Consider the following 71613-nt stretch of genomic DNA (forward strand, 5'->3'; position numbering starts at 1 on the left):
ACTCAACTCACCCCTGAGCACCTACATCAACTCCACTGCTGCTGTCCCAGCTGCGTACCCAGTTGCTGGCAGTGCTCCATTCCCCAAAGCTTCCTGTGCTGAGGATGGACAATGAGCGAGGTGGGCAGGAATCCCTCAATCTCCTGCAATGGCTGTCTATTTTTTCTTCTGTGCACAGCCCCCAAATGGTTCCTTTTTTGGACACAAACTGCCCAGGAATGTTTCTTGCCTATCGGGGAGATTGAAAACTCATCTGCTGATCTGAAGAGCTGTCGCATCCCTTTCGCTGCTCCCTAGCCTGTCCTGTTCCTTCTCACCCTCTTCTCTACCAACCCACGGTGCCTAGTTCATGTTTTTCCATTTTTTTCCTCCTCCTCAACACTCCTCCTTTTCCCTTCCAGCGTTGGCTCTGGAACAGTCCCCAGACACAGTGATACAACAAGGCCAGGCCGTGAATCTGAGCTGTTCCGAGAAGAAATCCTCCAGCACAGCTATGTACTGGTACAAGCTGCCTTTGGGGAAGGACTCCGGGCTGATCCTAGTGGTTTCTGCATTAGCTGGTGGTGCAGCAAATGTTGAGAAGGATCTCCAAAGCCATTTCAAAAGCAGTAAGATAGAAGGAGACAGGATGACCCTCTTGATAGAGCATGCCTTTCTCAATGACTCTGGCACGTATTACTGTGCTGAGAGTGAAACACAGTGGCTAGGCTGCTGAGGGAGCTGAGCGCAAACCTCCCCCTGCACAAAAGGGACCTGCTTTCCTCCTCGTTGGTGGTGCATAAGGCAGGATGATCCCTTTCCACTCATAACCTCCTCTGCTTCCTAGCCTTCCCTTCCTCCTTTTCTCAGACTCTGTGAGTTTATTTGTCCTGCTTTGTCTCCTTGCCACCCCACTCCTCCTTGCCTCCCTCTTCATTTAACTCTCATTTACATTATATTCACTTCCGTCAACCTTCTTCCCCTCTCTGCCTCCCTTTCTCTCCCCACCTTCTTCTTTCTGTCTCTCTTCAAGCTGCACTCCACAGACTTCCTCTCATTTAACTCCAGCCAACCCTGCTCATCATTCTCACTGTCAAGCAGAACGAATGTTCACGTGAGAAGTTCTTGCTGCACCTTTAGATAAAGGCAAGGCCAGGCAGGTGGCGCAATAGCCAGTACCACGTGGGAGGTGCCCACATGCTCCTCTGTTACAACGACCCTTCTGAGGTTATCCTGTGGCCAAGGGATATGTGCTGCACAGCGCAGGCCTGAAGGCCTCACTGCACATGCAGCACAGCACAGGCCTGCGCCTACTCAGGGCAACTGTTATGTGCATCACTAACTCCTCCATGTACAGTGGTCTCCGGGTCAGGATCACTACCTTCCAACCCTTGATCCACATACAGTTTACTTTTCCCAAAGATATTATATAAATTACAGATTATGTTAGCAAGCTGTGCAGCTAACAGAAAGTTTCCTGACAGGTTAGAGTGTTATCTCTGTCATAACATACACCAGTGCGCGGCACAGGCTGGCATGGGGCACTCCAGCAGGTTCGCACACTACAGCTTCTCATGCTAACGTACGGGCTTCTCAAGCCCTAAGCACAAGGCCTAACAGAGCAGGCATAGCCTGTTCAAGACCACTAACTCCTTGAATACCATGTGCTCTGCAAGGCTCCCAATGCACTGCCCTGCCATCTGCACACCCCAGGGAACCCCATGGGAAATGGAGACCCTTCCCATGGACACGTCAAGCACAGCCTCCTCTCAGCCGGAGTGCTGGGGGTGTTGTGGGGGTGTGGGGTTTATTCCTGTTGCCTGCACAATTTAGCCCACCCTCTTTGTTCTTTTCTCCCTTTTCTTTTGAGGAATCCGGGGTCATTGCTGAATCTCCTGTAGGCAGTTTGTGGAAATGAATGCAATGGGACACACTTGGGCCTGCAACAGAGGGTCTGGGAGCTGGAGGCATTGCTGTGTCCTTCTGCTAAAAGAAGACGGGAACATCTTCACTGCAAAGCCCATGTCAGCCTTGAGCAGCCAGATCACTTGCTCCCTTGTATGGGCCAGCCTTCCACTGCTGTGCATTGCTGGGCCCGCAGCATGGCACAGACGTGCAGAGGCTCTGTCAGGCCTCTGACACGCAAAGAGTGTGTCGGTGTACACAAACTGCGAGCCTCACTTCCCGCCTGCAGTGATTTCCCATAGCCTTGGCTTGCTGAACCAGGCTGTGCCCCATGTAGAGAAGACGACAGGATTTTCTCCTGCTCTGTCCATCCTTGTCCTGTTGCCCCTTTGCAGAATGCTACAAAAAGGAGAGTATCAGCTCTTCTCTGGCGTGGAGAAGGTAAGTCTGTAGCAGCATACCCTACGGTGAATACCCTTCTCCTCAGAAATCGCTCCATGTTGCAGTCTCCCACGAGGCAGTCCCAGTGCAGAGCCAAAGGCAGCCTTTTCCCCCCTTGAGATCTCCCTTTGGAGGAAGTGAAGAACAGTTACAGAATTCCTCTCTGTCATGCTACAACAGACACCAGGATGACAGGTCAGAAGTCTTTCCCATACCTGAGCAACATGACAAGCAGCACTGGGATAAGCAGAGAAGATTCCACATTGCAGCTTGCAGGATTGGGAGTCTGTGAGTGTGAGGATGTCTAGAGAGGAGACTCAGCTGAGGGGCACAGACAAACATGCATTCCTGAGCTCTCTTTCTCTTCCCTTCATTTGGTGCCTCTTTGTGCATCCCTGTGCCATGCACACACTCAGGCTGCCACACAGCGCCATCATGCTCCTGTGAAAATGCTTATCGCCCACCTACGCATACACACACACACACAGAGCAGGAAGTCAGTGGAGCAGGGTACATGCACCTTATGCCTGCATGCAGGTGTCATTCCCCACTGTTCCCAGCCAGCCAACTGCCTTCTCACATTTCAGGCTCTCTCTCACTGCCCTGCCCACCCGCAAAGAGACGTGTCTCTTCCTCTCTCAACCTTTCCTCTTCACACATCTCTGTGCCTGTGCTGCCACCACGGGAAGGTTGCTGGAAGGAGGTGGCCTTTCTCCATGGTTCACCACTGGTTCCTTGTGGCCATCCTGGCCCCTGTGGGTAAGTGAGTTTCCCTTCTGCTTGAACAGCTGCACTGGAGCCACTGCTGCTGCCACAGCTGTGTGCCTGGTTGCTGGCAGTGCCCCATTCCCCAAGGCTTCCAGGGGGAGGATGGGCAATGAACGAGGTGAGCTTTTCCTCAACATCTTAACTCAGAAAACTCTACAGATCTACAAACTTGTTTTTTCTGTCCCACTTCAACTGAGAGTACTGAAGTCATTATTTTTCAAAACAAATTTACTATTGTATTTGAAGATGGTTTGTGTTTTTTTTTCTCCTATGTCTCTCTCAGAGAAACGGGACACTGTCCCATAGCTTGCTGACATCCTTATGCCACCCCATCCCATGTCATACTTCAAGGATGTGTTTTTGTGTCCCCTTCAATGTGTTTCACTCCTCACATCTCTTCCCTTCTCTTTCCAGGCCAGGCCCTTCAGCAATCACCAGACACAGTTGTCCGAGTGGGAGACTCTGTGACTCTGAACTGTTCCCAAAAGGGGAGTGCAGTCTCAACCATGTACTGGTACAAGTTGCCCACGGGGAAGGATGCCACTCTGCAGTTGGTTGTATACTCAGTGGAAGGTGGTGTGGCAGAGATTGAGAAGGAATTCAGAAACCACTTCCAGAGTAATGGGACTAAGGACAAACGCTTATCTGTGGAGATAGATCATGCCCTACTCAATGACTCAGGCACATATTTCTGTGCTAAGCAAGACCCACAGTGACTCAAAAGCTGGAGCAGCATAGCAGAAACCTTTCCATGCAAACAGTGATCTGCCCCCAGCACACACACAGCCCCGTATTTGACAGTATCCCATTTTCTCCTCTTGCCCTCCAGCTCTGTCTACTTAAGGGAAGTGGTAGTATCATCTGTCTTCTGCCTGGTCTCTAATTTCTTTCCTATTCTTTCCCATCTCTGAATCACCTTTTGACCCTCCTTTCTTCTTGTACTCACTGCCTTGCCTCGTTTCTCTGCTATCCATAGACTGCCTCTCACTTTCCTCCTCTACTCTCTTTCCCCTTTCTTCTCTGTACTCTCTCACACCTGTTCCCTTCCTATTTCCTACATTGTCTTCCATTTCTTCTCCCTTTCAGCCTGTTATTCTAACTCATGGGTAAGCAGGATGTGGAATAGTTCACACAGCCCTTTCCTTCTCGACCAGCTGGAAGGCCAAGGCCAACCTGGAGTTGAATCTGGCAAGGGATCCTGGAACTGAGCACTCCTGTGTGTGCTCATGTGTCTATGAGATTCAAGGGTCTCCTGGGATTGCTCACACTGCGGTTTCCAAGACTACAGGTGCCTCACCAGTCACCCGGAGCTCAGCACGCTGCCGTGCACGAGGGTTCTGAGTTCTGGAGTGCTGGCAGCACCATGCCACTGAGCACTTCTATGTGTGCGCTTGTGCCTTGGTCCCACTGGTTTGCAGGGAATGGGCACGCTGCTGTGCACCAGGGTCCCCGAGTCATGCCGCTACCCTGTGACCTGAACACTCTGATGTATGCGATGTAGCCCAAGTCCCGATGGTATCCAGGGATGGAGCACAGTCCTGTAGGCGAGGAGCCCCAAGCCACAGCAGATACTCACAGCTACATCACTCCCTGAGCTTTTCTTCCTGCCCCCCTGCCAACCTTCCTTTCCTGTCTTCCTTTTTGCTTTCATTCTTTCCTAGCTTCCTGCCGCCCTTCCTTCCTTTTGTCCTGCCTTCTTGCCTTCCTTCTGTCCTGCCTTCTTCCTTGCCTTCCTCCCTTTCTGGCATGCCTTCCTGCTTCCCTCCTGTCCTTCCTTCCTGCAGCTTTCCTGTCTTTCCTCCTCACTTCCCACCTTCCTCTCTCCCGACCTTCTTTCCTTCCCTGTCTTCATCCCTTTCTTCAATCCCTTTCCTTCCCTTCATCCCTCCTTCCATCCTTCTCTCCTTTTTTTGCTGCTGCTGCCTGCCCGCCTGCCTGCTCTTCTCTCCTGCCCTCCTTCCTTCCTGTGTTTACAGCCTTCCTTTCTGCCTTCCTGACCTCCTTTCATCCACGCACTTTGGGATGCGTGTGAGGGTCCCAGCCTTCACAGGATCCCTGGATGTGATGGGGATTCAGTGGACGATGTTTCCCAAGCCCGGACAGTAGAAGAAGTGAGCACTCTGCTATTGCCTGTTCTCCAAGGCCCAAGCCAAGGTTGTAGCTCCAGAGAGAGCATGCTGCTGTGTGCGAGAGTCACCAAGTCCCAATGGTACACTGGTGCTTCCGTGGTGCTGCAGGTGATGGTCCTGGAGTGCCGCTGGTACCAGGAGAATGAACACTTTGCAGCATGCCCTGGTCCTAGAGCCTCACCAGTACCCCAAGACTGAGCCTTCTTTGCTTCAGTGTCTACCAGTAAAACCTGCCTTCAGGAATCCCAGGCCCTGAGACTAGACAAAAAGTCTAGAACCAGGAAGACATCCTCAGTGGAGGAGAACCAGGTTAGAGAGCACTTAAGCAAATTGGATGTACAGAAGTCCATGGAACCTGATGGGTTGCATCCACAACTGCTGAGGGAGCTTGCTGGTGTGATTGTGAGGCCACTCTTGATTATCATTGAGCGGTCATGGGCAGGGGGAGAGGTTTCTGAGGACTGGAAGAGAGTAAGTATCACTCCTATCTTTAAGAAGGACAAGAAGGAAGACCTGGACAACTATGGGCCAGTCAGCCTTACCTCAGTCCCTGGGAAGGTTATGGAATATACCCTCCTGGAAAGCACTTCCAAATACACGAGAGACAAGAAGGTGACTGGGAGTAGTCAGCAAGAATTTATGAAGGAGGAATCATGCTTGACCAACCTCATTGCCTCCTACAATGACACGATCAGCTTGGGGGACAATGGGAGAGGAGAGGGTCTTGTTTACCTCAACTTTGGTAAAGCCGTTGACGCTGTCTCCCGTAACACCCTCACAGAGAAGCAGGCAAATTATTGGTTATGTAAGTGGACAGTGCAGTGGATTAAAAACTGGCTGAACATGCAGTCCCAGAGGGTTGTGATCGGTGGCAGACGGTCCAGTTGGAAAACAGTCTGTAGTGGTGTACGCCAGGGGTTGATACTAGGATCAATACTGTTCAACATCTTCATTAATGACCTGTATGATGGGATGAAATACACCCTCAGCAAGTTTGTAGATGATACAGAACTGGGGGGGGGGGGGGGGGGGGTGGCAAGAGTGGCTGATACACCAAACAGTTGTGCCAGCATTCAGAGGGACATCAACAGGCTGGGGAACTGGTCAGAGAGGGATCTCTTGATGTTGAACAAGGGGAAGTGCAGGGTCCTGCATCTGGGGAGGAATAACCCAGGCACCAGTACACACTGCGGGCTGACTGGCTGGAAAACAGCTTTGCCAGGAAGGATCTGGGGGTCCTGGTGGACAACAAGCTGACCATGAGCCAGCAATGCACCCTCACAGCAAAAAAAAAAAAGGCCAACAATGTCCTGGGCTGCATTAGCAAGGGTGTTGCCACCAGGTCAAGAGAGGTAATCCATCCTCTCTGCTCAGCACTGGTGAGGCTCCATCTGGAGTGCTGGGTCCAAGGTCTGGGATCCCCAGTACAAGAAAGATATGGACTTACTGGAGTGGGTCTAACACAGGGACACAAAGCTGATTAAGGGACTGGATCATCTTTCATATGACAACAGGCAAAGAGAGACGGGACCCCTTAGCCTGGAGAAGACAAGGCTCAGGTGGGATCTTATCAATGTGTATAAATACCCGAAGGGAGATGTGAATGAAGATGAGGGAACCAGACTCTTCTCAATGGTGCCTAGTGACAGGACAAGAGGCAATTGGCACAAATTAAAACACATGAAACTCCATCCGACCATAAGAAAACACGTTTACCATTTTTTTACTGGGAACAGGCTGCCCAGAGAGGTTGTGCCATCTCCACCCTTGGAGATATTCCAAACCCGACTGGATACGGTCCTGGATAACCTACTTTGCCTAACCCTGGTTGAGCAGGGAGGGTTAGACTGTAGGATCTTGAAAGGTCTCTTCTGGATGGACCTACCCCATTCACTGGACAAGCTTAGGACCAGTGAATCAGGGAGCAGCTCAGGAGAGAAGGATCCAGGCCTGTGCAGGGCAACAGACTACGCCCAGTCAGCAAGGTGCTCTCTGCCAATAACCCACCATACCTTTGGCTCTGCTAGCCAGAATGGAGCTGTCAGGGCCAGGAGGGGCATCATTCCCCCACCCTGCTCCACACTGGGGAGGCCACAGCTGTGGACTGGAACCTTGTGTCCCCAGGACAAGGAAGATGTCTATCAGAGGTCTTAGAGACGGTGAGCACTGGAACACAGGGCAGGTGGGGAGAGGTTGAGGGTTCTGGGTTTGTCCGGCCAGAAGACGAGAAGGCAGGGGAGCATTAGTTGCAGCCTCTCATTTCCCAGAGGGAGCTGAGGACAGGTTAGAGACAGACTCTTCTTGGAGGTGCCCAGGAAAGGACTGACAGGTGATGATAAGCTGGGATGGGGAAATTCTGCTGAGGCAGAAGGACAAATCCTTTGCCAGAGGAGTGAGGCAGCCCTGGGACAGGGCCTGGTGCTCGAAGGAATGGTTTGCATCTGGGGAAGCTTTCCAAACTGCCCTGGTCCAGGCCCTGAGAGCCCTGCTCCAATTTTAAAGCCAACCCTTACCTGAGCGGAGGGCAGACTGGAAATCCTTGGATACCACCCCCCCAAGTACTTCTGTACGCCTTTGGTGTATTCCTCAGTGCAGTACAGCTTTCAAGAATGGGGGAATGTTTGGATGAGAGGGTCTTTGTGGTACTCACATAGATTGCTGATTCTCCATTAAAGTCCTGCCAAGAAAGACAGATTTGTGTTAATCCTGTCTGGTGATGGGAAGAACAGGATAGAAAGTTACTGTCTGGGGAAGGAAGGTGCCCATTGTCCCTTTTCCCTACGCAGACCATTTCATGGTTCAGGTGTTACAGGTGAACACCTTTGCTGAAACCAGGTCTGGGGTTCTTAAAAAACCTCTGTGACTTCAAAGAGATTCTAGTGGGGTCCCATCACACAGGATTCCAGTCTTAGATGAGGGCCCCAGGATTTGTCCAATATGTGTCCTCAAGCCTTGACTTACGCCCAGTGCTCCTTACTCCATCACACAGAAGAGCTCAGCTCCCTTTCAGCCTTTGGGACTGCACTCCACTCTACCTGGACCTCTCTGGACCAGACCAACCCAGCCTGGCTGCCCCTGGCCCCCACTTCCCTTTGTCCCTTGGTCAGGATGGGGTGGCTGTCCTCTCTGTGTCCCTTCAGGCAGGAGGTGGAAGCAAGGCCTGGGGTCTCTCCCACATGCCACATACGTCCTAGCCATTCAAAGCATTGTTGACCACGATCCTGCCATTGAACCTGCCTTTGCCCTGGGAAGACAAATGGATGTCACCCTTTGCCCAGTGTGAAGCAGGGGCCACTCTATACCCCTGCCCAGGGCCAATGTTCAGCTACCAGCCCAAACCTCTGCCCACACAGGTCCAGCTTGGGAGATGACTGCTCTGCACTCATGTCACCAGGTTATAGGGCGCAGATAGCTTCCCCAGAGAAGGAGAGGTCATAATCCACTTGGGGATTAATCCCATAATCCCCCTGGGAAGTAATCCCATAATTCTTTTGGGATTAATCCTATTATCCCAATGAAAATAATTCTGTAATGCAGGATTGGTGAATGGAGTGCAGCTGTGTTCGATATTAGCAATGGACAAGCAATGGCAGCTTGCATCTCTAGAAATACATGTGCCAGCGAGAAAGCTTCCCAGGAGCATGAAGCGGAGGCATTTCTGAGGATAGTCCTTGTACATCTCACAGAGCTTGGTGGTGGAGGGCACCACTGATTCTCTCTTTCCAAGTGTCTCCTGCCTGGGAGCAGCTGGTGGAAAGACACCCCATCTGACCTAGAAACAGTGATCAGAGACTACAGGCACAGAGCAACCAGGCCATGGGGGCAACAGCTGTGACCAATGATCATCAGCTTTCCCCTTCACTTCCTCAGGGACACCTGAGGCAGGTGCCCAGAAAGAGCTAAAGGGCCCTTACACAGCCCTACAAATTGCTGGCTCTGACAGCCATTGTCTTTTCTCTGGTGGTTTTGTCAGAATCCACTGACTTAAGGACATGCCATAGACCAAACTGCCAAGCTGGAAAGTATGAAACACAAGCTTACCCAAAAAGCTTTTGAAGCAGAGCCAAAAGCAGCTGGCCTGCTGAGATGTTCATGCTTCCCGGTGTGATACAGGGGATGCCTGCACCATGACGGAGGAGGATGGCTGAGCATTCTCACTGTTGGCTAGATAACAGATTCCTTTTTCTTTTTTTCCTTTTTTAGCTCATAGGTGCATGACTCAAGAGTTACAGGTTATAAGTGGTGAAACCTTATGACTTGACTGCTGAGTAAGTGACTTCACATGATAGGACAGTCTCAGAAAAAAGGGGCTTGAACCTGGTTTGCTGTGTTTCTTTCTTGTATTTCTTAATGTGCACATGAAATAAAGCTTAAATCACAGAGTAGGTTGTCCTATAAAGTTGAGCGATCCAAAGGGACCATGACATTTTACTAGCATCAGAAGGGGGAATCTCGCTTGGACACGTTCTGTTGGCAAGTACAAGCTGCTTTGCGGTGCCTGTTCAGGCAATCTGTTTGGTGAGAGTGTAAAGATTTCTGGTGGTGTGTCTATGTTTGTCTGTGCCACGGTGAAGTCATGTATCACAGACGTGTCTCAGGAGCTGAGAGCTGGCAAGAGTGAGAGAGAGTGAGGGGATCGTTAGGCGGCTAGGAAAGAGCAGAAGTGCAGTGTTGTTGAGCGTGTGGAAGGGCTGCCAAGGGCAGGTGAGGGCCAGCACTCACTTTCCGTCCTGGCCCCTTTTGTGTGGGAGCAGTCACTGGACGTTTTCAATTTTGGAGCTGGACTTTGGTGACGCTAGAGCGAGAGTGCGAGAATGTCAGCCCAGTGAAGTGGGTAGGCAATGTCAGAGGACCAGCGTTGTTGGGGCTGTGGAAGGGCTGCCAAGGGCAGGTGAGGGCCAGCAACAGCTTTCACTCCTGGACCCTTTTGTGTGGGAGCAGTCGCTGGACATTTTCCGTTTCGCAGCCAGCTCTGGCAATGCTGAGAGAGAGAGAGAACGAGAATGTCGCACAGATATGTGGGTAGGCAATGTCAGAGGCTCAGTGTTGGTGGGGCTGTTGAAGGGCTGCCATGGGCAGGTGAGGGCCAGCAACAGCTTTCAGTCCTGGCCCCTTTTGTGTGGGAGCAGTCACTGTAGAGCCCAGCTCAGAAACTGAAAACATCCAGCGACTCCTCCAAAAAGAAAGGGGCCAGGACTGGGCGCTGGTGACACTGAGAGCGAGAGACAGTGAGAAAGCCGGCACAGTTATGTAAGTATGCAAGCTCAGAGGCCCAGTTGGTGGGGTTGTGGAAGGGCTGCGAAGGGCAGGTGAGGGCCAGCAACAGCTTTCATTCCTGGATCCTTTTGTGTGGGAGCAGTCGCTGGATGTTTTCCATTTCGCAGCCAGCTCTGCCAGTGCTGAGAGAGAGATTGAGCGAGGACATTGGTACCCATATGTGCGTAGCCACGGTCAGAGGCCCAGTGTTGGTGGGGCTGAGATAGAGCTGCCAGTGGCAGGTGAGGGCCAGCAACAGCTTTCAGTCCTGGCCCCTTTCATGTGGGAGCAGTCACTTGACATTCTCAATTCTGGAGCTGGGCTCTGGTGACGCTGAAAAAGAGAACGAGAGCAAGAATGTCAGAACAGTTATGTCGATAGGCAAGCTCAGTGGCCCATGTTTCTGGGGCTGTGGAAGGGCTGCTAATGGCAGGTGAGGGCCTGCAAGCGCTTTCAGTCCTGGCCCCTTTCGTGTGGGAGCAGTCACTGGACATTTTCCATTTTGGAGCTGGGCTCTTGCAATGCTGAGAGAGAGAGACAGTGAGAACATCAGCACAGATATGTGGGTAGGTAAGGTCAGAGGCCCAGTGTTGTTGGAGCTGAGGAAGGGCTGCCAAGGGCAGGTGAGGGCCGGCAACAGCTTGCAATCCTGGACCCTTTTGTGTGGGAGCAGTCGCTGGATGTTTTCAATTTCGGAGCCAGATCTGGCAATGCTGAGAGAGAGAGAGAGAGAGAGAACGTTGGCACAGTGCGGTGGCTAGGCTAGGTCAGAGCCCCATGTTCGTCTGGCTGTTGAAGGGCTGCCAAGGGCAGGTGAGGGCCAGCAAGAGCTTTCAGTCCTGGCCCCTTTTGTGTGGGAGCAGTTGCTGGACTTTCAATTTCGCAGCTGGGTTCTGGTGACGCTGAGAGACAGAGGGAGTGAGAACGACGGCACAGTGAGGTGGCTAGGCTAGGTCAGAGGCCCAGTGTTGTTGGGGCTGTGGAAGGGCTGCCAAGGGCAGGTGAGGGCCAGCAACAGCTTTCAGTCCTGGCCCTTTTTGTGTGGGAGCACGTGTGGGATTTCTGGAGTCTGGATACACCAGTTAGGTGTGGGAGCACATGTGTCCTTCTATGTCTATGGTCTGTACCCCCCCCACAGGTTCATTACTCTTTGCACATTCCCCCGAGACAGACACTCACCCCAGCCCACTCCACCACTGCCCTGGGCTGTGTGTGTTTTCACCTGGGCTTGGTGGAGAGGCCCTAGCCCCACTTCATGACCCTATCCCGAGCTCTCAGCCTGGTGGGAGGAAGGGGCAAGTTTGTTTGCTCCTCAGCACAAAGAGAATGTGAAATCTGGGTTCACAGCACACAAAACCGCTGAAGAGGAGCGAAGGGAACAAAGCAGGTCTCCCACCACCACCTCCCACCCAAAACCCAAGGAGAGGAGAGGCTCCACAGCTGCAAGCTGGCTGCCCACGGTCACCTTTCTGGTTCTGCCATTGTTCCGAAAGCTTTTGGACTCCCCCCCCCATGGAAGGTCTTGCCATGCAACAGAAAGGGTGATTGGTGGGGGTGGAGGGGTATGGGGGGGGGGGGGGGGTGCTCCATGCTACCCCAGGGTATGGAGGACCTTGCCCTTTCCCCAGACCCACCCTCTGAATGATATGAACCAGATTACACAGAGCCAGTCCCCAGGGATACATGGAGCTAGGCCTTAACTGTCCCTAGGACTTGGTGTCCCTGTATTGAGCGTGATGGCTCCTTGGATCCCCTCTTCAGGGACTCCAGGGGTAAGCAGTAATGCCAGACACCCTCTGTGGTGCAATTCTCAGACACTCAGTGGGTAAACCCCTGGCTAGCACAGAAGCTCCTGTTACGGGGGAGGCCGTTGGCTTTGCTCTGCCAAGTGACTTCCTGGGAGCACAAGATGTTTGACTTGAGCCTTAGGCTCCTAAGCCACTGAGGAGGCTCCTAAATCACTTTGGGCTCAGTGACATACCCTGAAGAGGAGTGCAGGGGCTGCCAGCTCTCCCTGTGACCAAGAATAGGCGCATCAGCAAAAGAAACAGACCAGGCAGGTTCTCCACGCCCAGGGAAGTGGGCTTTGGGACGGCGAGGCCTCCTTCCGCGGTTCTGCAAGCACAGCACAGGACATCCCACTTAGTCTCCAGGCAAGGACCGACTCTTCCACGTGGCAGATCCCAAGTCTCTGCTTCAACGCCCTGCCTCCTTCTGACCTCCTCGCAAAACACTACCCTCTCCCCTCTTCCATTCCTCCCTGCTCCCCCCTTCCCTCATTTGTACAATGCCATGGATCGTCTGTCCTCCCAGCAGTGACAAAATGGTGAGCAGTGACACAAGTTCTTTCCTCCAGCTCACATATTTGCTTTCAGCCATCCAGGGCGTTACAGGCAAGTATGAGCATCAAAACCCACAGTAACAGATCCTATGCACTGGCCCAGATGGCGCTTTGCACGCAGGAGACATTTCCGTGCAAGCTGGGAAGTCTGGCAGCGCACATATCTCTCTCCGGCATATCTTTCACCTATGAGAACTCAGAAGCGACAGAGCCTTTGAACAGCTGCTTTCAAGTTCCTCCTCATCCTTTCACCCACGAACGGATGGAGCACTATGCTCGTAAAGCTGCATACCACAGTGCATCCAGAGCCCTGAGCCAGACTGTTAAATGTGAGTCTGACGAAGAATGAGAAAGCTTCTAGGGAGAAGGGAAACATCAGCCCAAGGACAGACTCGTCTGGGAAGGATGCAGGTGCACGGATGTAGCTGTGTCTCGATGAAACAAGGCTTCATGGACACGTTGACCATGTCAAGCTATGCAGGTCTTTCCAACAGCACCCTGCTTTTAACGTTACGCACCATCAAGAGCACTGGACGTTTTGACGTGGATGTGATCCATGTGAGGGAAAGAAAGTCTCCTGTTCTACCACAAATAACCCACAAGGAGGAGGCAGGCATTAGATGTAATCTTGTTCTGTGTCCTTGAGGGGGAATTCCCGCCCAGCTTCTTCCCACTACCCTCACCCCCAAATAATCGTTCTCACAGGGAATTTCTCTTGGCACGGTCACGGGATCTCCACTCCCAGTCTAAGGCCAAGGGCAGTTTTTTCTCCCTTCAGATCTGTCTTTGGAGGAGAAAGGCGCATTTGTGCAACTCTTCTCTGTCATGCTACAACGCACTCCAGGTTTATTATGTCAGCAGCCTGCTCTGTGCCTGGGGCAATGGCATGAACAGCATTGGGCTGAGCAGAAATGATCCCACACTGCAGCTTGTGGGGGTCAGGGCCTGTGAAGTTTCAGGGAGTCTGGAATGCAGAGTCAAATATGGGAAAGAGAAGCAAAAACCATGCCCCGTATCTCCTGTCTCCTCTGCATAATACCTCTTTTCTGGAGATCTCAGCTGATGTGGAAGGAAGAAAGAAAAATCCCACAGCATCCCCCCCTGCCCTGCCTCAGTCTCAGGCTCCCATCCAACCCCATCATGTTCCTGTGATTGCACGCACACGCATACGAACATATAAAGACAGCTGTGCAGGGTTCATCCCACCCACTGCTGTGTGTGAGTGTTATTTCCCACTGATCCCAGCCATCCAACTACTTTCTCACATTTCAGGCGCTCTCACACTGCCATGCCCACCCCCAATGTCATGCATCTCTTCCTTCCTCAGCGTTTCCTCCTCACACGTCTCTGTGCCTGTGCTGCCACCACGGGCACATTTCCATCGCTGACTCATATTTCTTTCTGATTTCCTCCCCATCTGAAACATTTCTAATACATTCACATTTTCTGTCAGCTATTTGTACTGGTCATTCATAGACAGATGAGAAACTTGCCCATAGCTTTTAAACCCATCCCATCTTATTCCTTATCCCTTCTAGATTTTGTGGGGTTTTTTCATCCCTTTCCTCCTCAAATCATTTCGCCGTCTGCCTGGCCTCCTGCTTCTTTTTTTTTTTCTTTTTTTTTTTTCCTCCTGACAGGGTAGGCCCTTCAACAGTCTCCAGATGCAGTCGTCAGCGAGGGAGGAGCTCTGACTCTCAGCTGTTTCCAGGTGGGAACCACATGCCCCTACATGCCGCGGTATAAGCAGGCTCAAAGAAAGGATACCATGCTGCAGCTGGTAGTGTTTTCAGTGGAATGGGAAAAGGCAGAGTTTGCGGACGAATTTCAGAATCGCTCCAAGGGCTGCGGGAGCATGGGCTATCGCTTGTCCTTTTCAATAGATTTTGCCTCAGTGAATGACTGGCATGTATTACTGTGCTAAGATACACGTTGATTGAGGTGCTGAGGAAGCTGAGCGCAAACCTCTCTGTACAGAAAGTGATCTGATGGCTGGGGAGATTCTGCCTCTGCTCTCTCTTGGTGTGGTCAGCTGGCCTTTGCCCACAGAGTTGAGGCCAGGGGTCCCTGGAGAATCACTTTGGAAGAGTATGGGTTCGACTGTAATTTTCCTCACACCATCACAAGATGCAGTCTTCTCTCTTTTTCTGTTGAGAGCACAGTGGGGAGTGATGAGACAGGGTTATTTCCAAAGGCGAATGAGAGCCTGATTGTCAGGGATCTGCACCAGGTATTGTCTCTGTGAAGAAGTGTGACGGATGCACTCGAACCCTTAACCAAACTAGTGGTAGTTTGGTACAGGCTCCAAAAGCGCTAAATGCCTAAGCCGTGACTGGGCCAAGAGCTCCTCTGGTTCCAATCCGTTCTCTGAAAACCCACAAAGGAGCAGAGCGACACAGTGAGCATCGATGCATATGAGCTTGGAACACCGATCATGCGATTAACACATGAATAGCGGGTGGCTTTTCCAAGACTCATTGGAACAAAGGAACAAAGGAACAAAGGAACAAAGTTGTGGGTACAAGGAGTCTCGTGCATACGTTTTCCATCGCATGGAATTTGACTACGAGCCAACCACTTTATTCCATAAACATGACAGCCTAAGTAAGCCTTCTCTGAGCTCTCCGTGCGAAGCAGTTGGCTGCATGGCGGTGATCTCCCCTTGAGATGGGGCACATCTCAAGGTTGCTCCTCGAGGCAGAGAGACTTTTTACCAATGGCAGATCTTTGGTAAGTGACTGATATCGCACATAACCTTGTAGTATGGTAACTTTGATTTTGCCTTGGTAACTTTGATTTGTGCCTTGGTAGTTTTGAATCATTGTTCAAATGATTGTGCCATACAGTAGTAGAGTGAACCTTACCATCGAACTTTGTTAAGTAGCAATTTTATACCATCATATTAAAACCACTTTTGCTAACACCTTCGATGGTGATTCTTTAAGCGCTCTAAATCACCCATTCACGATGAATTGGCACAGTTGACAGAATCCTAATCGCGACAAGAAGCTAGGTCCTGCAGAGTGCCCAAGGCCAGCTGCACTTACTGGAACCATTGGAAAACATTTTGTGGAGGGAAAGAACCTACAGATGTGCGTGAGGCGGAGAAACTGCTGGAGAGCTGATGCTGGAGGGAAAGATGGTCATGCAGGCCCAAACCACCCCTCGTACTTGGCACAAAGGGCGTGACAGAGTTCAGCGTGCTGACCATGTCGCAAACCTCAGTTCATTGGCAGCACTGACACCTTGCAGGCTGCAGGGGATCAGGTCCTTCCCTCAGCGCAAGGGAGGGAAGGGTGCAGAAAGAGACCCATGCCTGTTAATTGTGTGAGGGTGAAGGAAACCAGCTTCTTCCAGCACCTCACCTCCTCACTGGAGGAAAGTAACCAGGTTCACACAGTTTGTGTCTCTTTGTATCTCAGCAGAGACACACAGAATTCCTGTGCTGCCTATGTTTGTGCTGATATTGCCAGTACATCACGCGTACTTCATAATGCTTTCCATATTTCCCTTTTTTGTTAAGCACCACACGATTGAGGAAACTGTTAGCAATCTTTGAGAGGAAGATAACTATTCCCACTTTTCTGGAGACAGACAGGAGGAAAACTTCAACATTAAGCATATAAGAGACTCAAGAGAGACCAGAACATTTTATTCAGCTAGGGATGTCTTTCTCCATATCGTGCAGCAATGCAATACCTGCATAGCTGTAGCATGCAGCTAATAACCTGCGCGTGAAGCCCTTCCCAGTGACACAGACTGCAGTCATCCAAGCACAAACCCAGGTGGCCTCAAGAATGAGGTGTATCAGGAGTCTATTATTTCAAAGCTATTTTATCAGAGTAAAGTCTCCCAGTTACAGACACGTGCCCACAGAATAAATAGATCCACATGTGCTCTCAGGCTCCACTGATCAGTTCACACCAGGTGTCTGGGGACAGGCTTGCTCACTAATGACCTTATTGCTCCTTTAGCAGATTTTATCTTTCTCTCGGTATCACTTTTTTTTTCCTTCTCTGGTTTCTTTTTCCTTTTTTTTTTTTTTGATCTTAAGGTGTTTTGCTCCCTTCTTCTGCTATTTATTTTCTCTCAGGAATTCTCCCCCTTTTTTGCTGTGGTATTTAGATTTATCTAGGATAATTTGAGATCTCCTCGGAAATCTTGTTACCTCCTTTTCCAAATACATCAAACAGCAGACATCTCAGCTGTGACCCACAGGCTAACAAAGGTGTTGCAGCCCCTGCTTCTTGAAAACTGTCAATTTTTCTCACTTTCTTCCTCTCCCCCTTGTTGTTTTGTCAGAGGCTATTCCTCCTCATTCTAGAACAGTGTCATTTCTGAGTCACAGATCCTCCCCTCCACCTTTCCCCAAGAGACACGTTGACTTTTACACAAACTAGCATAATCTGTTGCCCAGTTCTACTCTTAATGCTTCTTCCAAGTGTTGTGCCTCTTTGGAGAAGCTGGACTGACTGAGAGTTTTAGCTCTGTCTCGCCTTTAGAGCCTTCTAGTTAAGTGCTGCTGCCACTTGGTTACTTCCCTTCCTGCCGTGCCAGGTTTGTGCAAGGTTTGCATGCCTTCATATGTGCACTCAAATACATTGCATTTGATCCCACCGGACTTTTTCCTGAGAAAAATAGAGAAAGCACAGGGCACTTTGCCCTGTTGACCCTCAGGCTCCGATCAGGGCTCACAGCTCTGTAATCCTCTCACTCCTCTCGTGCAGAGCTGTGTGATAAAAGCAGTATGTGGAAATGTCAGCAGAGAGCGAGAGAAAGAAAAATAGTGTCCTCGCATCTCAGTGCTCTGCAGATGTCTGTTTTTCTTATTAGACAGCACAAAGGAGGGAACTACTTTGTCAGCGACCTCTTCGTGGCACTGTCCACCGCAAGCATTAGCGATGTTCCAGCCATGTAAGAGGGGAGATCCTGTGAGGATATTCCAACAGTTTGAAAATCAAGTATGGCCTATAATCTGGAAAGGGGAATTTCTTCTTTACCCACTGGAGACCTTGACACATCGGGGGGACGGTGACGGAGGACTGGGACTGTTGCCAGACTACTCTTCTCAACATCCCTGTCTGTCATGTTTGAGAATGCACTCTGCCTGATGATATATAAGTATTTCTTTCCCCCCCATTTTCATCTCGTCATCTTTTCATGACATCCTCTCCTCTGTCCTCCAACTTTTTTTTCTCCTTTCCCCTAACATACCAGGCAAAGATATCAACCACCCTCCACTCACGGTGGTCAGGGAGGGAGACAGGGTTGGGGAGTCACAGGTCAGGGACCCGTGGCTTTCAACTGCTCCCAGATAAGAACTCTGTCTCCTGGTGAAAACAGGCTGAAGGGAAGGATGCCAGGCTACAGCCCAGGGATTTTTTTTTTTTTCTGGAAAAGGGCAGATGCTGAGAAGGAATTCAGCAAGTGCGTCCAGAGCAATGGGACACAAAGCTACGGTCTGATCTTGTTCGTATATTGTGCCTATCTCAATGACTCAGGCACCTTTTACTCTCCTAAGAAATAGCTCAGTGACAAAGCATCTGAGAGAGCTGGGCACAAACCTCTCTGTAGGCAAACAGCACTTGTTCCTTCATGCCCTGCTCTTCTGCTCTCCCTCCCTTTCCTCCCGTGTCGGATTTCTTTTGCAGTTCTCCCCATTTCACCTATTCTCTGTTTTTTCTATCCTTTTATTTTACTCAAACTCTCTATTTCCCTTTTCTTTTTTAGGCGACAGCTACACAGCCCGTTGGCAACTTTGGCAGCTTTTTCATGGACTTTCAATTCCAGTGCCAGTTGGGGTTAGGAGGAGTTAAAACCAGGAGCATCTCTGTCCTTTTGACTCTTCCAGGAAAACGAAGCAAGCCCAGCACGACCAGTTAACTGAGCAAAAAGGTATAGGCAGCAGCCCCAGTGGCACTGGTACATGAAGAGAACGAGCCCTAGCAAGAGGTTGTTCCGTTCCCCAAGTAGAGCTTTCAGGGAGGGCAATGTTCAGTCGTATTGTGGGGGGTGGGAGCGGGGGCGATGGGGAGCGTTTGTGTTGCTGCCTGCTGTTTTCTACAGTAGGAGTATGCCGCCTGTGTGATTCAGCGCACTCTCTCAGCTGTTTTGGGCAGTTTTGTAGCACCTGAGTACATGCCGATAAACAGAAAAGATGTTCTGCTCCAGAAACGGCTGCCTGTAACTGACTGAAAGACTCCCGAAGGTGAGTCTGCAAAATGTTCCAAGATCCTGCTAGTTGAGAAGCACTACAAATATTAAGTATTTTCCCCAGAGTGACATTCCCTGCCTCTGTCCCCCATATCATAGCCTATGGAAGTACCCAGAGAAACATTGCGCAAAGAAGGGGTGCCTGAAAGTCTTTATTTTTTGATAATTTTTGTATGTCCGGTCCCAAAACAGAAGAAAATGACGAGGAGAAAAAGCAGGTGACATAGAATGAGAGTGTCTCAGTTGGCAGACATAGTGGCTTTGATCCAGGAGACATAATTGCAAACCTTGGTGTAAACTCCGGGGTAGCCTTTCTGCGCGCATCCAGTACCCCAGGAAACAATGCCCTGGAGCTGCCCGTTGCAGACTACTGGACCGCCGGAATCCCCCTGTGCACGTAAAGGATACGGATAGTCAGCAAATGGTACCAGCGTAAGCGATGAGCCAGAGATCCCAGAAATCATTGACATTCGAGGGAGCTCCATTGGGCTTGTTCTACGCAGAAGTTCTACAGAGGTAATTTCTGATTACCACTCTACACCTGATGCTACTGTGCCTTACTTTAGCTCCAAGGGCACCACAGCTAAGGATGAGTAAGCCACCTATTTTTGACAGATGCGGTCCTTGGCAGACGCTTAGGATATGTGTGTCTTAAACATTATTCCGCCAAATATTTCCATGGAGCTAGGCACACGTACAATGCAGAGCAATTGTCAGGTGGAGCTAGGCACATGTAAAATGCAGAGCAATTGTCAGGTGTGTTCATTTTCCAGACTGCCTGGTTCTTGGTATACTGGCTATTTCATTTTCGGTGACTCCAAAACCAACATTTGTGTCCTAAGCTCTAAAGTCACCGTGATTACTGTTGACTCTCTGGTGCAGCACTCCTCCATTTTCAATAGCCTAAGGTGCAGAGGGTGGCGTAGTCTGCTTGTGGAGAATTAGGGCAGAGGTATTCGCTGTCTCAAAAAAGGGACAATGACTAACTGAGTGGGAAAAAACCCAGCCTCGCTCAATAAGCAACTTTCACCCTAAGCCTCCGCTGTCGTTCAAAAGAACAACATTCAGACGTGCCAGCGCAGTGAGTATAGCAGATTCTCTAATATGACGGCCTCTTCTACTGGCGAAAGGCAGGAGAGAAACATATGGGAAAGGAGAGGCAGATGTTTTACCTGGCAGGAATCTTTCCCTCCCTCCATGAATCCTACACATATCATGTTCTTGGTAATTTTCCCAGGGTAGGCTTCGGTGCATTTTCTTGAGGAGAGCACAGGAGCCTTCAGGCACTGCAAAGTATCTGGATATGAATCTACAAGAAAATAGGGAGAGGTGGTTGACGACACCTCTGAGTTCATTTCAGAGCCCTGAGAAGATCTTTCTTAGCAGAAAAGTAATCACTGAACATCCTGGTTTAGCAGTCGTCATTTTTCCTCTGAACAGTAATCGCAGCATGGATTCCTTTTGTTCAGATGGAACAGATTCTACCCATGGGTCCACCGTTCTACACTGTAGCCACGTTAATTGTTCTGATACCTAGAAAATCACCAATTGGCAAGTGTGGAGCTAAGAGCTACTCCTGTAGCACACATGCTGGAGGAAACCTGGGCCTCAGGAAACCATCCTCTCCTCTGGTGCAGGTTTAGTTGTCGTCGGTGGATTAGACACCAGTCACCATCCGCACCTCTGACCATTGGTGTAAGAGAATGGAGCTCTCTTGTAGTAATTTTAGATCCACAATCACAGATTTTGATCTTGTTCTCAGAGATCTGACAACTCTATTGACATTAGTTAAATTGCTAGTGCTTGGCACCGTACCGTACAGCTGATAGCACCAGGCCACAAAATTTATGGCAGTGTGAACATCCTGGTGAACGGCACATGGATGACTTAAGTGATTCCGTGTTTGTAACACAGAACGAGAGGAAGGACCTCATAGAGGCTTGCCTTTAAAGCAGTTAAAAGGTTACTGTCCTACACAGACTGATCACTCAAAAAGGCCTGTCCCACAGCACTTCTCTGTGCTTTACCCTCTACTGTTTGGAGTTAACCGTGAGGTCTTAGAGCGTCTCCCGGGCCCTCATGATGCTATACATTCCCACAGAGTACTCACTGGCGTTGCTGAGTGTGTTGCCCCAGCCAGAGATTAGGCATGTGGTGCCTGTGGCCACACAGCTGGTAGGCAGAGGAACAGTTTGGACAGCTCGGTTGAGCTGGGCTGGTTTGGCAAGCTTGATGAGCATAATGTCATTGTCCAGTGTTGCGGAGCTGTAGCCAGAGTGGCGGATGACTTTAGCTGAACTAATGAACTGCTGTGTCGATTCTGTGAGTGCCAGGTTATGCTTCCCGAGCTGCACTTGGATGCGACTGGAAAAGAGAAGGAATGGCATATACTTTACCGCTACCGACAGGTTATGAGGAACCTCCCTGTCACCATAGGCACTCGATTCAACATGGCTATCGTAGTAGCTGTTTTCATGCAGGTTATCTTTCTTGTCCAGCAATAAGTCCTGGGGATCCACACTGAGATCTTACCCACTCCCAGTACAGGTGGTGAATTTCTGCAGGTTTATTTATTTGAGCTGGGACAAGTTGAATATATAACAGTGCTTTATACAAACATTCTGGAAAAAGGCAAACTGCTGTCACCCTGACCTCATTCCTCTTCCTGTTCTCCAGTGACTAAGTTTTAGCAAGATTAATGCAATTTATAAGAAATCACAGCCCATAACTCATTGCTAGATTATCACATTGTCATTTCAGAAAGTGCTCTGCATTCACAGAAACATTTGCAGAAGTGGAAAACCCCTTATGATGCCTCAGCCCAGCTTCCTGAACGAGCCACCAACGGAGTCACTTACATATTTGGATCTCACAGCTCAGAATTCCTGCTAGAAGTGAACTGGAAGAAAGAAGTAGGTTATGGAAGGATATATTTTTTTCCACTCACGACTTGTAGCAGTGAGCAGCTGACAGGACCCACTGGCTGTTGATGAGGGAACCTCCACAGAAGTGATACCCAGAATTCAGGGACACCTGATAGGGGACAGAGTTCTCTGCACAGGTGTAGCCTCCCACGATCTTGTCGTCATCATCATCATCAGCGTTGATGGGGAAGGCAACTGGGAGATAAGAATATGTCAACATTTGGCATAAGGAATCTTGTGCCTCTGTGACTGACTGAAGCATCTCACTTGTAGGCTCTACTTCTAGAAAAACTCAAGGTAGCAGTGGTGGGCAAGCACTCGCCCATAGTCCAAAACTTTACAGCAGCTTTAGGACTTCCTTTGCCAGAGGTGTTATCTTTATATTTCACAGTCCTTAAGAGAGAGACAGGCTTTTTTTGAAGCTATGGACTCATTTCAGTATTGCTGGGTCAAGAACCCTTACGAAGGCATTCATTCCCCATTTTGTGACACAAGCAATTATGAACAGACAGCAGGCAAAGGAAGTTGCAGTGCTCTGCCTTAAAACTTTTGCAAGCTGAAACGGGACTTCACTTTCCCGCACTAGACTACCTTGCAAATTTGCTCAGAAAATGAGCTTCCTTATAAATGACAAAAATAGAAGTAAAAAAATATACTCACCAGCCACACCAACAAAGGTGACAAACAGTATGTATTTCATGATCTTGACACAGCCTCAAGCCCAGACTGGTGGACTGGAAGCGTGAGCTGCTAGAAATACATTTTTTGAAATGGCCTTATCTCTAGTCCAAGGTTTTCTCCAGACAAAAAGTACACAGTGGAAAATTTGAAGATCCAAATGTGGGCATTAACAGGCACTGGTGGAAAGTACAAATAACACATCAGTTAATCATAAACTTTTCCTAAGATAGAGAGCTATTTTAAATTATTTCAGAGGGCAGCCTTCAATTTAAAAATACATTTGGGCTTTGGAAGATGTGTAGTTGTTTGCCTGTCTCATTCTTATACGCAGCACCTGTTGAGAGCAACCCTCAAACCCCTTTGAGATTCCTCTGCACTGATGGTGTCATTCTTAAAAATGCATATTTTTTACCGGAAGCTGAATACTGTAGGTAGCAGACTGTAAGATACTATACATTTATTTGGGAAACAAAAAAACAACCAAACAAACAAACCGAAAACGTCTCAGCGTTGTTAAGTTTATTTTAGCAAATTCCTTTTCTTGAGTAACGTGTGTGTGTGTTTCTATCATATAGGACACAGTGTTTTCCCAAATAAAATTATTCAAAAGTAATTTCAGTAAGTGGGTACAAAAACCCTATTCTGTGCCCCCCCCCACCTCCCAAGTTAAATTGTTCAAATGTGGGAATGCGCACCGTATCTCTTTGAAAGATTTCTCTCTTTCCTAATGTCTCTCACCTAACCTATATGACAATATCGGCCTAAGTACCGAACCACGTTTTTTACTTAGCTTTGGAATGTTCTATAGAGACTCATTTTTGCCACAGAAGAATTTCAGTATAACATTGATGTTTATGGATGTAATGTATACGAACAAAAATACTGTGAACACAAATAATGAGATCTTCCGAAATCCCTCTCTGAAAGAGTGATAATTTCTGTCATGATGCTGAGTTTGCTGAAGCTTAGTTGTTTTGATGAATACTCATTTTCCAAGCAGCTGCCAACTTCATCATGTTAGCTCCTGAAAGACATGGGATAACCTCAAGTGACTGTAAACAGAAGTCATATGCTTTGAGATGCTGAAATGGCATGAGAGACTAAATGGGAATAATCTTTCTACTCCATTTCTTGACCAATTTTTTGAGAGCCCTGGAGGACTGGTACACACAGTGGCACTGTCCAGATGGAAATTTTCCTTCATGTTAAAGGGCAAGACCAAGGCCAGGGACTCCTCCAAGGAGCTGCATGACTTGTCTTGGGCTTTAAACTGGTATCAGTGCACAGTTTTCTTGCAAACATGTTTTATCCTGAGAAACCAATAAGGATTAGAAGCTTGCTGTGGAAAAGGGAAAGATCCGTAACAGGATTAAGCATGGCAAAAGTTACCAAAGCTATCTAATCCCATCATAACTAAGCAGAGCAAGAGCAATTCCTTATCTACAGCAGTGTATAATTTGATCTCTCTGTGGAGTTATAATTTCTTTGTCCAAAACATGCCATTGGCATAGAGACAGGCTGTCATCAGATATTTTAAAACATTATTTTTCCTGAGATATAACTCTAATAACCTATTAGGTAACACCCAGGCTATGAAGGACATCTTCCTTTTCCTTCTTTTCGTAGGGTTTAATATTTGGTTTTGTAGCCACCCAAATTTCAGGAAAATCCAGTAATTCAGCATCTGAATTGGGAAGCTCGACCATACCTGCCTTTATCTTGGTACTTTTTTTTGTTTTCCCTTGTTACTTATTTAATCTACTCTGATCTTTAACTGATCAGTTGTTCTTAACAGCAGGAAAGACATCATATAGGGCTGGCTGGTAATCTCCCTGACGAAAAAGGTCTCTCTGATACTCTCTACGCTACTCGCTTGAGTCAACAGGAGGACACTAGTGACCTCTTCCCAGGCTACTGCCAGAGCTCACGGCAAAAGTCCTGGGTCATAGTTCCTGTGGTTCTTGTGTTCCTAAGTCCTTGATGGCAGACATCTAGTGAACATACCTCACCCAAGTCCCTCCCATTCTCCTACCTGCCTCTCAGGGGCCCCTTCTAGAGGCTCCCGTGAATCCCAGAACTCCAGGGTGCATGCCAGCAGGGCAGCTCGTGGAGCAAACTGATCCCAAATGGAGGCAAACGGGGTGTTTGTGATGCACAACTCAGAGGTCATCCAGCAGACGGACTGCTTCAGAACAGCCCTTCAGGCCTTTCAGTGAGAGCTGTGAAGGATGAACAGACTCCTCTGCATTCAGGCTGGAACTGGAACACCTCCTCCCACCCCTCCTTCCTTTCTTTAAGATGACGAATCCCTACCTGAAATGTAAATACCCTCTTCTGCTCAATGCTGCTGAACATTCCACAGACCCGTTGTAAGGGTTTTTTTCAGGGTCTTTCAAGAAATACACTGTGGGGGGGTACACCTCCAGCTGCAAACAAGTCTCTCATGTAATGCAACGATGCTGCAGCAGAATGCTGGCTGCCCCAGGGGCACGGGAAGGAGGAGGATTGGTGAATGGAGGGCAGCTGTGTTAGATATTATCAATGGACAAACAATGGCAGCTTGCATTTCTAGAAATCCGTGTTCCTAGTTCAAGTATTTCAGTCAGCTGTATCATCACTGGACCCAGATAAAGTAAATACATTTGTCCAGGCTGATGTAAGATCCTGGGAAAGGGAAACCTGGCGAGACCATGGGCTGACAGAGATAAAGCTTCCCAGGAGCATGAAGTGGAGGAGTTTCTGAGGCTAGTCCTTGTACATCTCTCAGAGCATGGTGGTGGAGCGACCGTTGATTCTCTCTTCCCAAGTCTCTCCTGCCTGGGAGCACCTGGTACATTCTCCAAAGCTTCTGATCCTCCAGCTCTCCACACCTGAGCAAACTTTCTGTCACAGCCTCTTGCCTTGTCCTCTCTGCCTGTGTTTCTCTTTCCCCAATGGCACAGCATTCTGTTGTTGTTCTATTTCCACCCGTGTCAGAGACTTGGACTCTCAGCCTCCTAGCGAGACAGAGGAGGTAGGACATGACAGGGGTGTGTAAAATGATGAGTGGCCTGGGGAGACTGGGGAAGGATGGATTGCTTGCTGTCTCTTCCTGTACAAGAATTAGGGGGTAGCAAGCAAAGCTAGGGGGTCTGGCAGGTTCAAAACAAGCAAAGGACAATTCCTCCTCTTTTAGGAAAGCTGTGAACCCCTTTCCACAGTTTTTTGTGGATGCAAAAGGTTTACACGGACTCAAAAAATGAGGGGATACATTTGTGGAAGAAAAATCCACTGAGGGCTATGAGGTTGAAAGACACCTCATCTGACCTCCCTTGTCCCCAGGAACTGCCTGGTGTTGGAGAGTTCCCTGCTCCTATACCCCAGTAAGAGACCAAAGAGAAGCGTGGAGCCCTCTGGACTCTCACCCATTTGCCGGGGTGTTTCCCGTGACCCAGAGAAGGATAGTCAGGGCTGCCAAAGTCCTGCAAGAAAGTTTGGAGAGTTACCCAAGCTCATCCCTTCTTTTGCTGGAGCACAGAGGGGGTCCTGGGAGCAGCTCAGCCCCTTTTCAGCAGGATGGGAGGGGTCAGGTCAGGGCTGACCTGACAAAGATATGTGTTAGAAGGTGGGTTTATCTGACAGTGCTGCTGCATTGCTCTTGTTCAGGCTGAGATGGGAAGCGAGGATGGGGCTTAAATCATGGGAACATTTGCCCTAATGGTTCCTAGTTCTGGAAGGGGCTTGCTTGGGAGTAAAACACCTAGCTTTCCTAAGGCAACATAAATATTGGCTTTTTTGATCATGAGGAGGTTCACACGGCACCCGGCCTGCTGGCGACAGATTGAGTCCAGCTATCTCACAGGGGGAAAAGGATCATGGCTCATGAATTGGCAGGGCTCATTGAGAGGGCTTTAAACTAGGTTTGAAGGGGGAAGGGGATAAAACCAGGCTCACTACAGATGAGCCTAGGAGTGGCATGCCGATGCTAGGGGCAAAATCGATAGGCCAGCTCAAGTGCATCTACATCAATGCACGCAGCATGGGCGGCAAGCAGGAGGAGCTGGAAGCCATTGTGCAGCAGGAGAGATATGACTTAGTCGCCATCACAGAAACATGGTGGGGCGACTCTCATGACTGGAGTGCTGCAATGGATGGCTATGGACTCTTCAGAAGAGACAGGTGAGGAAGGAGAGGCGGTGGGGTGGCCCTGTACGTTAGGGAGTGTTTCGATTGTATAGAGCTCAACGATTGTGATGATGGTACGGTTGAGTGTTTATGGGTAAGGATGAGGGGGAAGGCCAACGAGGCAGATATCCTGCTGGGAGTCTGTTATAGACCACCCAACCAGGATGAAGGGGCGGATGAAGTGTTCTATAAGCGGCTGGCAGAAGTCTCTCAATCGCTAGCCCTTGTTCTCGTGGGGGACTTCAACTTCCCGGACGTCTGCTGGAAATACAACACGGCAGAGAGGAAGCAGTCTAGGAGGTTCCTGGAGTGTGTGGAAGACAACTTCCTGACACAGCTGGTAAGTGAGCCTACCAGGGGAGGTGCCTCGCTCGACCTGCTGTTTACAAACAGAGAAGGACTGGTGGGAGATGTGGTGGTCGGAGGCTGTCTTGGGCTTAGCGACCATGAAACGGTACAATTCTCAATTCTTGGTGAAGTAAGGAGGGGAGGCAGCAAAACCACAGCCATGGACTTCCGGAGGGCGGACTTTGGCCTGTTCAGGACGCTGGTTGAGAGAGTCCCTTGGGAGACAGTCCTGAAGGGCAAAGGGGTCCAGGAAGGCTGGACGATCTTCAAGAAGGAAGTCTTAAAGGCGCAGGAGCAGGCTGTCCCCGTACGCCGTAAGAAGATTGGGCGGGGAAGATGACCGGCCTGGCTGGACGGGGAGCTTTTGCTGGGACTCAGGAAAAAAAGGAGAGTTTACCGCTTGTAGAAGAAGGGGCAGGCGACTCAAGAAGAGTACAGGGATCTCGTTAGGTCATGCAGAGAGGAAATGAGAAAGGCAAAAGCCCAGCTAGAACACAACCTGGCCGCTGTTGTTAAAGACAACAAAAAAAGTTTTTACAAATATATTAATGACAAGAAGAGAGCCAAGGAGAATCTCCATCCCTTATTGGATGTGGGGGGGAACATTGTCACCGAGGATGAGGAAAAGGCTGAGGTACTCAATGCCTTCTTTGCCTCAGTCTTTAACAGGCAGACCAGTTATCCTCAGGGTACTCGGCCCCCCGAGCTGGAAGACAGGGACGGTGAGCAGGATGAACCCCCCATACTCCAAGAGGAAGCAGTCAATGACCTGCTACACCACCTGGATGCTCACAAGTCTATGGGGCTGGATGGGATCCATCCGAGAGTGCTGAGGGAGCTGGCGGAGGAGCTCACCAAGCCGCTCTCCATCATTTATCAGCAGTCCTGGTTGACGGGGGAGGTCCCAGATGACTGGAGGCTTGCCAATGTGACGCCCATCTACAAGAAGGGCCGGAAGGAGGATCCGGGGAACTACAGGCCTGTCAGCCTGACCTCGGTGCCGGGGAAGATTATGGAGCGGTTCATCTTGAGGGCGCTCACAAGGCATGAGCGGGACAACCAGGGGATCCGGCCCAGCCAGCACAGATTCATGAGAGGCAGGTCCTGCTTGACCAACCTGATCTCCTTCTATGACCAGGTGACCCGCCTAGCGGATGAGAGAAAGGCTGTGGATGTGGTCTACCTGGACTTCAGCAAGGCCTTTGACACCGTCTCCCACAGCATTCTCTTAGAGAAGCTGGTGGCTCACGGCTTAGACAGGTGTACTCTGTGCTGGGTCAAAAACTGGCTGGACGGCCGGGCCCAGAGAGTTGTGGTGAATGGAGTTACATCCAGTTGGCGGCCAGTCACGAGCAGTGTTCCCCAGGGCTCAGTTTTGGGGCCGGTCTTGTTCAATATCTTTATCAATGATCTGGATGAGGGGATGGAGTGCACCCTCAGTCAGTTTGCAGACGACACCAAGTTGGGCGGGAGTGTTGATCTGCTCGAGGGTAGGAAGGCTCTGCAGAGGGACCTGGACAGGCTGGATCGATGGGCCAAGGCCAACTGTATGAGATTCAACAAGGCCAAGTGCCGGGTCCTGCACTTCGGCCACAACAACGCCATGCAGCGCTACAGGCTTGGGGAAGAGTGGCTGGAAAGCTGCCTGGCGGAAAAGGACCTGGGGGTGCTGGTTGACAGCCGGCTGAACATGAGCCGGCAGTGTGCCCAGGTGGCCAAGAAGGCCAATGGCATCCCGGCCTGTATCAGAAAGAGTGTGGCCAGCAGGAGTAGGGAAGTGATCGTGCCCCTGTACTCGGCCCTGGCGAGGCCGCACCTCGAATACTGTGTTCAGTTTTGGGCCCCTCACTACAAGAAGGATGTTGAGGTGCTGGAGCGTGTCCAGAGAAGGGCAACGAGGCTGGTGAGGGGTCTGGAGAACAAGTCTTATGAGGAGCGGCTGAGGGAACTGGGGTTGTTTAGCCTGGAGAAAAGGAGGCTGAGGGGAGACCTCATCGCTCTCTACAACTACCTGAAAGGAGGTTGTAGCGAGGTGGGTGTCAGTCTCTTCTCCCAAGTAACTAGCGATAGGACAAGAGGAAGTGGCCTCAAGTTGCGCCAGGGGAGGTTTAGATTGGATATCAGGAAAAATTTCTTTACTGAAAGAGTGGTTAAATGTAGGAACAGGCTGCCCAGGGAAGTGGTTGAGTCCCCATCCCTGAAAATATTTAAAAGACGAGTAGATGAGGCACTTAGGGACATGGTTTAGTGGACATGGTGGTGTTGGGTTGACGGTTGGACTCGATGATCTTAGAGGTCTTTTCCAACCTTAATGATTCTATGATTCTATGATTCTATGATAAAGACTCCTCAGAGCATCTCTTTCCAGATGACCCCTCTTGTGTTCAGGGACTAGGATCTCTCAGAAAGGATCCCCAGGCAGAGATCCCTTCTGCCTTCCTTCCCCTATAGCTGGTTCCTCTATTGCTTGGATAAATCTTTAAATCTGATCCAGGGAGCAACTGATTGTGATGCACATTTTCTTCTTGACAAACACACCATCTGACCTAGGAACATCAGTCACCAGTTCCTGGAGGCAGGAGGGTGTCTGGGGAAGGGTTTTGCGTCTTCTGCTCTTTGCATCTATAATCGACAGTCAGAGACAGGCTGTCTCTGCAGAAGACCCATGCAGGTTTACGATGGTCCAGTGCAGTGGTCTCCAAAGTGGGGTGCATGAACTCCTGGGGATGCGCAAGATGATCCACTGGGGTGTGTGAAGAAAACATTAGAACTTCAGTATTATATGTATATAATTATCAATTACTAGACATACATATACTGGGGGTGCATGCTCAAAAATATTTTACTGATGGGGTATGCGATCAAAAATTTTTGGGTATCACTGTTCTAGTAGTTTCAACAAATACCTTACATGTTCTTTCTTACATTCTGCTATAACATCAGCCTCCAACTCTGCAGAGCCTTCATGTTCTCTCTGATTTCTTCACTACCAGGGCTTCCTTCCTCTCTTGCTCACCCCTGGCTCCCCACCAGCAAATTAAAATTCTGCTGACACTCTCAACTGCAGTTGCCATTTTCCATTTCTCAACCTACACAGAAGTGCACCATGTGCTTTCCCCCATGACACAGCTGTTGCAACCTGTTCCAAAGGTGCCATGGAAGTAAAGGTGCCAGTGTGAAGGCTGCACACATTTCATTTGTGAAGTTCTTTGGCAGCTTCTGCTCTTCTGTTGTCTTCCTGGCTCAGGGTGGTAAAGGCAAAGCCTCATGTTTCAGAGTAGCACAGAAAGAACTCAGGAGTATATTTCAGGAGTTGTTGTGAAGAATTCTGGAGTTTCAAACTCTTTTGGCTCTTCCTAATTCCTGTGTAGCTCATTGGCTGCTGCTACACATTAAGAGAATGGATTCAGACCTGGTGCTGTGAAACTCAATCCTCTTTCTCTCAGTTGCTTTTCCTGCGGACGCTGATGATGACAAGATTGTAGGAGGCTACAATTGCCCAGAGCATTCAGTTCCCTACCAGTGTCCTTGAATGTTGGGTATCACTTCTGTGGTAGTTCACTCATCAACAACCAGTGGGTCCTGTCAGCTGCTCACTGCTAGAATCGTAAGTATGGATTGGGTTGTATATCTGGATTCTAGTCAAATCTTGCAAAGCCACCAGATTTGGAATATGATGCCCAGCAAAAGAAGAGAATCCAAGGTGGCAATGCATGGTGTATCTGAAACCAAAGGAGAAACACTACCCTCTGTCTCACTGCATTACGTGATCTTTCCAATATTCCTGCACTCTTGGCATCCTTTTCTGTACATCCTAACATGCCTTTCTGTGCACATTTGCATGTCCATGTGGCTTACCATTACTATTTTGTTCTTTTTCATTCCTTCAGACTTTCTCCATGGATCTTTCTTGTCCTGAATTTAGGGCATACCTCTGCAGAGAGAGCACAGATCAAGGATCATGCTCCTCCGCAATAGGAAATGTAATATTCCTTCCCTAAGCATTGCTCTAGGTGTCTGAAGTGATCTGTCTATGCTCACACCATTGTCACAGTTGCCAGCTGGGGATTCACTGGACAGGATGCCCAACTAGCAAGGCTCTCCAGACTCTGTCTTTCATGAAATCATAATGCTCCTAGAGCTCTGTGAAACATACACCTTTGATTAGGGCAACACTCCCTTACTCTCTTCCAAGTGTCTGCCTGTCCCCATGTGGCACCAAGTTGTTCTACCCATGGTTAACTACTGCTCTTCTCTGCTGGTAATTTTGCAGCCATATACAAGTGAGGATGGGATAGTACAACACTGATGTGAAGGAAGACAGTGAACTCGTCAGGAGTGCGGCATTAATCATTCACCATCCTAGATATGATTCAAGAAGCCTTGATAATGACATTACGTTGATCAAGCTGGCAACCACCAGGGACTACAGTGCTGACATTCAACCCACAGCTCTGCCCAGTTCCTGTGCCAAGGGGTGTCCCGAGTGCCTTTTTCAAGGTGAAGAAACACACTGAGCAGTGGCTGTGAGCATCAGTGCATGTTGTGTGTACCTGGTCAGACTTCTCCTGCTCTACCACCAGGTTCATGAGTTCCATGTACATTTCACTCCTGCTTTGCAGTGTTTCCATGTTCTGCCTGTGAGTTCCCCAAACTGTCCTGCCAGTGTGCCTCAATCAACAATGCCCTTTGCATTTGCTCATGCAGGTCAAGGGTCAAGGGTTGCCCTGCTTTGCTGGATGGATCTCACATATAGGTCTACAGGTCCTTCTGTTCACTGACAGTGCTGACTCCCAAGATGAAACATAATTTTCACTTCTGTCCCGGCAGCCAATTTCCCTAAGGTTGTCCGGTGACTGAGAGCTCCAGTTTTGAGTAACCAAAATTGCCAAGAGCTTACCCAGGCCAGATCACCAGCAACATGATCTGTGTAGGATTCCTGGATGGTGGGAAAGATTCATGCCAGGTAAGCATTGATGCCTGCACAGAGCCCTGGGTCACACACCCCAGGATGCCTCAGGCTGCACAGTATATGTCAGAGCTTGGCAGAGTGCTTAGGCCTCCTCATCTCCAGGTTTTCTGTTCTGACACAGAATCCTTCCAGCAGGGTTTTGATACAGGGTGGACTTCACCTGAACTAGCAGGTCCAGCCACATCTGCTGGGCACTGAGTGCAGTAGCAGTGAATTGTTGGGGTGCACCCAAATAAGGGATGCTATCTTTCTGTACTCCCATATCAGGACTTGCTGCACTTCACTTTGCATTCCCTGGATTCTTTGTACCAGGTCAAAACCTTTCCAGGTGAGATCAGCTAATGCTTCTAAATTTTTCTCTCCAGGGTGACTCAGGTGGCCCAGCTGTATGCATTAGAAAACTCCAGGGAATCATGTCATGGGGAACTGAGTATGCTCTGAAAGATGATCCCAGTGTCTACACCAAGGTCTGCAATTACGTTGATTGAATCGAAGAAACCATTGCAGCCTAGTGATATGTTGATGACTGCCTGGCTCCTTGGCCACTACCGTCCTGCCCTGTAACTCCTCTTAAGAAGATTATAGCACAAATAAAAGTCTTACTTAAAGAGCTTTACAGATATTTGCTCTGGGGCCTGATGACCACAATACACAGGTGGGCTTCCCTGCAGCCTTATACCAGCTCCTCCTGAACCTTCCCTCCTTTTCTGGTTTAGGTGTGTGTGCTGGGAGCAGTGCCCTAGAGCTGCAGGGCTAGCCAGCAAGGGGCTAGAGAACTGTGCAACCATCTAGAAAGTCTTTTGAGCCAGGCACCTCCTTTTCTTTAGTCCTGGCCCTCTTACTGAGAAAGAGAGGAGAGGGGGCAGGTCCCTAGGGAGGAGGTTCCTACAGCAGTGGAGCAGAGTCCTGTTTTGCTCCTGCCAATGGTGAAGTTATCGTCTCACTGGTACTGTGACAGCTTTGATGGTGGTCATTTCAGCTATGGTAGTGGGTCAAACAGTGATCGGAGACCACAGGCACAGAGCAATCAGGCCATGGGCAACAGCTGTGACCAATGATCATCAGCTTTCCCCTTCACTTCCTTAGGGACATCTGAGGCAAGTGGACTGGGTCCACCAGGATCTAGCAGGTAACACAGACTAGCTGCTAGGGAAAGGAAAACAATAGCAAGCAGGTGGGGAAAAGGCTTGTGACCTCATAGCAGTGTAAAGCATGGAAGAATATTGGTTAAGAAAGGAAGGATGGGGAGTGGAAGGGAGGGGTGGGGCAGGGGCAGTGCTAGCTGCATATTTATGTTTACCCAGCTGCTATTCTGATTTTTGTTAAGTTCTCTTCTTGGAAAGAAGGAAAGTTATGCCTTCTTTCAGAGTGCCTGAGCTCAGGAAGTAGGGAGGGGTCCTGGAGGACTGTGGGCCAGAGGGATTGGGGAAATAACAAAGTAAGGAGAGACCATGGTACTGGGGAGAAGGGTAGGAAACTCATGAGCACAACAGTGGTCCCACACAGAGCTAGAAGTGGATATACAGCCTCAGCCTTTGAGGTGGGAAACAGACTGTGTCCCAGGAATCTTCAGCAAATGGCTGGACCAGAAAGGAAGAGAAGGGCCCTGCAAGGACATAGCAGATGGGGGACATCAGATTTTAAAGTATTTATTTAATCCACCTCATCCAGCATGTGATCTGTAAAGAGCAGCCAGAAAAACCTCCCCTGAAGGGTCTGTACACCCCAAGCCTGTGTAAACTGGGCCACTACTGGGCAATTTTAACATCTCCAAACCTAGAAACTGCCTCTTTGCTGTGAGAATATGGGATGGAGAGTTTGGGAAAGAAAAGGGAGGCCAAAGAGTGACTGGAAAAAGTGTAAAGGTGGTGAGGTGGAAAGTCAGGTGGTCTGAAAAAGCTGAGGACGGAGTTTAGAGGTGGCAGCCAGTGAGGCTGGCACAGTGACATAGAATGGATGAGGAAGGGGAACTTGCACCAGACAAGCAGACACAGCTGGATTAGAAATGGAATTAGAATGGACTGGTTGAGGATGAAAGGTGTGAAAGGAGCAGCACAGGTCTGACTAGGCAAGAGATCTGGGATGACAAGCCTGAGGAGGAAGGATTTCTCTAAGAATTGCCTGCAATTCCCTAGAGAAACTTTCTGTACCATTGTAGGCTACTGAAAGAAACTGGCCTGAGATGCCTTAAATCTGCTAAGACTAAAGAGCCATCTGATGGTAATTGCACATAGTCACCATTGACCTGGACACAGTCCTAGTCCTGGCCTTAAGTACTAAGCCTATATGTAGCTCTGAAAATGGACTGCCAGTGTCTTCCTTGTGTTGCAATGGTCATTTTTCTCTATCATTCAGGACTATAAAACCAATCTTTGCTTGATGTTCTGTTTCATGACATTAGTTTCCAAATCCAGCACAAACCTCTGCTAAGCCAGTTCTTATTGTTTCCAACATTTGTTAAACACTCTTCAGCCTTTCCTTGTTCCTTTGGTTCTCTTCCATGCAGGCAGGGTACCTCAGCCCTTTCCTCATTGTCACATCTCTTCTAGGGTCTCTTTTTCCCTTAAGGAGGAGATCTCACTGCTTTCCCTGAGGCTTACTGTTCGGCTGGGCTGAATGTGGTAGCCTGACAGAGGGGAGGCTGCCACAGCTCCATGACCCCTGACCCAGCCAATAGCAAGGCTGAGAATGTATTCCCTGTAGACACACATATATGCAACGCATATATACATGTATACACAGCTGACTGCACAGATCAACGCAGACGCACCCACCACTCACACAAACACAAACAGCACCACAGAAACAGAAACAGCATCAGTGGCCTCATCTTGCGTCCCTCTCTGGCTGAACTGGATGAGGGTTCAATAGTGGGAAATATATGTATACATATGTACAATTTGCATCCTTTCCATAGCTGTGCTTAGACACCGAGTCTGCCCAGTAGCTGCCCCTGGATCCCAGTCACCACATTTGTCAGCACCTGGACCTATGAGCCCCCAGGTCCTGCAGCCCCACTCCAATTGCTGGTATGCACACACACACGCACCCCACACCCTGCCCCCCCCTCCAATAGGTGTCTGAGACTCCCCCGCTCCCTCTGGTTGCCACCTCCCACTGGTCTTGCCATTAGAGACACACACCTGGAACCCAGGTCACTTCACTTACTTGCCAGCTAGTCTGGCTTCATGTTCACTAGTGATCACGTACACTCACATACCCTCCCTTGCCCCAGCTGCTGGCATGACGAACAAATGGCCACTCTTACCTGTGGCCCTACTCCAGTTTCTGGTGCTTAAGTTCACTCACTCTGGTCTCTCCAGTTGCTGGTACCTGTGGTCTGACTCCAGTTCCTAGCACTTAGACCTCCATACACAGAACACACGCGCACAGAATAGACAGTCCCTCCCTCAGGGAAATACTTAGAAATGGAATTTAATAAGACATGGATACACTGAGCTAAGCAGGCACAAGTCATAGCCAGACAAGCATACTCACCAGCAACCTGTTTACCTGTGACTGGCCCCTTTTATAACTATTCCCCTATTTTCTTACATCTATTCTTCTCTAAATCCAGTAGTTCAGGGTCTGATTTGGGAAGCTCAACCATAGCTGCCTTTATCTTGGTACGTTTTTGTTTTCCCTTGTTTCTTCTTTAATCTTAAAAGAAAATAGACTGAAAGAATTAGACGTTTTGAACTGAAAAACAAAAGGGCTGTCAATCTAGCTACTCTTCAGAAGGCAGCAACATGTTATGCAATTTCTGAGAGACACACTAGAGGTCCTGAGTTAGTTACACCTTCCAAATACTTCCTTCTTTCAGAGTGTGCAATAATTTTTTGTTTCCTGAGACAGAAAAGTTACTCTGAATAAAAAAAATCTTCATCCTGAAATGAGTAATAAATTCTAACACATGTGACTAGAGAAGAATTTGCAGCCCAGCTGCACTGAAATGATTTCACCTTGTCTCAGAGTTCTTACACAGCATAATCTTAGAATTAATTCCCACAGTCTCCATAGTCTGTTTCATTTCCCATCAAGTCTCTGAAATTCTTTCTTCCTCCAGGACTTGAGGTCTGATTACCACTGGAAGAAAAGGTTTTTAACAGGTCCAGCATGACAGACAATAACTAAGTAACTAAAAAACCTGTAGTGTCTCCATGCACAAGACATGTAGGACTCATTTTAGGACATTCATCAAAGCAGCAGTGTCCCATGGAACTGTCTCAACATGGCCCATGGAAGTGTCTCAAGGTGTCCCATCCTAGCAGTAAGGTGAAAGGGCAAAATGTCAATAAATTCAGATGGAGAACAAGCAAAATCAAGACAAGACTTCCATGAAAGCGAAAAAAAAATAGGTTGTGGGGAGTAAATGCTAAAAATACGCATCAAAGGATAATCTGTGTCAAAACCATAAAAGAATATAAAGGCATATTAAATTTGGTCAAACCCATTTGCTAACTGCTGTATTGACTTTGAAGGCAGCACAAAAATTCAAAGAAAAATGTAAAAGATACGGAAGGTGATTAAAAAAAATGTTCTGTATTGTCTACAATTCCTTGACAAGTCACTGAAACTGTAATACATCCAGCACAGGGCTCAACCTCGCTGGAGCGTGGGTAAGGAATAATTTCTTCTGAGAAAACCTGCAGTGGCAAGAACTGGCAGGGACTGAATGGGAGCCATGGTCAAAACCCTACTTCTCATATGCTAAGTGTCCATGACACTGGAGATCATACAAAACTTTTATATATCATATAGAATATATTTTCCTTCCTGTCTGGGAAGAAGCTGTAGCTTCTCAGGTAATTTCTGTTAACTTCTTAAAAAAGCAGGATTAAAAAAGTGAGACAGGGGACATTCACTACCAAAATTTTTGAGATTCATACTGCTCTTAATCCTGGTATGACCCTAGGATTCAGTCTTATGCCCAGAGAAAGTACAATATCGCCAGGCTTGCAGTCAGGACATGCCTTTTCTACAAATATATAAAGGTCAAGGGAAGATGTGACTCTCTCTAGAGCTTCAGGCAAATACGGGAGGGGGAATATCAACAAAACAGGAAGAAAAAGAGAAAACCTCAGTAATATCGCTAATTGTTTGGAAGATGCAGTATCAGGCTTACTGAAGAAGATCATTGAAACTAAATACTTATTATTTCATTCAAAGTACTAGTGAGGAAAGAATCAGCTACAATAATAAGTTTTTTGAATCCTACATATTCAGAAAAGAATAGAGAGTGGTATAGGTTAAGACAAGGCTAACTAGGATGTACTTGGCAGACTAGAAAAAACAGACTGTTCATGAGGCTAATGTCTAACCACAGTTTTTGCTTTCAGAAAAAAAGGCTGGCAGAGTTGTGTTGCTTTTTGTAATTAGGAAGTAAATTAGAGCTCCCAGGAAGATTAAACTGCAGGGAATATGCTTCTCTGACCGGAAAACAGAAGAAATTAAGTTATGATTAAACATGATTTTTGTGCCTCCACTATCTTGGTCTATCATCTTTGCTTCTGTCTAACATAAGTTCTGAGTTGTGAGGTACCACCTTTCAGGTATTAAGAACGACTCTCCAGAATGAAACAATGTGTGTTTACATTTACTGGAATAAACCTTTCTGGAAACATGGCCCAAGAAAGATGGGCCCAAGAAAGATGGATATAACCACAGGTGTAAATTAGTCAAAAAATCATTTATGAGGCCAATATTCCCAGGTTCGTGGCTGACAGATCCAATACCCAGACATGCATGATGATGGAATGACAAACAGTACAACATTCAGCCAGCAACTTACTGATCTGCAAGCAATCCCACGTTTTTGTCAGGAGCTCAGAACACTGCCTGTCTTGTGGAAAGGCTAAAACAAAACTTACAGCCACATTAATACTTAGCTTGCTTTTAATGGCTCACCAAAGGTGGACTGTCCCTTCTCTCTTCTCTGCCCAAGCTTGATGGAAAAATCGGAACAAGGGGAGGGGCATCAGTCCCTAGCCTCTTCTCTCTTAACTCACAATAAGCAGTAACACACTGTTCTGGGACAGCTGACGGGCCATGCTGACTGTTTTGCTTGCTCTTTTACCTGGTGAGAGACAACAGATCCATCTGCAGCATGGCTCTCATCCAGGCCATACAGGGCTGGTGTGAGGTAAAAGACCCTTTTTGGCCATGATCTGTACTTCTTCTCCTCCCTTTTTCTTTTTCTCTCTCACTCATGCAGGTGCTGGGGTCGGAAACCTCATCACACAGTGGCCAGAAGAAACCCTTAAGAGAGCTGGAGAGACTGTGGACATCTCCTGCTACCAGAATTTTATCAGACTTGCCTATGTGTTCTGGTACCAGCAGCCTCCAAGAAATCGTCTGAAGTTAGTAGCCAGTACTTCTACATGGATGCAAAATTCTTACGAGGAAGGTTACAGTGAGGCCAAGTTTGAAATAAGCAGAGACAATAATGATTACTCTGTGATGACGATCAAGAATGTGACATCCAAGGATGCAGCCACGTATTTCTGTGCTGCGAGTGATCACACGGTATTGCGAGGGGGTTGAGCACTAAGATAAAATCCCCGCCTTGCCTGAGTGAGAGATGGAGTCTCTGAAAAATGTGAGTGAGACAGATTGGAGAGGAGCAGAGGAAGAGCAGATGACAGACAAGGGAGAAGTGGGAGGATAGAGCCAGGACTTTTTGGAGGGAAGAGGGACAGACAGAGCAGTGCAGCAGCATCTAGCTTCAAAGACAAAAAGCCTTCAGAGATACAAACCCCTAGATCAGCATTAAGAATTGAGGCACTGCTGATGTGGTTAGTGAAAGGCAGCAAATACTTCTTAGGATTGGTGCTACAGAAGCACAGCCATGTTCTGGGCCACTAGTTTCCCACAGACCCCCCACAACACCAAGGAAAGAGTACAAAGCAGAAGGAGAATTCAAGGTTCTTCCACATACTGATGATCCACCAAAAGACAGAGCTGCCCAATGAGAGATTGACTGGTGTGGGAGGAGAGCCCAGCCTGTGATTATGGACATAGGAGGAAGACACTAGTACAGGCGGGAGGAAACATATCCAGGGGACCAGGCATACCTTCCATTGTGGAAGGGACAGCCCCTTGGCAGCTTTACAAGCAATAGTGTGCCCTGCAGCACTTTTATTTACCTGCTCCACACACCACTTAATTGCAGGATCCCCCTCTTCCTTGCCACAGAAATGAGTAACAGTTCTGAGCTGAACCAAGGCATCTCTTCATGGCAAAACCTCATGGGCAGAGAAAGGAAACCACAAAAAGCTGCCGTCCCCTGGTGCTCCCCTTGTGAGGGAGAGCTGAAGGCAGAAATTGCCTCCCATTGTGCCTCTGTCTTCATTGCTTGCAGAGATGAGCTTTTGATGAACTAATTGTTCTTCTGTGATGGGCCTGGGAAAAGTGAGGGCAGAGTATTATTAGGGTTCCTCCACCTACCATTGGCTGCCTGTGCTTCTGTTTTTATTGCATAACCTAGCACTTACCTTTTCTTCAAAGAAAGGGAAACAGCAGATAAAAGAGCAAAAGGTACCTTTAAGAAAGTATAGCTATACACTTGTGTATTTTGGGCTTCTGTTTTTAGGTCATGTCTTTGACAATCTGCATACCATTGAGCACAGACCAATTGTTTGTCTCGTGCTCATATGGAAGACATAGCATATGCTCATAGGGAGCAAATGTACTAAGCTGCTCACTGATGTGGCAAAACTGGATATGCTGAAGTGAAACATACTATTTGATTACAGCAAAAAAAGGAGTGGAGGTGATGAGAATAGCTGCTGAGAGCAAGGAGCAGGAATCAGCTGGCAGCATGTCCTGTCCTGGTTTCAGCTGCCACAGAGTTGTCTTCCTAGTAGCTGGTATAGTACTCTGTTTTGGATTTAGGATGAGAATAATGTTGATAACACACTGATGTTTTTGTTGTTGCTGAGGAGTGCTTACACTAAGTCAAGGACTTTTCAGCTTCTCATACTGCCCTACCAGCGAGGATGCTGGAGGTGCACAAGAAGCTGAGAGAGGACACAACCAGGACAGATGGTCCAAACTGGCCAAAGGGATATTCCATACCTTATGATGTCATGCTGAACAAAAAAAAAATGGGGTGAGTTGGCCAGGGGGGCACGGCCACTGCTTGGGAACTGGCTGGGCATCGGTCAGCGGGTTGTGAGCAATTGCATTGTGCATCACTTGTTTTGTAAGTTCTTTTATCATCATTATTATTATTATTATTATTTTCCCCTCCTTTTCTATCCTATTAAATTGCCTTTATCTCAACACACGAGTTTTACTTTTTTCTGATTCTCTCCCCATCCCACTGCAGGGGGGAGTGAGTGGACAGCTGTGTGGTGTTTAGCTGCCTGCCGGGTTAAACCACAACAGATCCTCACATTCCATTTCAGCAAAATTGCTAGGAGACTTTTGTACTGCCAGGATGGATCGCTCGATTTCATGCCACGGTCCTAGTCTCCTGATCGACCATGCTACATAAATGTTATTTTGCTTCCAGGCTCTGCTCTAAAAGAAGCTTAACTGTTCTTGGCTAGGGAAATCCAGATGCATGACAGAAACTCGTGTTCATTGTAGTCTCACCCTGGACACAGTGGAGGCTCTGAAGAGGCTAAACCTAGTTGCATCCCAGACTTACTCCAGTCCTCCAAAGACATTTCTGAAAGACTCAGCTTCACACACCACTCCTTGCACATCCTGGTAGCCAATATTCTTCTGACTCCAGGAGCTGCTCAGCAATGAGTGTAACATACCATTCCTTGCTCCCAGGGAGCACTCATCTGCTCCTCAGAACACTCTCAGGTCCATGATCTACTCACTGTTCATATCAGGCTACAGATATACAGCAGGGAAGCACTGGGAAAGTATTGTCTCTCACATAGCAGAGACACTGACTTCCTTATTCTTTTCAGCCTCTGATCTTCTTAGATAGAGATCGTCTTTACACAGGTACCAAACACATTCACTACAGAGTGAATTGCTGTCTGGAACTATTACTGGTGATCCAAATGCCTTGTGAAAGTTTTAGGAAAAGTAGTGTATGCTGGAATCATTAAGGAATATAAACACCATGGTGGTAACTTTGGGAGTGACTTTGGATGATTTCTTTTTAGATTTTTTTTTTTATTCTCTTTTAATAAATTACCAGTTCGTGGAAATCATAATGTTACAGTCCTAGCTCAGACCTCTTGCATAAACACTGAAAACCAGCTTTATCTGGGAACATAATAGAGGAAGGATCCCTTTCTATTTCTCAACTCTTGAGCATTTTTAGTTTAGAGTGGCAAATGCAATTTTAAGGCCCTGTGAAAATAAACTTAACCGTAGCCTTCAACGTTCAGCAGATTAATAAGCTGGCTATTGACTGGTCACAGCTGTGCAATTTCCAGGTGGTAGTAGAAAATCACAGAGATCTCTAGTGTTCATTGCCATCTTGAAGTTCTGCAGTCACAGTTCTCTATTCCAGCTCTGAGGTACAATTTTCTCCTATGCAGTACTTCTTTTGCCAGCTTCAAGTGGCACTGCACAAAAAGCAGCTAATCTGAGAAGTTTCTCATGAAACAGCTACTCTCCTCCTTGTTGCACTCCCTGTCCTCATATTTATTCTCCTTTGTCTCCTGCTGTAGAAGGTGGCAGGGGAGCTGTAGCTACAGAAACCATAGTCAAAGGTACCTGTTTTAGATGCTCAGCAGTGAAATCTCAGGCACATCTGTGTAAACAGCTGTATATTTGTAATGAATAGCAGTTTGTCAATAATAGCCTACCTGCAGTCTAGAGGTTATACTGACTACTCAAAAGATAAGATGATGGAAGCAGAGGATGTGTAAAGTCACATCTCTGTGCAGATAATGATGCTATACCATATGATGTGGTCATCCTGCAACTACTGGGAGGGTTTCACAGAATCATGGAATCAGAGAATCACAGAATGGTTGAGGTTGGAAGGAGCCTCTGAAGGTCATCTTGTTCAAACCCCCTGCTCAAGCACGGCCACCTAGAACCAGCGGCCCAAGACTGTGTCTAGGCAGCTTTTGAATATCTCTAAGCATGGAGACTCCACAGCCTCCCTAGGCAACCTATTCCAGTGCTCAGTCACCCTCACAGTAAAAAAGTGTTTCCTTGTGTTCAAAAGGAACCTCATGCATTTCAGTTTGTGCCCATTGCCTCTGGTCCTGTCACTGGGCACCACTGAAAAAAGCCTGTCTCCATCTTCTTTGCACCCTCCCTTCAGGTACTTATATACATTAATCAGATCCCTCCTGAGCCTTCTCTCTCTAGGCTAAACAGTCCCAGCTCTCTCAGCCTCTCCTCCTATGTGAGGTGCTCCAGTCCCTTAATCATCTTTGTGGCCCTTTGTTGAATGCTCTCCAGTGTGTCCATGTCTCTCTTGTAGTGAAGAGCCCAGAACTGGACACAGTACTCTAGGTGTGGCCTTCACAGTGCTGAATAAAGGGGAAGGATCACCTCCCTCAACCTGCTGGCAGTACTTTGTCTAATGCAGCCCAGGATACAATTCGCCTTCCTTGCAGCAAGGGCACATTGCTGGCTCATGTTCAACCTGCTGTCCACCGGGAGCTCCAGGTCCTTTTCTGCCAAGCTGCTTTCCAGCTGGGTTGCCCCCAGCATATATTGGTGCATGGGATTATTCCTCCCCAGGTGCAGGACTCTGCACTTCCACTTGTTGAAATTCATGGGGTTATTGTTGGCCCATTTCTCCAGCTTGCCGAGGTCCCTCTGGATGGCAGCATGACCCCGTGGTGCACCAGCCACAACATTTTGGTGTTGTCTGCAAAGTTGCTGAGGGTATACTCTGCCCCATCATCCAGATCATTAATGAAGATGTTAAACAGAAGATGTTTCCCACCACAGCTGCTGTTTCTCAGGCTTCCTGTGAGACAAGAACTGACTCAGAACAGAAATAACAGGACAGATAACCTTGTGTTAATCATCCAGTACAGATATTGAATTGGGAGCAGAAGATGAACATTTGGAAAACAATATTGTTCTTTAGTGGAACAACTTGGGCACAAATCAATGGCCTCTAACAAGAAACTTGAGTAGACACAGGCTGGAGGAGAAGGGAAAGAAAGGGAAGGAAATAAAGGAAATATACATACATAGGATGGTATAGCATCACTATCTGCATAAGGATGTGTATTGGGTCTAGCTGGGATGGAGTTAACTTTCCCAATAGCAGCCCTCACAGTGCTGTGCTTTGTATTTGTAGGTAGAAAGGTGTTGATAACACACCAGTGTTTTGGCTTCTGCTGAGCAGTGCTTGCACAGCATCAAGGCTGTCTCTCCAAACCTGCCCCCCCCCCCCACCCCCAGCCCCTGCTCCAAAGGCCAGTAGGTTGGGGGTGGGCAAGAGGTTGGGAGGGGACATAGCCAGAACAGCTGACTCAATCTGACCAAAGGCATATTCCAATACCATATATGATGTCATGTTCAGCAATAAAAAGCTAAGAGAAAGGAGGAGGAGAGGGGACATTCGTTACTAAGGCATTTGTTTTCTGGAGCAACCATTATGTGTACTGAGGCCCTACTTCCCAGGAAGTGGCTGAACATCGCCTCCTGATGTGAAGTAGAGAATAAATCTTTTCATTTTCCTTTGCTTCTGCATGTGGCCTTTGCTTTTTCTTTATTAAATTGCCTTTATCTTGACCCATGAGTTCTTTTTCATTTTATTTTCTCCTCCCCCCCTCCCCTCCCCCCCCCCCGCTGAGGACGGGGAGTGATAGAGGGGCTTGGTGGGCACCTGGCAGCCAGCCAAAGTCAACCCACCACAAGATGTGATTTTACACATCCTCTCCTTCCACCATCTTAGCTTTCAGTACACCAATATGCCCTGAAAAGGGGCTGTTGCTTAATTTTAGGGGTTGGTGGTCAAAAGTACTGAATGTTTCTGAAAAGAACTTCCTAGTGTCCCTAAAACAAATCTGTAAAGCTCAGTGCATCTCTGTAGTTCTGCCGGCTTCTTTGTAGCTGCTTCTTCTGTAAACTCTAAAGAATAATCCAGGACTGATATAAGTGATATGATCATTATTTTCCTATGAAATTCCCCCACTAAAATGATACCATTGTTAGAAAATATGTCCCTAACTGTCTCTTGCTTGCATACTCTCGCCTTTCCTTGTTGTGTGAAGTTTTACACAGCTTGAAGCCTCCTATGAGAGACATAGAAATAAAAATCAAGGAACTGTCTTTCCTCTCTTCTCTCCCTCTCGCTCATCTGAATTAATGGCCTGCAAGGCCTTTCCTTTTGACAGGTTACAGATGAACATTAAAGTGGGACAAGACTGGTCTCTGCTGGCATGTCTTGGAAATTGCCTTACGAACATGCCCTAAGGAGATGTTAGCACCACATAGAAACACTCCTTCAAAATTAATACAGAGGTGATTTGTTTGTTTTTAAATGAAAAACACCATAGGGGAGAGAGTCTGTTAGTGACAGTAAGGACACTAATGGAGCTATAGACTGGAGAAGGAGACAGAATAATCTCAAATGAATTTTAGTGGAATGGTTTTAGACCCTGAATAAACAGTGCTGAGATCAGAGGCAGACTAAGACCAAGGCAGGCAAATAATATCCCACTATTAGTGTTATTATTTAGGCAGAGCCAGACAAATAAAATCCTAAATGTATTTTTAAAAAGAATTCAATCTAAACAAAGACAACTGTCTGCAGTCATTCCCATAATTAGTGACTTAAACACACAGTTTTTCTGTCGTAGAAGAGAGGATACTGTAGGGGCACCTGAGCTCACCTGTCCAATATCTTGCCTTCTGTAGTTCTATGTCTTGGTCCTAAATGTTTCAGTTTAGTCTATGTTTCTCATTCCCTTCCCTGGGACACTAACAGCTGTTCCCAGCTGAACAGGCTGTGTCAGAAATTATGGGTTCTTCTGTGATACCTGAAAACAGAAGAAAATAATTTGTGATTTTCCTAGTAGAACTATCTTGTTTTGAAGGATTGTTTCCTGTACTTACAGTCTATTTTTTGTATCAAGATAGACTGAAGTGAAACCATTAAAGAGCAATATGAACAACATGTTTACTGCAGGTACTTGGTCATGTTGCTGAATATGTGTTGACCTTTTATGTGAGAAGACTAGGCCAGGATGGGCTGCATATGCCCCAAACCTAAACCAGTTTGTTCACATGCCTGTCTTTCCTTGTATTGCCTCAGTGTGTCCTGGTACACAGTCTCACTGGCACAGATCTTTCCCTCTTGGGAGTTACATCATACCTGGACAAACCTGTGGGGGAAAAAAATACAATTTTGTGTCTCCATTTAGTTATGTGTAAGAGAGGGAGATAAAAGTATCCTGTTACCTGTCACCACCAGTCCCTACCCCCTTCAGACAGTCTCCAAAATGAAGGCATGCTCTTACTCCTAGATGAAGCCTTTTCATAATCGGGGTCAGAGGCATCTGGGAGAAACCTGTACTTCTGCTTCCTGTAACAGGGCAGTCAGAGTCATAGAAGCTTAAGAGCTCAGCAACCTACTTCCCTCCCTTTCAGAGCACCTGTGACAAGTGCAGCACAGACCAAAGAGGATATTCACAGTCAGGACAAGCTACAAACAGAAACACCACTCTGTAGTAAGCAAATTGCTCTCAATGCAAACCAGTTACTGTGGGCTTGAGGTCTGTTTATCATCCTGGGGCAGAAGAAAAAAAGAGTGGGAAGGAAAGCAACATGAACACTGTCATGAAGTTACCAAATGAAAAATAACTGCATTTAAAACCAGCTAAAAAAAGAAAAAAAAAATTACTTCTTTGTCTATAGGAAAAAAAGTTGGGATTATAAATTCAGGGTTAATGGATACACTAAGAGGTAATCAGACTATCACACAGAAACAGCAATGGCAGAGGAAGGATGTGGCCTGTTGTTCCCATCTTTCATGGTGACCGGGTGACAAAAATGGGAGGGCAGAGCCATGGGTGGGATTGTTTTTGTACAAGGTTGTATCATTGTGGGGACAGGTGACTCACAATGATACATTTCCCACCAGGCCTTTACAAAAACCCGTATGTGCATAAGCCTTGTGGGAGAGTGTGTTAAGACAGCTACAGAGCATTCTGCAGCACAGCGGGTATGTTCTGTCTTGTTTTTTCTTGACTGACCTAGTATGCTAGGACTTACTTTCATCATCTAAGAACCGAGCCTGGCCTATCTGGAAAACAAGCCAGGAGATTCTGAGACATTGAAATAATTTTCAGCAAACCAGATTGACTGCAGATGCACCTAAAACCTGTCAGAGTATGTGAAGCACAGAATTAGTATTTTTTTCTCATGCAATAGTGTTTGCAACAGACCACAAAATGGTTCTTTATTAATGTGATAAAAGTGTTACAAAAAGAATTCTGACATGTAGCAGGTATCTCTCAGAGGCACTATATAAAATGTGTTGGGGTTTTCTCTCTTAAATAAGCCTCCAGTGATTACTGGCTGACTCATGTCTGTGAGCACAACGGTTTTCTCTAATCCTTCTCCACAGTGTCTCACTGCAGTTCTTCCTAATGGATGTCAAAGGTTTGCCTGAGACCAGCCAACTGATTCTTCTGGACTCTCCTTGTGTGGATTACTTTTAGTCGATCAGAAAATTGAATGGGATCCTGAAAGACTATTCAAGACGGCTGGCCTGCCATTGAAGGGAAAACAAATGGATTTGTTTTAGTTCAGTGCCACAAAGGCGAACCACCTATATGAAAAGGCATGTGACTATGACAACCACAAAGCAAGTATTATATGATTATTAACTCCACAAGTTACAGAAAGGAAGACTTCACAATGCTTAGAGTACAAGACTGACAGTAACAAAGCTCTAGTTGTAGAGGAATTATATTTCTAGACAATGACAGCCTCTACCACTTTGGGTACGTCTGCATGGTTTCTACATCTGCAAAATGAGAATAGCAAGTAATATCAATGAGATAACATGGAGATTAGAGAAACGTTGTAAAACTACTTGAGATGAAATGTAGACAATAAAAATAAGTATCAAAAAACTCTGGGAAATGCTTTTATAAATGCTACAGATTATACAATGGGATTTCAAGCTCGTTTTCTGACAAAGCCTTTCAGACAGATATTGAGGGATCTTTGGGATTCCAGATACAGTAAACATTGCTTAAGCTTCTGCTTACTAAAGTCAACTGCAGTGCATCCCTTTTCTTAGCTTATGATACAACACTTTGTCACCGTGACTATCAATAACTTGATTTTCGGCGATGGCACAAAACTTACAGTAATAGGTAAGAAATTTTTGTTTTATCTTTTAAATCACTTCAGATCCCAGGTCTTCTCTTTAGAAAACTTCACTTCAACCTTATTCTTCCTTTCATTATTAAATTGGTGTTTTCCTGATGTGCTAGTAACCCAGTCTACTTTGGAGAAATGACTAAGTTTAGTACTCTAGGTAGGGACACGCATTTCACTTTGGAGAACTGGATGAATACATTTTCAGTGAATAAAAAGCTGTCCATAGAAATAATTAGGATGACAAATGGGTTAAAAAATATGTGCATATTGTAAATACATTGTCTTAATAAATTGACATCCGCAGAAATCACTATTCCCCAAAAGTATAACTATTGTCCATAATGCTAGTTCTCCTGGGGCTACAGGTGATTAAGGACAAGTCAATGAAAGGCTATCCGTCTGGAAAGAACTGAGTTACAGTTACACTTTGGACAGGTCTAGAAAACAAAATCAAGACTCTACAAACTTAAATTACTTTAGATTTTTTTCAGGGTAAACTAAAGCATGTGTTATCTCAGATAACTGGGAAAGACAGATAACTGTACTAGCATTTTTAGTTGACAAAATAGAAGCCACAAATAAATACTCAACTTTATCATAAGCAATAGTAACAGCTCTCTGCAGCCGTTTAATTCCTTGTTGCTCTAGAAAATAACTCTCCACAGCACAGCAAGTTTCTTTCCACAAAAGAGGCTCATCAGATTGGTGATAAAAAGATCATTTAGGACAACGGTCTTACTGTTTAAGAATAGATGCTAAAAGGCCACTGAAAACCACAGAAAGAGAGCATGTGGTTCATTTCAAATAAAAATAGCTCTCAGGGAGAGTTTGTCTCTGGGCCACACTTCTGGATTTGGACTCTCTCTAAATCCAGGGGAAAATAAGGCTGCTTCTAAGACTCTGATAAATGATGGTGATCTCTTCTTCTCATTGTATTTCTCCTGGAGTCAGAAGAATCGATGCCTCAGGCTTTTGTACCACAACATTCCACTGCAGAGTAAAATGATTACAAGCAATAAAATTCAATCTCTGTAGGAAAAATTCAGTGATCAGCACATTTTTTTAAATCCAGTGTGAATCTGAGGTGCCTGAGCTGGTGAAAATCAATACACTGATCCCTCATTGACCATAGTAAATTATGCAGCTAACTTTAATGATCATAGCTAAGAGAACAGAGAAAATAAAAGCAGAGACTTCCTTCCAGGGAAGGAGAAAGGGAGGGATGTTTAGCAACGGCTACAATAGGGACAGTGGACGAGGGTCCTGTGTTATATGTTACAAATTATTTTGTAAGTAAAAAAAAAGACATTTATTTTACAAGAGAAGAATATTCATGATGTTGAAAGGAAATGAGGAAATTAAGGAAATGATGCTGTTTAGCTGAAAATAAGCAAAGAAAATTACTCTGTCTGCATATAGGAAATATTTTCTAATAGTACACCTAGATAAATAGATAAATGTCCTCTAAAGAAATGGTGAAAGCTGCCACAACCAGTTCATCTAAGCCTGAAGCAAAAGGGCTCTGGAAGAGGTATTTCTGAGACTGATCTCACCTGGTTAGACACACGATGTGGTGGTGTTCCCTTACAGACCTTTCTTTTTTTTTTAGGGGACCATAAATTAATGTACTTTGTTTTTCTTCTTTTGCTGGTACCACATGAGGGGAGGGTTAGTCTACAGGTTTGGCTCAGAGAATTGAGAATAGAGGAGAGGTTTTCCTGCAGCTGCAAAACAGCGTGAATAACGAAAGACTGTACTTTGGCAGTGGGACAAAACTCACAATCATAGGTAAGACAGAAGTCAGATCTCTGTGATATATGTGATACTGGTTTAGGGGACAAGAGCATTCTTAATTAACAGCAGAATAATGATCATTTTTCATACAGCCATGAGGACAGGATTAATGCTTTATTGGTTGTTTATTAAAATGAGATGTGCTAATATGGAAGTGTAGGATTTGCAGGCATGAATTTTGAGATCCTTGTGTCTGTTGGCTCTGTCTTCCCTTACTGGGAACTTCATGAAGGGAGAAAGGAAGAAATAATTCTGTTTCCTCCCATTCTCCAAGAAAACATTATAGAGGTTGGGAATGAAAGATCCTTCTTCGGTCTGCAAGTTTTTGCAGTTCATCTATGTAACAATCAAAAGCAACGTTTCAGAGGTAGAGTCTGGATTCTTGTGTCTGCTGAATCAGGCAGGGAAAGAGTAGTCTTGCTGGTACTTTGCTCCCCTCTCCTTAGATGGTGGGCAGGCTGCCTAAAGTTGCTTTGGGACACTGGCTTCTAACAGTCCTCTTCATGACTTCTAAGTCCATATTCTTTTTCTCTCAGTGCACTTTTCTCCTCTATTCTTTCTCTTTTTCCCCATTTGCTTTCTCTGCCTTCCCCCCTCCCAGGAAAGGATTTAACATCACCTATATCAAGGCATTTTGGAATCACAGGGCAAAATAACCTTTTCCATCTGTTACTGCCACATCTGATAACAAACTGTAGAAATACACATTAGTGCCTGCTCCTTTAAACAGTACAATTTTAAGGAACTAAGTGGCTGGCAAGAAAAGCATAATGACACTGTGGATTATAGTCTGATTGTGTACACCTGTGCTTTTTAACTGCACTACTTACCTTTGGAGTTGGTACTGTGCTCAGAGTTATAGGGCAGCAGCTGTGATTAACCCAAGTGCTCAATGTGGAGGACACTTGAAAATTTCCCTTGCATTAATGATACGTAGCATATACACAGATGATTTTAAAATGAGAGTGGGAGTGAAAGATAACAAGAGATGATGAAACTGACCTTGCCATGATGGGAACGGAAGAACTGTCGTACTTTTTCCCTTAGGTGGGTGAAGAATGTGTGACAGGGAATGCATAAGTTTATGCATGGAAGTGACTAAGCATTGTGCCAGTGTCTGCCATGAACACTGTGGAAGATCAGAACAGAATGGGCTGTTGATAACACTTTTTACTGATTGTCTCTGCTCTTGCTTGTACCAGTCTCCTTATTTCATTTCAAGCATGCTCATCCTCTGGCTTTCTTTGTCTTTCCAGTAGTTTTATCATTCTTTCATTTCTGCCTTTTTCACCTGCTTTCCTCTTTGTCTTTTTTTGGTTTTGTCTGTTAAACCTCTCTCATTTTTCTTTTGTGTCCTCCCTATCTGTTTCCATGTCTTCACTCATTAGCCATTTAGGCTATGAGCCAATGAACTTATGTCAGAGATACTTTTAGGATAGGAAAAAAATTCATAAAGACAAGTACTAGAAGGGAGCAGTAAAAGTGATTAACCTCTCATGTCCACTGGAAGGAAAGCAGAGCAGTGCCAAACCTTCTAGGGAGCTATATCCATTACTATCTAGTTACCTCTTCTGAAGTCGGTACGAGCTCACATGTTTTCACAGAAGCACCCCAGGGGTCCTTGCAGAGTAAGCACTGACAATCATGATTAAGGCTAACAGTTGAAAGCAAACACTAGGGCTTAGGGGTCAAGATCTATGCAAGATATAAGTTTCTGCTAATTCTGCTAATTCTCTCCACTCTAGAAAGGAGGGAGTGATCAGGAAGAACATCTACAATTTATAGTGCCTTCACACTGAAAAAAAGTAAAAGTGTTCTCTTTGGCTCCATAGTTCTCTCTGCATTTCTGTTTCCATGTGCACTCTGCAGACCTGGTGGATTTATCATGCTAGATGAGTGAAAAAGGCACTTTAAGTATATGGGGGGAAAAAAAAGGTGGCTTTTAGGGTCACTGCCTAGCTTCTGAGTAACATCTCACTGTTGCCTTGTACATCCTTTTGACTGTAGAAGTCTGTTGTCTTTAGTCTTATATGTAGGTACTAAACACTTTAGGACAGGGGACATCTTTTGGTTTGTGAGTGTATAGAGTCTTGCATCATTTTGGGAAGATGTGTAGTCTAGGATGAGGGCTTCTTATACCTAGAATAACCTAAATAATAAATAATATAAAGAGATATTTCATAGTCTTAAAAAAGGATGGCAAGTTAAGACCTAAAGCAAAACTTGTCCCAGACAGATTCAGGTTACCTACCTAAAGTGTTCTTCACTTCAGACAGTGAGAAAGATTAGCTTCTGTCTTTCAAGTCACCTCTTAGATGGGGGTGTCCAAGTAGGGTATCACATGGCAGTATAATTCTGAACACTGCGATAACCATCATGTCTAACTCCATCTCCAGGAATGTAACACAGTCAGTTGAAGATGCTTGTGTCTTAATAACACAGACTCTTGTCTATTAGTACGATATTATAAATACAGGCCTTATAGCACTACTGGGTACTTTTCTGCCTACCTGTTTTCTCAGTTTCTTTTCAGCTTTCCTAGTCTTCTGACAGCGAGAATACTAGAAATTCAAACACACATGCATTTCTGTAGCCAGACCTTTTATGTTTCTGTGTAATGAGTGAAGACAAATGCTTTCAGTTTCCTAGTGTCTACCTGTCTAATAGATATTAATTGTCTAACAGACAGTTGTTAAAATGCCAAATATATCAGGAGCCACACAGCACAAATACAGTACAATTTTAAGGGGTTTCTGATCGAAGACAGTAATGGAGGCTCCAGGCCATATTGCTTTCCATTTCAGGGAAGAACGATGAAATCATACCTCCAGCTGTGGCCATCTTTTCCCCATCAAAGCAAGAGATCCAACAGAAGAGCAAGGCCACGCTGGTATGCCTGGCCTCTGGTTTCTACCCTGACCACCTGAATCTGGTCTGGAAGGTGAATGGTGCTACGAGGACAGAAGGGGTGGGGACAGATGAGTTTTCCACACGGAATGGGAGTACATACTCATTGACCAGCCGACTGAGGATCTCAGCCCAGGAATGGTTCAATCCTTTGAACCGTTTTGAGTGTGTTGCCAACTTTATTAAGAACGGAACACCAGAATTGATACAGAAATTCATCTACGGTGACGCTGGTAAGTAAAAAAATGTGTATCACCATGCTGTACAAAGTAGAAACCACAAATCGAAAGGGTGTTGGTTATGATGCAAAACATATCTATATACAACTTCTATACAGGGTGTTGTTATAGCACAAATATATATGTAAATACGTAGGTATTTGCATATGTCTCTTCATATTCCTGGGCTTCCGTATCTACATTATCATTATACATCTATATTTTTTCAAAGGTTTCTTCAGATTTTCACTGAGAAATCTCTGTAGTATAGTAAAATATATAGTATAGTAAAATGAATCAGGCAGTATATTGTAAACTGAAACTTCTAAAATTTGTGTTCTGTTTGCATTGAAGAGAAACATGACTTTCAGTTCATTTTTGTCTTTCAGGTTGTGCACTCACAGAAGGTATGTGTGTCTTCTCACAGGCAAATATCTGCATGTATTTTAGTCCCAGTTTTACTGACACTAAGTACAAGGTGTGTGAGATTTCTACTACAAGAATAACTTGTACTTCCTCATCTAAGTGGTTTGCATGTTAGATTTAAAAAAAAAAAGAAAAAAAGACTTCAGGAGGGTTGTATGTGCATGCTGTATTTAGCTGTGTTTTGGTTTTTTAGCTCTTCTTTATGATTCCCTTTTGAAATAACAGAAGAAATTGTGGAACCTTCCTATAGAGTGTAATTTGCTCTTTTTATCATCTCCTCCAGTCGTTAACACTGCCTTTTGTTGGGAAGCTGCTTGCTCAGCCATGAAAGAAAAAATTCATACTTAGCCAAGTGATTATGACATCAAGATTCAGAATCCAGAATTCTGAATATTTCTTAGTTATCATATTCAGAATACTTCTCATTACAAGTCACATTCCCCTCCAAACTGCAAGAATATTCATATTAAAAATTATGTTTCTTTCCTTTATACATATTTACACACTTTTTTTTCACCAACTTCTTTAATGCTTCAGGAATCTTAAGGGTGAACCAAGATCAGGCTGGTGTCTCAATACTACTGCAATTCCTTAAGAGTGAAAAATCTATAAGAATAAAAGTTCTAAATACCATGTTATTCTGGGCAATGTAAAACTTCCCTGATATATCAGCAGCACTCACAAGGCCACTGACAATAATAAGTGAAAAAAATTCGTATCTTGTGATTCAGCTTAATTTGAGTTCCTAAGAGGGGATTCAGGAGGTGTGGCAACACAATGGTTAAACATTCCCAGTCAGGACATACTTTCTTAGCATAAAGCCAATCTCTGTCTTTCCTAGACTCACTTTCTCTTTTGGTTCTTTGAATCACAGTGTTCTTTCCCATCCCCTACTATCTTGCGTCAACAGAGCCATTCATTTGGCTCTAGTTCCTTTGTGTCGCTTAGCTAAAGATTTCAAGGGTTCTTATTTGATTAAAGCTACATTAGATCTAGTCTCTTGTGATGATGATAACTCAATACACAAATGACGTTTGATTTGCAGAGTCCTACTTGCGGTATGGAAATTCTCTGAAGCTCACTTACCTCATTCTCTGTGGCAAAGCCTTCCTGTATGCAGTTTTGGTGACCAGTCTGGTGTGGACAGCCAAGGTAGGCTAGCGTGCCACTTGAAGGTTGAGCTTACTCACTAGTACAAGGGTCAGTGGATACAGACTAAGTCTATTCTCAGCTGTGGGATTGTTCTCCACGTGTTCTGCCAGGCTTTGTGCAGGCTAGTTTGAAAAATCACAAGTGATGAGTTTTCTATTGTTGTTTTTCCAGAACTCAAATAAAATCAATGCTATCTAGCAGAGCATTTCCTTCTCAAAATACTCTTTAAACACATGGAAAAAGACGAGAATTAAGGACAACTTCTCCAGAAAGTAAAGAAGGGAAATATCAGATATATCATACTTTTCTGTAAGCATTGAAAAGGGACTCATGCCTGGAGTGAAAGTAATAAGCAGGTTTTTTGAGGAGATACATGGGATAAATCTGAACAAAGATTTACAAAGATTTACAAAGAACAGTGGGATAAATCTGAACAAATGGGAGAAGTTTAACTAGCTACCAGGAAATATTTTTTATCAGTACGTTTCTCATATGGCTGAAATATATTCCCAGTGAGAGTAGTGGAAGCCTCAGCACTTGTTCCTTTAAAAGTAGGACTGGGAGATGTATTTGAAAAGTGACCTGGTAGAGTTGAGGGTAGTATGAACACAATCTCAGTTATGGTTTTGTGCCCTTTTTCAAGGATACTAGAGGGAGTAGGTTTGTACTTTACTGGATCACAATCATAGAATCACAAAATGGTTTGGGTCGGAAGGGACCTTTAAAGATCATCTGGTCCAACACCCCTGCCATAAGCAGGGACATCTTTCACTAGATCAGGTTGCTCAAAGGCCCGTCCAACCTGACTTTGAACACTTCCAATGATGGGGCATCCACAACTTCTGTGGGTAACTTGTTCCAGTGTCTCAACACCCTCACAGCAAAAAATTTCTTCCTTATATCTAATCCAAAGCTACCCTGTATCAGTTTAAAACCATTGCCCCTAGTCCTGTCACTACAGGCCTTGGTAAAAAGTGTCTATCTTTCTGTAAGCCCCCTTGTATATTGAAAGGCCACAAGAAGGTCTCCCCAGAGGCTTCTCTTCACCAGGCTGAACAACCCCAACTCTCTCAGCCTTTCTTCATAGGAGAGGTGTTCCATCCCCCTGATAATTTTTGTGGCCCTCCTCTGCACCCACTCCAACAGGTCCATGTCTCTTTTGTACTGGGAGCTCCAGAGCTGGACACAGTACTCCAGGTGGGGTCTCATGAGAGCAGAGTAGGGGGGCAGAATTACCTCCCTCAACCTGCTGGCCACGCTTTCTTGATGCAGCCCAGGATACAATCGGCTGTCTCGGCTGCAAGTGCATATGGCCGGCTGACATACAATTTCTCATCCACCAGTATCCCCAAGACCTGTTGGGGTTCTCAAGGGCTGTTCTCAGTCCATTCATCCCCCAGTCCATACTGATCCTGGTGATTGCCCCAACCCAGGTGCAGTACCTTGCACTTGGCCTTGTGCAACTTTATGATGTTCACATGAGGCCACTCCTCAAGCCTGTCCAGGTCCCAGTATGGCATCCCTTCCCTCAAGCATATCAACTGCACCACTCAGCTTGGTGTCCTCCGCAAACTTAATGAGGGTGCACTCAATCCCACTATCAATGACACATTGATGAAGGTATTAAATGGTACTGGTCCCAGTACGGAACCTTGAGGGAAACCACTCATTACTGGTTTCCACTTGGACATTGAGCCATTGACTGTAACTCTTTGGGCATGATCGTCCAGCCAATTCCTTACCCATGTAACAGTCCATCCATTAAACCCATATCTCTCCAATTTAGCAGCAAGAATGTTGTGGGGGACCATATCAAAGACCTTACAGAATTCCAGGTAGATGATATCTGTAGCTCTTCCCTTGTCCACTGATGCAGTCACTCCATTACAGAAGGCCACTAGATCAGTCATCTAACACACAAAGTTGTGTGTTCACAACTGTGAACTGTGAAGTTCAGTATATAAGTAAATAATTTGTACAAGTTAAGACACTTCCTTGGTACAAAAAGGGGAGAAAGCATGGAGATACAACATGGTCATTTTTGTTAATGCTCTCAGGAGACACAACAGTTGGGACACTGATAAATATGCTCTATTATTTCCTAGATTATTGTATTTGCTTCTTTTGCTTGGTTTTTTAATTTGTTTATTCTGTTCTGTTTTCAATTTAATTTTCAATTAGACTGGTGGCAAATTGTACAGAGAATGAATGAAGAGTCCTCTTCATCACATCAGCAGGAACACAGCAAATTATACTTTCTACCTTTCCATAGCAAAGGATTCATGCTTCTGTCTAAGAACTCTGAGTATTACTTCTTGGTGGTTCTCTGTCCCCCTCCTGTTCTTTCCACTTTGTTGTAATCACTGCTGGGTTTTCTCTGTACTTCCATATCATATTGTATCGTATTGTATCATATTGTATCGTATCATATAGTATCATATCTTTAAAACTAACACCTTCTTAATGCTCAGAGGCTGAGAACCCAGATACTTGAATTAGGAATAAAATTTTAGCTTCTTTTCCGTTCAAGAAGCATGAGTTGTTGGGTTTTAATTTGGTCTTTCATAGCAATAATGTCCTACAACACAACTTCCAGTGATGTGTGGTATCATAAGGAACTCACATTAAAGAACATTCACTGACAATCCTTGTAGTAATAGCTTATCCGTTATGAGAACAGTAGAAGGCTCATCCAGTACTTACACTGTGTACCAACAACTGGAGTGGGGCTGTAGACTTCAGAGGCTTGCACACTCCAGTACCAGCGACTGGGAGAGTGAGCATCCAAGGCCAGCCAACAAGCAGACTGCATGTCTAAGTCTAGTTTCTGGGAGATCCATAGTGTATAAGTGTGGGTCCCAGTGTGCATGTGGGTGTATGAGGTAACTGGAGGACCGGGGAGTTCAGGGCCCGTTGCTGGGTAGACTGAGTGTCTAAGGCCAGTTACTGGGATCCCACGTGTGTGTGCGTGCACACGCATGCGCATGCACATGTGCGTGAAGGAGTGCATGAGGGTTTGTATCTGTGAGTGAGGGGGTCTGTACCAGGAAGTGGCGTGGGGCTGCAGGCCTCAGGGGCTCATACGTCCAGGTCTGTTAGTGCCATCTGTGTTTGCATGAGTGTTTCTGTCTGTATTGATTTGCGTGGCTGGCTGTGTGTGTACGTATATTTGCATTGTGTATGTGTTTGTATGCCTATTGGGAATACACACTCAGCCTTGCTAGTGGGTGGACCTAGGGAAAGGGAGCTGCAGCAGCCTCGCCACTGTTAGGCTACTGGATTCGGTAACCCCAAATAAAATGGTTAGAACTTACCATTCATTTCTAGCCATCTTAGAGGATATAGGACATCAACCAACCCATGCCTACTGCACAGCACTATTTAGATGGACAGTGGTACATTTTGTCAGCATTAGGAAACATAGGCTTCCTATGTTTCATCCCAACCTTGTCAATAGTTTTTGTGCCACAGCAGTTCAGAATCTGTGAAGGTGGGTCCAATCTTAGACTAAATGAAGAAAAGAAAAATGGGGGTGGAGGGCAGAAGGGGTGATCCTGTGGTTTTACAGTCATAAATTTACTGGGGGCAGAGGAAGGAAAAAACTAGAAATCTTTAGTGCTTTTTGGTATTGCCTGCAATATCATGCATGTTGGCAGCTGGGAAGTATGGAAGCATCTACACACCAGCACAGCTCCCCCATTCATTTAGTATCAAATGTAATCCCCACTGCTGTTACAGAAGGGCCTCATCGCTGCCTTTCTCATGACAGAAGCCAAGTAGTAAATAGGCCATGAAGACTGAGTTGCTCTTTTGCTTATAGTACAGAAGTTAAAATAAAGGCAAATGAAAATAAATGAAGTTTAGATACTTATTTGGACAAAAGAGGATTTATTTCAGAGTGGGAATAAAAGAAAAATAACAAATGTATTTTTTACCTCCTACACAAAAAGAAACACTGGCAGGACCTGTGTGAACAGCATTCCATCTATTCATAGAATCATAGAATCATTGAGGTTGGAAAAGACCTCTAAGATCATCGAGTCCAACCGTCAACCCAACACCACCATGCCCACTAAACCATGTCCCTAAGCGCCTCATCTACACGTCTTTTAAAAACCTCCAGGGATGGGGACTCCACCACTTCCCTGGGCAGCCTGTTCCAATGTTTAACCACTCTTTCAGTAAAGAAATTTTTCCTTACATCCAATCTAAACCTCCCCTGGCGCAACTTGAGGCCATTTCCTCTCGTCCTATCACTTGTTACTTCGGAGAAAAGACCAACACCCACCTCGCTACAACCTCCTTTCAGGTAGTTGTAGAGAGCGATGAGGTCTCCCCTGAGCCTCCTTTTCTCCAGGCTGAACAGTCCCAGTTCCCTCAGTCGCTCCTCATAAGACTTGTTCTCCAGACCCCTCACCAGCCTCGTTGCCCTTCTCTGGACACGCTCCAGCACCTCAATGTCCTTCTTGTAGTGAGGGGCCCAAAACTGAACACAGTATTCGAGGTGCGGCCTCACCAGGGCCGAGTACAGGGGCACGATCACTTCCCTACTCCTACTGGCCACACTATTGCTGATACAGGCCAGGATGCCATTGGCCTTCTTGGCCGCCTGGGCACACTGCCGGCTCATGTTCAGCCGGCTGTCGACCAACACCCCCAGGTCCTTTTCTGCCAGGCAGCTTTCCAGCCACTCTTCCCCAAGCCTGTAGCGCTGCATGGGGTTGTTGTGGCCGAAGTGCAGGACCCGGCACTTGGCCTTGTTGAACCTCATACAGTTGGCCTGGGCCCATCCATCCAGCCTGTCCAGGTCCCTCTGCAGAGCCTTCCTACCCTCGAGCAGATCAACACTCCCGCCCAACTTGGTGTCGTCTGCAAACTTACTGAGGGTGCACTCAATCCCCTCATCCAGATCATCAATAAAGATATTAAACAAGACCGGCCCCAGTACTGAGCCCTGGGGAACACCGCTCGTGACCGGCCGCCAACTGGATGTAACTCCATTCACCACAACTCTCTGGGCCCGGCCATCCAGCCAGTTTTTGACCCAGCGCAGAGTCCACCTGTCTAAGCCGTGAGCCGCCAGCTTCTCTAGGAGAATGCTGTGGGAGACAGTGTCAAAGGCCTTGCTGAAGTCCAGGTAGACCACATCCACAGCCTTTCCCTCATCCACTAGGCGGGTCACCTGGTCATAGAAGGAGATCAGGTTGGTCAAGCAAGTATTGTGTACTCCTGTTTAACACTTGTAACGCTCTTCAGAATATACTCCTGTACCTTTGCCCACACCCACCCTGATATGTGATTGGGGCAATGCCGGTGTTTTTATATTGCTAGAGGATAAACAGACTGTTCTACTGCATCCAGCGCTGGATAAGGATGTGGGATGATCGTATCATGTGAGAGATATAGGAAGGCTGTGAAAAGGAAAGTTTGACTACTATCAAAATGTAACCCTGGGAAGAAGACTGAAAGCAACAGACCAGAGCTATTGCCAAACTGAGTTCAAAAAGCAGTGGAAGAAGAAGTATTCACATTTCCAAAGGTGAAGAGTCTTGTCCATTCCCATCTTGTGATATCTTTATAGTGACAATAAGGTTGTCCAGACTGGTGGATCTGGCCCAAAAGAAATTGCTCCAGTCCCTAAGACATATCAGAAACACTCCTGAGAAGAAGGATGAACATGTGTAGAGAGCTGCCAATCTTTGACTATACCCTATGTTAATTGCTTAGAATGACCTGTACATAATTTAGGTCAGTCTTTGCAGTGTTGAAGATGACCCAACCACTCCAGATTACAGAATAACTACACATGGTATGAAAGTGCATCTCTCCTTTATTCTCTCCAACCAATGGAGTCTTGCAAAAGAATAAAGTGGATAAATGCCCCCTTTTCTTGGAAAAGATAAACCGTGAGCAGACCTCAGGCTGCCAGCAGCTGGCATCAACAAGCCAAGGCCTATAACAAAACCAGTTTGGAAACTAATTTCAAAGCTACCATTTTTATGAGGTCATGTATCTGTCAAAAGGCCAGAAGGGACCATTAAATTATCATCTTGATATCTTGTATATTGCACACCAAAAATTTCATATAATTAATTTTACTTTGCATTGAGATAATAAATAAATAAAGCTTGTGTGCAGCTCAAGCATGCAGTAATGATGGGAAGACGTCAAGAAGTGAAGAAACCACCTCCTTTCTTGGTAACTTTTTGCAATAGTTGAGCACCTCCACTCTTGAGTAATTCTGCCTTATTGCAGTCACGAGATACTTGATTTCAGCTCCCAGACCTTAGTTCATGTTATGCTCTTCTCAGCTAGATTACTGTGCTCTTGCACTGTAAAACAACCTCCCTTGTTTTACACTGTATTGCTTGATTTTGCATACAAGACTTGCACAAATCATTCCTGCTACAGATCATGCTTGAAGCTCATACTGAGTCACTTCTCCAGCATGCCTGCTAAGTCTTCCTAAGGGACTCCATTCCCTGCTGAAGCCCCTCATCATTCTATAGGTTTGGCTTCTATTTCTTTCACCTGGAGACTGCTATGAGGTGATACTGTATGAATATGTCTAGACATTATTGGTTATGTATATACAGCCGAGAAACATGACAAGAAGCAGCAAGGGCCAGTGGGGAGGGCAAACCAGGAACCAAAGGTGACCATAGCTCAAGTAGTACATTCACTAACCAGAGCACAGTCCCACAGCAACTGAACACAGCAAGCAGAATAGGGTGCAGGGTCCATCAACAGTCCCAAGCAAGGCAAGCAGTGAACCAGGTCCAGGATACATTTAGGAAGTCCAGTCAGGAGCAAAAGAAGACTGGACTGGACTGGACTGTAGCCCAGAGACAGGGCTGGAAAGAAGGCTACAATGTGGGTTCACAGAATTACGGAATAGTTGACGTTGGAAGAGACGTCGGGAGATCCTCTTGTCAACCCAACCTGCTTAAGCAGAGCCACCCAAAGCCAGTTGCCCAGGACCCAGGCAGCTTTAACTATCTCCAAGGATGGAGACTCCACAAGCTTTCCGGATAACCTGCTCCAGTCCTTAGTCACCCTCATAGCAAAAAAGTGCTTCCTTGTGTTCAGGGGGAACCTCCTGTGTTTCAGTTTGCGCCCATTGCCTCTGGGCCTGTCACTGGGCACCACTGAAAAAAGCCTGTCTCCATCCTCTTTGTATCCTCCCTTCAAGTATTTGTGCACATTGAGGAGATCCCTGCAAGCCTTCTCTTCTCCAGGCTGAACAGTCCCAGCTCTCTCAGCCTCTCCTCCTATGAGAGATGCTCCAGTCCCTTAATCACCTTTGTGGCCCTTTCCTGGACTCTCTCCCGTATGTCCATGTCTCTCCTGTACTGGGGAGCCCAGAACTGGACACAGGACTCCAAGCTTGGCCTCACCAGAGCTGAGTAGAGGGGGAAGATCACCTCCCTTGACCTGCTGGTAACATTCCTCCTAATGCAGCCCAGGATACCATTAGCTTTCTTTGCCACAAGGGCACATTGCTGGCACATGGACTCATGGTTCAGAGTCTATCCAAGATACAGGACCAATGATGTGGCTGGAGACAAGCTACAATTTGCATATGAGGGGTCTATCCAGAAGATAAGCTACCTACAACATAGGTACAAGGTCCATTCAGGAGGAAGGATCAGAGACAGGGATGGTTACAGGTACACCTACAACATAGATCAGGGAAGATTTGAAGGCCGAGGTCTAAGCTTAAATGGAGATCCTGGACCCATGGGCAGAGGGTGGATGTCCCTGATGAGGGTGGTTGGGGACATTAATGCCTAAAAGTACACTTGGGCCATGACAGAAAGTATCACAGAGTAAAGCCTGCCTGAAAATGCCACTCAGATAGAATGAGACTTTGACTACATCTGTCCTGTTCTCACTCATTAGGCGATTCCAGGATGGGCTGAGAAACAAAGCACAGATCACTGTTATCGGGGAGGCCTACCTGAGAGTTCCGGACTACATCCACCAAACTTTACATCCTTGTTACATACACAGTGGGACGCTAGAAGGTGATGGTCACCCAGGTAACAAATGCTAATTGGCTTCAGATATGGAGAAAGTCAAAGGGATCAGCCTGGTGTGGCATGACTAGGAAGACCAATGTTGACTTATGCCAACCATCTAAGTTAGAGAAATATTTGAGACAAGAGCTCCTCCAGACAAATACATTAATGAATGTCCAATACTGTAGAAGACTGAGCCTGAGGTCCAGATTAAAATCCAGGTGACCAGCCTGGACTTAGGCACCTCATCCAGTTGGAGTGAGCATCCTGTTCATCTGAGTCCAGGGTGCTGGCCACAGCTGCACTGGGGGGCTTGACTGATGGGTTCGCTGTACAGTGTGTGTGTGTGTGCACATGCCCAAAATCTTAGAGTAGAAATTGCTATACACCCACTATACCCAGCCCACTTAATAAATGTATTTTAGATTCTATGTCATTGAGTGGTGTTTGCTTCTTGTGACTACCTCACCCCTAAATCACACGATGACTACAACTCTGCACTCTCCCTTGTTAGTGCACCTGTGCTGTTTAGCCTCCTACTACTATTTAGCATCTGTATTATGTGCTCATATCCATGTCAGTGTCTTTCTATTTCTCAGCCTATCACAGCCATCTCCCCTTCCTGTTTCTCATCAGATATAAATACAAGATTGACTTGGTGAGTGGTAGTGGGTCACAGGAAACAAATAACACAGTACAACCCTGCATACAGAGGTATAGAAGCCCTTCTATCTTTCCAGATGTCTCTGCAATACAGAGACATGCAACATAGCCAAGACCATCTATTTTCTAAAGTTCAGTGTGCATAAGCACAGACTCTCGCATTTTCAAAAGTTTGTCCTCAGCCACTGGTGGTGGAGCTGAAGGAAACACTGGATTTGTATCAAGCTCAACCATTGTGGGAACACTGGTGAGGCAGTGATGCATTCCTTTGGGAGACCTTTACAAAAAAAACTCCCTGAGAAGGGATAAACTCTAAAGCTTACTCTGAGATCATACTTTTGAGGAGTATGCCCAGCAAGAACAGGTGGACAAAACATGGAGAATCCTCTCCACCTGATACCCAGAAGTCACCCACATAAAAAAACCTTTTTGTCCTGTAACGAAATCCTGGCAGCATTCCTATTTGTCTTCACATGGGAGGGTTTCTAGTCTAGACTTCATTGCAGATTGTGTGTGTAGAAAAAACATTTTGCTCAGTCCATCACTGTTCTATATATTTCCACCGTTACAGGACAGTCTCAAGCAGGACATCCTCTGAACAGAAATCAGCAGGTTTGTGGTCACTAATGAACAGCCACATGCCAATCATATTGCTTCATGCAATGTCTTTCTTCTCCCACATGTGGCCTTGGAAGATTCTGTCTGGTTGAGGGATGAGGAGAAATGAATACAATATCATCATCGGAAAAAATAGTAATTTCAACATGTTTACAAACAGTCTTCTTGCTAGGAGAAAGCACCACGTCAGATAAGTGACTTCTAGGAAGAAGGCTATAAGAACGTCTACTATATAGAATCATAGGATCATAGAGTAGTTTGGGTTGGAAGGGACCTCTAAAGGTCATCTAGTCCAAACCCCCTGCCGTGGGCAGGGACATCTTCAACTAGATCAGGTTGCTCAGAGCCCCGTCCAACCTGACCTTGAATGTTTCCAGGGATGGGGCATCCACCACCTCTCTGGGCAACCTGTGCCAGTGCTTCACCACCCTCAGCGTAAAAAATTTCTTCCTTATATCTAGTCTAAATCTACCCCCCTTTAGTTTAAAGCCACTCCCCTTTGTCCTGTTGTAACAGGCCCTGCTAAAAAGTCTGCCACCATCTTTTTTATAAGCCCCCTTTAAGTACTGATAGGCTGCAAGAAGGTCTCCCCAAAGCCTTCTCTTCTCTAGGCTGAACAACCCCAACTCTCTCAGCCTTTCTTCATAGGAGAGGTGTTCCATCCCCCTGATCATTTTCATGGCCCTCTTCTCGACCTGCTCCAACAGGTCCATGCCTTTCTTATGCTGAGGGCTCCAGAGCTGGACACAGTACTCCAGGTGGGGTCTCATGAGAGCGGAGTAGAGGGGCAGAATCACCTCCCTCAACCTGCTGGCCACGCTTCTTTGGATGCAGCCCAGGATACGATTGGCCTTCTGGGCTGTGAGTGCACATTGCTGGCTCATGTCCAGCTTTTCATCCACCAGTACCCGCAAGTCGTTCTCGGCAGGGCTGCTCTCGATCCCTTCATGCCCCAGCCTGTATTGATACCGGGGGTTGCCCCGACCCAGGTGCAGGACCTTGCACTTGGCCTTGTTAAACCTCATGAGGTTCACACAGGCCCACTTCTCCAGCTTGTCCAGGTCCCTCTGGATAGCATCCCGTCCCTCTTGGTGTGTCAACCGCACCATTCAGCTTGGTGTCACCTGCAAACTTGCTGAGGGTGCATTCGATCCCACTGTCTATGTCATCGATGAAGATATTAAACAGTACCAGTCCCAATACGGACCCCTGCGGGACGCCACTCATCACCAATCTCCATCTGGACACTGAGCCGTTGACCACTACCCTCTGGATGCAACCATCTAACCAATTCCTCACCCACCGGACAATCCACCCAGTTTAGAGAGAAGGATGTTGTGGGGGACCGTGTCAAAGGCCTTACAGAGGTCCAGACAGATGACATCTGTAGCCCTTCCCGTGTCCACTGATGTAGTCACTCCATCATAGAAGGCCACTAGGTTAATCAGGCAGGACTTGCCCTTGGTGAAGCCGTGCTGGCTGTCTCAAATCACCTCCCTGTCCTCCATGTGCCTTAGCATTGCTTCCAGGAGGATCTGTTCCATGATCTTCCCAGGCACAGACGTGAGACTGACTAGCCTGTAGTTCCCGGGTCTTCCTTTTTTCCCTTTTTAAAAATGGGGGTTATGTTTCCCCTTTTCCAGTCAGTGGGAACTTCACCGGACTGCCACGACTTCTCAAATACGATGGATAGTGGCTTAGCAACTTCATCCGCCAGTTCCTTCAGGACCCGTGGATGGATTTCATCAGGTCCCATGGACTTGTGCACCTTCAGGTGCCTTAGATGGTCTTGAACATGATGTTCTCCCACAGTGGGCGGCTCTTCATTCTCCCAGTCCCCGCCTTTGCCTTCTGTGGCTTGGGTGGTGAGGCTCAAGCACTTGCCAGTGAAGACCGAGGCAAAAAAGTCATTAAGTACCTCCGCCTTCTCTGTATCCCTGGTAACCAGGTCTCCCATTTCGTTCTGGAGAGGGCCCACATTTTCTCTTGTCTTCCTTTTATCCCCGACATACCTGTAGAATCTTTTCTTGTTGCCCTTGACGTCCCTGGCCAGATTTAATTCTATCAGGGCTTTTGCTTTCCTAACCTGATCCCTGGCTTCTCGGACAATTTCTCTGTATTTCTCCCAGGCTACCTGTCCTTGCTTCCACCCTCTGTAGGCTTCCCTTTTGTGTTTGAGTTTATCCAGGAGCTCCTTGTTCATCCATGCAGGCCTCCGGGCGTTTTTGCCCAGGAGGGCAAAACGTTATCTACCCTCCTACACCCATATTATCCTTTTGACAACATACCCAATAGGATACTCTTTAGGATGTTGTCCAGGCTAGTTCCCAGTTTGCTGTAAAACAGCATTTACACCACTTCCTTTTGGGAAGTGGATTCTGTGGCCTACTTGTTAGCACTATCAGCATTCCTGCAATGTCTCCTGAGAGCATCAATCCCTGGGATTGTCTCCCAGGATGACACATGTCCTTCCTGGATTTTTCACATGGGATGTTCATATTTCTCCCTCCCATTTTTGTTATGGGGAGGGGTATATTTTGAGATAGTCTCTGTAGTATTGTGATACATACTCAGCAGTTCGGTCCTGGGACCCAGGTAACAATACTAGGTAAGGAAAAGCAGCCTACACTTTTAACAAATACATGACACTGGAATTTTTTTTTAAGACAGAAAGAAATCCTTTGTATGAAAACTGGGCAAGAGGGAAGTCAGGGGAAATAGATGCAGGATGGGTGAGTTCCAGAAACTCAACTCTTCTTTAGCACAGCTTAGTGATGGCAGAAAGGGGAGAGATTCACTCTTTCTGCCTTTATTTACAGAAGGTGTCTCAGATTGAATTCTGAAACTACGACTGAGAACAGGACACAGAGAGAGATGGAAAGAGCTGCTTCCTAGATAGGCTGGATTCACTACATACAGTACCTCTTGGAGCAATATACCATCTGCTTCAGCATATTTTTCTGCAAAAGCACAGTATTTTCTAACACAGATGAGAGCATAAAGGTCCCCTCCGTTTGTGACCTCATGAAAGGTAAGATATGGCATGATATCATACAGGCTTTATGTGCAGTTGAGAGCTTCTAGTGGCAGGCAATTCTGGTACTTCTTCAAAATATTGTGCAAACTTACCACTGTACTTTGGACAGAGCACCCAGCTGGCAGTGCTTGGTAAGTTTCCTTAGGTATTTTTGTTGCTTACTGTAGAATATTAGTTCATTACAGAATAAAATGCTGACATAACCAATAAAATGTGCTAAAGGGTTGATTTAGGAAACAGGGTTAAAATGATTTATTATCTTGGCAAAAGGCAGATTAGAGTAATTGTTAAATCCATGCCTACTGAAGTAAAGGAGGAAAAGAAGTCTCTATTACTAAGCACATTTATAAATTAAATGTTTATCTGGATGCAGTGTGAGATCAGAAAAGTAGGACAAAACTATAAAGGATTCTTCAATTTTACTGTGATCCCTGAACTTAAAAGCATTAGAGATAAAAGAGTATTTTAGGAAAGTAACCACTACATGCCTTCAGTAGTCTTACAGTCTTTGCTTGTCATTCACTCTTCATATTGTGTTATTCTAGCAGAACCTTTCAGTATGACCAATACAGCTATTCTAACAATTTTGCATTTCTATTTAAAATAAGTACAGCAAAATCAGGAAGGGGCAAAGCTTTAGAACATATTCCATTATATTTGCCTGTGTGACTGGTGAGAAGAGGAGCTCTCTTCCATTTCTGGTATCTGTCATCTAAGCAAATCCTCATAAAAAATAGGCTGATTTATAGCCAAAATAGATGCAGAATTCAAGGGTGGTAGAGAAGGGAACAGAACACTAACCAGATGAGAAGTGACACCCTTTCAGGAGAGGCATTGTAGCTGCTTTTTCTCTCACTGTGTTCTTACTCGAGATTAGCTTGGTGACGGCACCAGGCTCATTGCAGTAGCGAAGAAAAATTGGGTGAATAGATTAAAAGTCACCTGTCAGTTAATGCATTTGTTTGTTTGAAAGGGATCTGATGATAGATTTGAGGGGAACCTGGCATATCTTTTTAAATGTCATTATCAGAAAAGAAGTATATCTTAGTGCTAGAGGACAGAGGGGTATAATCCCATAAAATGGAGTAATTTTTCCTGCTCTGTGCTTGTCACTTCTTTAATCTCTTCTAAACACTTCAGAACAGGAGAAAATATCATATTGAACAAAGAGTTTACAACTACTACTTACGTAGTCTCAGGCTGTTTCAAACAAAATGGAGAATCGTTTTCTGAGAGACTGCTTTTTACAAAAATGCCTTTATGGGTCTCAAATTCACAAGGTGTGACCAAAAGGAGCACTTTTTGATATCCTCAACTAAACAATGTAATGTCCCTCAACAATTCACATAAAGTCTTAGCATTTGCTTCCCCACTAATGGCAGAAATTTGAGTTTATTTCACCTTTACACAAACTCAGACAACACAGAGTAATAATCTTAGCCATTTGGACTTCTATCTGCAAGATTTCAGCAATTTTAGCAATAATTTTTAGCTGTGCTTACACAGAGCCACTGCAGTTTGGAGGAGGGACCAAGCTGACTGTTACAATTAAGAAAATGTTGTTTACAAAGTATGTTTGAAATAAAACAAAGGAAACCCAGAAAGACTTTTGTCTTTCAATTATTTCTTTTTATACCTATATTTTCTATTTTAGTCAAGTCATATTTAAGTTACTCTGTGTATCAGTGAGAGAGGTGATCAGTCTTACAGTTGCAATTGTTATTTTCATAAACAATTTTTGCCACATTTGCCCTGATCATTGCAAAAGACCCTCTAGGTCATTTTTGCTTTTGAAAGATTCAAGGAAATACACAAAGATACAGAAGAAGGAAAAAAAAAAAACCCAAAGAGAAACACAGACAGGGTATGAGTGGGGGAACCCCTAGAAGAAAGGAGATGATGTTTCGATTCTTGATATAAAACTCACAAGCTGGAGATAACTTGCAGATCAAGGCACTAACATTATTCAGGAATTGAAAGATAGATTAAGGGACAAATTAGAGCTCTAATTATGTATTTTATGAGGAGGAGGAGGAGGAGTACTGATATCAAGGGACTGCTGTCTGAAAATCCAAGCAAAGGACTAATACACTTGAGAAATAGCATTTGAAACAAAAGGACAAAAGGATATAATCTGAAGTGAAGGAAGCAAAAACATTGGTGAGCAACTTCTGTGTCAAGTGTGACATGGAATAGGGGACAATTATCTGTTGGCACAAGCCAGGGTCCCAGGGTCCTGAGAACAGAAAATAAACAGCTCTTCACTCCTCCCAGTTGGTGAATTCCTGTATCGAAAATTTCCTAGATCACAGAAGATGGGGATGGGAGACAGGGAAGAGCGGAGTTGATGGAGGCTTCTTTGTCTTTGTCCCTTCAAAACCTTAATGCTGTTACAACAGTTATGTACTGTTTTCTTGTGGTTTCCCTCTCAACTTCAGACAACAGACCTCAGTGACTACACTGAGTGATAAGTAGAGGCTGACAGCAAAACTGAGTGCATCTGTCAATTCTCTTTCACCCTCCTTGACAGACGTTTTTGTTAGCACATGCCAGAGGTACTGACCTTCCTGTGGGAGCCAGCATTTACATATCTGAAGCAACATCTCCCAAGAAATGTGTATAGTAGGAATTCTTTCTGATGGCTATGATAAAACTTTACCTTGAAAAGGACATCTAGTTTTGGGTCCCTCATCACTTGAAGCAGGCAGAACATTAATTATGGGCGAGGAGAAAACAGATTTTGTGGGTTAAGCACCTGATCATTGTATGAATTATAGGAAGGAGGGTGCATGGGTAAGGGATTTCCAATTAGGCAATTCAAAATTCTGCAGAATTAAGTAAGGGATGAGGGCAAATGTCAGGCTGTGTGATTACACTTCAGTCTGCTGGACTGTGAAATGGTAGGATATATGATGGCAAGTGGCCTCAAAAAAAAAGAAAAGTCATTGTCTGGGACACTTAACAGTCAGGGTTTTGCTAAATCCCATGCCTAAAAGCAGTATTTGTAGGCTCATGGGGAAGAGGATGCTTAACATCAAAACAGATTAAATGAAAATGGTTTTTTGTTAAGCTTGAAAGAAAGGGAAGTAGAGTGATGGACTGCAAGGGAAGGATGAACAGGATCTTCCCTGTGGTCCTGGTATTTCAATGCTGTACACGCTATGTAAGTGAAGTAGCATACTGCACCTCCAGGGGCTAGTACAGCTCTTTCAGGGGTAGGGAATCTTTCAGGAGTGACTTTTCTGGGTATGGTAGATTAGGAAATAGAAATTTTGTGCCAATAAGGAGGAGGAAGAGAGAACAAGCTTCTCAGAAAATTTTTATATGGAGGTCAACAGTAATACTCTATTTTGAAAAAGGAACATGGTTCACTGTTCTAGGTAAGAAAAAGAAAGTGCAGTGGAAGGGTTTGAGTCAGCAGAGCTTCACTAAGAAGGCTAAAGATGGTGTTTCAGGAAAGACAGGTCAAGAAAAAGGGAGATAGTAGGGACTGTGAAGAAGAACAATTGAATTATTGTTACTAAGTTTGCCCTGTGAATAGTACAGTTTGGTGTTAATTTGTCAGTTTAATAGAACTGTGGAGAAAGCTAGCAAGCAAGCAAGCTTAATGGAATAAACTGAAAGGAGTGAGAAGGATGAGACAAGACCAAAGAAGAAGAGACCTCAAGTCAAATAAGTGTGTTCTGGAAGAATATATACTACCTCTACAATGCAGAACTCCCAGAGGCTCTACTCAGTGTTCACTGAGTCTACTGGCTCTATTCTACCAGAAACGAACTGTGTGACTGACCAAGTCTTTTCCCCAGAATTAAATTGCCTACAGAATGAACTAATCATTATGATTCCCTCTTATTCCTACAATCTATTTCCCACTCTTATATGCAAATGGAATGTGTGTCCATGAAAAAGAAAAAGGCAGAAGAAGTAGGACTGGGAAGGATGTACAGGTATTCATAAGGAATTGACAAAAGATGTGGAGGCTAGAGGGAAAGAAAGTGAGAGTGGGTCCAAATGAAAAAGACTGGATCTTACAATATGTATCATGATTCCTAAAAATTGTGAGGATATTGATGTCAAACTACAGCACCAGACAATAAAGTGCTTTACTAATGACAGAGAAATGAGGGGTTGTTTTTATGCTGTGATCCAAATCACCATTAGAAAACAATGCAGAATATTTAATAACCAAGTACTACTTAGACAGACTGATATACCTTCTTTTCAGCACACCTTTGGCTACTACTCTGCAAAAAAAATGGTATTTGAAGGTTTAACGTGGTTATCACTGGACAGCAGCCCAGGGCAGGTGTCAGTAGTTTTGATATTACACTGTGAGGCTGTGCTCTGCCAATATCCAGTATTTTGGAGAAGAAACAAAAGTAACAGTTCTGTGCAAGTGGGAATCATGAGGAGTGTATTAGGTTGTGCAAGGGGCAAGATTCTGGGAGTGTGACAAGGGTAAACAAAGAGGGAAGTCTTTGGACTCAGATGATGGGTTCTTTTCCCAAGATGCCTCATTATTCATGCTCTATAAAGTTAGGGTAGACTAGAGCACAGCAGAATGGAATATAAAAAATAATTCCAGCTCTTTCTGGAGCACATTAAGATGAATATAATCTATAAGGACATTTGGTGAAAATGGCTGCATTTGTCAAACCTATCAAAAAAATCCTGATCAATCTTGTTCTCACACATAGAGTTTCAGAGTGGTTATGGTGGAGCTTAGTCAAAGTGAATGGGAGAGAAACTGGGGGATAGGTGTTTTGGAGCAGACAAACTACTTTTTGGAGGAGTGATGTAACTAAACAGTTCCATGTAAGAAAGAAATACAGCAAATACCAGAGAGTTCCTTTAAGATTCTGGAATAAAAAGAAAGGGAATTTTTGATGGAACATAAATCAGTAGAATCTGGTGATCCTCACTGGGATTCTCTAGGAGAAGATAGAGAGAAAAGAGCCAGGCAACACAGAACACTTAAGAACAGGTAAGCAGATAGCAATTGTGGTGCCAAAGTGCATTTGTGCATGAGTGAACAAACCTACTGTGGTCTAGCTCTGGTGAAAATGGATATGTCCAGCTACATGAAAACTGGGAAAATGCCATTTTTCTCAAGTTAGGTGCAGGCAACCTAGTGCTGACCCTGGAACACACTATAACACTGGATCCAGGAAGCAAAAATAGAAAACCAAATGTTAAAATGTTAGTTTTGTTGAAATGAGTGATAAAGCTTCCACTAATTTCATTAGAGTCAAAATTCCACCCTCCATTTTTAGTTTCAGTCTGGTTTCTTATGCACAATTAGAGTCATTAAAGTTATTTTTACCATGACAACTCTAAGCTGTCTACCATGCTGTCTGGCTATTCAGATTTCAGA

General features: G+C 45.9%; 1 protein-coding gene, 1 pseudogene and 2 gene segments (V, D, J or C); 3 read left to right on the forward strand and 1 right to left on the reverse strand.

The window, feature by feature from the left end:
* The first annotated feature begins 3029 nt into the window (after positions 1-3029).
* Positions 3030-56459, forward strand: LOC143164137 (T-cell receptor beta-1 chain C region-like). The segment is given in 7 exon segments: positions 3030-3084; positions 3508-3805; positions 49154-49191; positions 52002-52337; positions 52712-52729; positions 53794-53900; positions 56082-56459. Coding segments are annotated over 7 exon segments (867 nt in total).
* On the reverse strand, positions 19191-22656 carry LOC143164151 (trypsin I-P1-like). The gene is made up of 5 exons (XM_076346372.1): positions 22617-22656; positions 21980-22151; positions 21143-21396; positions 20205-20341; positions 19191-19421 (listed from the first exon to the last, which is right to left on the reverse strand). The coding sequence occupies exons 1-5, from the start codon at positions 22654-22656 to the stop codon at positions 19272-19274; spliced, it is 753 nt and encodes a 250-aa protein (XP_076202487.1). The 3' UTR covers positions 19191-19271.
* On the forward strand, positions 30550-32633 carry LOC143164143 (trypsin II-P29-like; annotated as a pseudogene).
* Positions 56460-61409: 4950 nt separating the features above from the next.
* The window catches only part of LOC143158416 (T cell receptor beta constant 2-like), a 13235-nt gene continuing 3031 nt past the window's right edge, over positions 61410-71613 (forward strand). The window contains 3 exon segments of the C gene segment in view: positions 61410-61522; positions 61803-61942; positions 66293-66370. Of these exon segments, the coding sequence occupies positions 61410-61522; positions 61803-61942; positions 66293-66370 (331 nt within the window).

This window comes from Aptenodytes patagonicus, chromosome 1 (assembly GCF_965638725.1).
Source record: "Aptenodytes patagonicus chromosome 1, bAptPat1.pri.cur, whole genome shotgun sequence".
NCBI lineage: Eukaryota > Metazoa > Chordata > Aves > Sphenisciformes > Spheniscidae > Aptenodytes > Aptenodytes patagonicus.

What these genes read in the sequence shown, in the direction of transcription:
- LOC143164151 (XM_076346372.1), bottom strand. Translation starts at nt 22,656, where the DNA reads ATGAAATACATACTGTTTGTCACCTTTGTTGGTGTGGCTG. An exon ending in CAACACACTCAGCAACGCCA is followed by an intron (nt 20,342 to 21,142) that starts GTGAGTACTCTG and finishes ATTTTCTTGTAG; the next exon opens with ATTCATATCCAGATACTTTG. An exon ending in GAGGGAAAGATTCCTGCCAG is followed by an intron (nt 19,422 to 20,204) that starts GTAAAACATCTG and finishes TTACGTGCACAG; the next exon opens with GGGGATTCCGGCGGTCCAGT.